Genomic DNA, 72,089 nt, shown 5'->3' with positions numbered 1-72,089 from the left:
AATCCGTCAGTTCCACACCATTCGAACTGTTCATTGGTAGAAAACCCATCTTCTCTTTCATAAGAACATGGGGATGTTCAGCATACGTCAAACGTATTGTGTCAGATAAATTAGATCCCAAATCTGACAAGTGTTTCTTCATTGGATACCCAAAGGAAACTATGGGATATTACTTTTATCATCCAGATGACCAAAAGGTAATAGTATCCAAACACGCAGTGTTTCTAGAGAAATAGTTTCTGGAAGAAACACAGAATGGAAGCGCGATTGAACTTGAAGAAGTTCAAGAGGAATCACATGTTGAAAACGCGGAAGAAGTTGAACCCGAACCCGTTTCACTAGATGAAACACAAGTGTCATATCCTACACGTAGGTCTCAGAGAATTCGTGAACTCCCAGTTAGATATGGTTTTTTTTGTGGGAGATAACGAACTGGTTCCCGTGTTAGACGATGAACCTGAAACCTATGAAGAAGCTCTTGCTAGTCCAGAATCTAAAGCATGGCTTGAAGCCATGAATTCTGAAATGGACTCCATGTATACTAACCAAGTGTGGACTTTGGTTGATCCACCCGAAGGGATAAAACCCATTAGGTGCAAGTGGATCTTCAAGAAGAAGACTGACATGGATGGAAAGGTTAGTACCTACAAAGCTAGATTAGTAGCGAAAGGATATCGTCAAAAACAAGGTATTGACTATGACGAGACTTTCTCTCCAGTAGCCATGTTCAAATCCATCAGAATATTGCTTGCAATTGCCGCTCATTTTGATTATGAGATTTGGCAAATGGATATGAAAACAGCTTTCCTAAATGGAAACCTACTTGAGGATGTATACATGATGCAACCTGAAGGTTTCACATCGAAGGATGCAACCAAGGTTTGCAAACTTCAAAGGTCCATTTATGGACTCAAGCAAGCATCTAGGAGCTGGAACAAGCATTTTGATGAAACCATAAAACAATTTGGTTTCGAACAAAACTCAGAAGAGGCTTGTGTTTACAAGAAGACAAGTGGGAGCTCAGTAGTTTTCTTAGTACTATATGTTGATGATATACTACTTATGGGAAACGATGTGGCAATGTTGCAAACAGTAAAAGTTTGGTTATCGGGTAATTTCTCTATGAAAGACTTGGGAGAAGCAGCCTACATCTTAGGGATCAAGATCTATCACGATAGATCAAGGAGACTGCTCGGACTATCCCAATCTACATATATTGACAAAGTGCTAAAACGTTTTGACATGCATGAATCGAAAAGAGGTAACTTACCAATGGTCCATGGTGTCAAGTTATCAAATGGTCAATGTCCTAAAACGGACAGTGACAAGAATCGCATGGCTGTAATTCCTTACTCCAACGCGGTTGGTTCGATCATGTATGCTATGCTTTGCACTAGACCTGATGTGGCATTCGCATTAAGTATGACGAGCCGATATCAAGGGAATCCAGGATTTGATCACTGGATTGCTGTCAAGAACATTCTTAAGTATTTTAGAAGAACTAAAGACATGTTCCTCATATATGGACAAGGAGAATTGAAAATTGAAGGATATTCAGATGCTAGTCATCTGACTGATGAAAATGATTACAGATCCCAATCAGGATACCAGTTTATCCTGAATGGAGGTTCAGTTAGTTGGAAGAGTTCCAAACAAGGAAGTGTTGCTTTCTCGTCGACTGAATCAGAGTACATCGCAGCTGCAGAAGCGGCAAAGGAGGCTGTTTGGATTAGAAAGTTCATAACAGAACTAGGAGTGGTGCCTGACATTGTAAATCCCATTACTCTGTACTGTGATAACAATGGAGCCATTGCACAAGCAAAGGAACCACGGTCTCATAATGCATCCAAACATTATCTCAAGCGATATCATCTCATTAGGGAGATCATAGCCAGAGGAGATATGAGAATAGAAAAGGTGCGCACTGAGGACAACGTTGCAGATCCGTTGACCAAGCCGTTACCACAAAGAGCTCACGATAAACATCTTAGTTCTTCTGGTATTAGTTTCAGAAACAATTGGCTTTAGTCCAAGTGGGAGAATGTTGGAATTTAGTGTCCTAAATACAATTGTTTTGGATATTAATATTAATGAATAAATTGTTTATTTGGTCATTTATTTAATCAGATATATAGCATTAATATGTAACTATATATAAAGGCACAAATCTTTCGCAAAGGAAGTAATCCTAAGTTTATTCAAGTAGTTATAAAGTGTTCATACAAGCATGAAGTGAGACTATACTTTATAATAGACTGATAGACTGATGCTCGTAAAGTATATAGCAATTAATAGGACAAGTGTATCCTATCGCATCAAGTAATACAGTGCTTAAGCACGAGATCGAACCACAAGGACTAGTATCCTAATCAGTCAAATTCAGTTGGGAATTTGTCTATTTAGCGGGGTCAAAAGCAAATTGGTTTAGAAACTAAAGAAATAAATACCTAAACTAAGAAAGCAGTAAACAGAACATGCCGCAGGGTGGATTGTGATTAATGATAGTTACAATCCAGGTAGGGGAATCCATTGATTAATTACTACAAATGAGGTGAAAGGGGTTCAGATTTAAGCTTTACTCAAGATTGAAGGTAATCGCCCTAGGTGAAAGACTAATGTGATCAGTACTGTCTTTCCTATTCACATGCAATCGGGTGATGGCTTGATTAGGCATACACCCTAGGTCATGCAAAGGTTATGTTCGTTGGCAATTAAGGCTTAAGCCGTAGCCCAGCCACAGAGCCTCATTTCTAGTGGTCTCTAGCGAAGTCGGGTTTGTGCGAATTCGGTAAAGATGATTCCTTTGGTCAAAAATCAATCTTCCTAACATCTAACCAATATTAGGGTTACAGGCATTAGGCACATTATATACACAAAACGCGCTAGTTGAGCATTATCAATGCTCATTCTAGCAATTAATCATGTTCCTAATATCATTTAGGCATAAAGCACACACAACCTAATCGAATCAATAACAAGTTCTTAAACCCTAAACCCTAACATTCATAGCAATCTCAACAATCTCATCCCCATCCTAGATTGGATGGAGATTAGTTCATAGACAAACCAATCAAAGCATAAATGTAATTGATGAAAGACGAAATCATGCTTGAATAAATGCAATAAAGATTAAGGGAAGGAGTTAGAAAATCCAAAACCCGTTCGTCTAATTACAATATAAACAAGGTAGAGCCTCCACCCTTTTGAGCAGTTCTTCGAATCCAAAAGCAACTAAACTACAATTGCAGAAATTAAACTTCTATTCTAGTGTTTTCTGAAAAATAAAATGAAAAAGAACTCCCTCCTCCTATGTTAAACTGCCTATTTATAGTGATAGGCAGCAAACCTAGGCTTTTCGGGGGTAAAAACGGCATTTCCTGAGTAAAATAGGTTGAAAAAATGGCTTAGTGGTCGAGTTTCCAGCTGGGGAGAGGCGTTTTTGCGCCTCTCCCGCCTCGTCTCGCCGAGACAAGGACTGTCTCGTCGAGACGAGTAGGTGTCTCGTCGGGACACCCTAGTGTCTCGGCGAGACACTGCCTGTCTCGGCGAGACAGGCCTGTGTCCCGACGAGACAAGCTTCATATGGGGCACACTCCGAGTTTTTCTTCCGTTTTGGTCCTTAGGTTTCCGAAATCTGCTCTAATGGTCCCTGATGAGTCCCAAAAGTGCTCCAAAAGGTCCGAGTCTGGTTCGGGAATACTCGACTACGCCTTCAAACACCTGAAAACACAGAGTCTGCCATAAATACTCGAAAAGACTTATTTTTGCTAAAAACGAATGAAACGAGTGCAAAAGTTAAAGAAAACGAAGCGAAAATGAACTGAAAAGGGTCTAAAAACCCTATATAAATGGGAGCTATCATACACTTAAAGTAAACCCAAGTCAAGTAATATGTTATAGGGATTGGCATATTGCTCTTGAGACTTGCATGTAACAGTGTTTTCTGTAGAGACAGAAAGCTAATCTCACAAGCTTTAGATATTCTGATATCTAGACAGTTACATGGATCTGATGAAGGAGTTCATTAGGATTGGGACCCGACTTGAGATAACAGAATGGAGTGGTTTATCTAATGTGTCAACTGTTCATCTCATCGGTATTAGTAGGTATAACTAATCCTCAGACTCAAACATTCATTAATTAGTAATTTTGGATTGCGGAGTCTGATACTTTGATTCTGTGCGAGCACGATCCAATAGGTGAGAGCCTAGGGTGTGTGAGAAGAGGGTTGGGTATCACGCGAAGTAATTACAGAATGGTTAATGTCAGATTGAGCATTCGTCACTCCCGATAAATGGGAGATATATCCAAAAGGCCGCTTGTGGTGAATTGCCTGAAATCCTTGCAAGGTGATACAGTTAAGAGTAGAAATAAACATTTCACTTAACTTATCTTTTAGAGTGAATTCAACCTGTACAAGTAAAACCGGACTCTTCGTTATATGTAACCTTGACACATTCCATGGTTATAAGGAATTGACTGACAGGATATAGTTGATGAAGGATCGTATTATACTGTACCTAATACAGAAAGGTTAATGTCAGTTATCAACCTGACTTCTCAATTGCTCTGGGGGAATATCATAGGTTCTGCTAGTAATAGCTCTCGACGGTATTCCGTTATATATATGTTGGAATTAATCGTAATGAATAATTTCAAATGATATATACGGCTAGTGGCAATAAAGAACCTAATGGGTCGCATATGGGACTTGGAATCGGAGGACGAAAATGTAATTAGTGGGACATACACATATGGGCCGAAATTTGTATTAATTTAGGGATAAATTAATTTGATTAATAATTATAATTTGATTATGGTTATCAATTAAATTAAAAGATTATCTAATAATATTAATTAGAAGTTTTTATGTGATTGAAACTCTAATTAATTATCCCTAACATTAATTAATTATTAATTTGATTAATAATAATTATCTAGATATAATTAGTTATTATTTAGATAATAGTAAAGTGTTTATTTAATTATCTAATTAGGAATCCTATTCCGAATAAGATTCCAATTATTTAATTACCTAACACAATTGGGATTAGGGTTAAGAAAAGTCTATAAATAGACTCTCTAACCCCTAAAATTTGACCAACACAAAAAAGGGAGAGGAGGAATCGTTCCGTCTTTCGTCTCGGCTAATTTACTTTATTTGTTACTCCCTCTTTGATCTCGTATCGATTTCTGTTAGAGGCAATCATTGCTATTGCTATTCATTGAAGGTTGATCACTGATTATCTTTTGGCTTTGTGTTGAATCAAACGTTCGTGGTTCACGAGTTGATAATAACAAGTTGTGGGCACTTCGTTTGCAACGGTAGATAGTTCATCACTAAAGGTATTACTATCTATCCCTCTTTATATGAAATAACAATTAACAGATCTTGAAAAAGGGAAATAGATAAAATAGATAAAATTTTATTATTCCGCTATGCCTAGGCTTGTCTATTTTCCTACATCAACTGCCTTGTAAACGGTTTGTGCTCTACCTTTAAAGAGCTCAGTATTGGATTGAAAAATCCCGGAAGGATTCTGGGGACTGGATGTAGGCGGTGAGGCCGAACCAGGATAAGTCTATTGAGTAATTTCTAACTCTCTCTCAATATATATATGCATGTGTTGCTTGTTTAAATTACTCAGGATATAAATTGTATAAGCTGACACTGAGTAATCAGAGTGCTTGTTGGAAGCTGACCTAAGTGTTATTTCCCAACTCGTAAGTAAAACTGTTCTAGTCAGCATCGGACTAAAGCTGTCTTACATCTCTCTCGGTCGTGCTGATCAAAACTAAGTTAAGCAATCTAAAGAATTGATTAAGTCAGCATAATTAAGCGAAAAAGTTACATTAGTTCCTAACCCCCCCCCCTTGGAACTAATTACACGGGACCAACAAGTGTCTCACTAATTACGCTTTCGTCCTCTGGTTCCAAGTCTCATATGCGATCCATTAGGTTCTTTATTGCCACTAGCCGTATATATCCTTTGAAATTAATTCATCACGATTAATTCAACATATATATAATGGAATACCGTCGCGAGCTGTTACTAGCAGAACCTATGATATTCCCCTAGAGCAATTAAGAAGTCAGGTTGATAACTGACGTTAACCTTTCGTATTAGTTACAGTACAATATGATCCTTCATCAACTATATCCTGTCAGTCAATTCCTTATAACCATGGAACGTGTCAAGGTTACATATAACGAAGAGTTCGGTTTTACTTGTACAGGTTGAATTCACTCTGAAAGATAAGTTAAGTGAAATGTTCATTTCTACTCTTAACTCTATCACCTTGCAAGGATTTCAGTTAATTCACCATAAGCGGCCATTTGGATATATCTCCCACTTATCGGGAGTGATGAATGCTCAATCTGACATTAATTATTCTGCAATTACTTTGTGTGATACCCAACCCTGCTCTCACACACCCCAGGCTCTCACCTGTTGGATCGTGCTCGCACAGAATCAAAGTATCAGACTCCATAATCCAGAATCACTAATTAACGAATGTTTGAGTTTGAGGATTAGTTATACCTACTAATACCAATGAGATGAACAGTTGACACATTAGATAAATCAATCCATACTGTTATCTCAAGTCGGGTCCCAATCCTAATGAACTCCTTCACCGGATCCATGTAACTGTCTAGATATCTAAATATCTAAAGCTTGTGAGATCAGCTTTCTGTCTCGACAGAAAACATTGTTACATGCAAGTCTCAACAGTAATATGCCAACCCCTATAACATATTACTTGACTTGGGTTGGTTTTAAGTCTATTGGTCTATTATAAAGTATAGTCTCACTTCATGCTTGTATGAACACTTTATAATTACTTAAATAAACTTAGGATTACTTTCTTTACGAAAGATTTGTGCCTTTATATATAGTTACGTTTTAATGCTATATATTTGATTAAACAAATGATTAAATAAACAATTTATTCATTAATATTTATATCCTAAAACAATTGTCTTTAGGACACTAAACTCCAACATAATTTGCTTCAATGTATACTGTGATTCTTAATTTGTAATAGAATAATAGTCTAAATCATATAGAGACCCTTAAAGGTGTCCATTTTGATCACTTTGTCTCCCAAATTTAAGTGACAATCCATTAGCCACTCTAATTCCTTAAAATGATATAATGAGCCCTTTATTTTTTTTCTCAATTGAAGAAGATGTTGACCCGTGAGGACCATTCGCCTTTCAATTGACTTCCCATATGCAATGTGACTTTTCCCTTTATAAAAAATATACAACATGGCTTTTTAGGATGGTATTTTGTTAAGCCCAAAATATACCTAAAATATCATTAGTATTTACATCAGTTCTGCTATGAATTTGTTCTATTTATAACTATTTAGAATGCTTTTACTCTCGAATATGTTTCTTTCTTATAAGGTACATAAATATTTGGTAAAATCCAAATAGGAACGAAAAGAGCTTAAAAACAAAAGAAAAACCTTATAAAAGGAGTTAAAAATGACAAAGATCGATTACACCTAAACGAGAACAAAGACGAAGTCAGCAACAGAAGAAAATGCCCAATTCTCGGTTGAGGAAACCAAATTCTCGGTAGAGAATTTGTGGAAGCCGCGACTGAGAATCTCAAATTCTCGATCGCGACACGCGTTTTTCAGCTCTCCTTCCTTTCATTCGAAGACAAAGTATTTACTCCCCATTCTCGGCCGAGAATTGCCATTCTCGGTAAGTGCAGAAATTCCTCCAAGTACAATGAACACATGTTTAATTCAAAGAAACACGTTCGTTCGGATGGATAGAAACGTCCCTTCACAGAGGATACGATCCTTCACAACGGACACGACACTTCAATCACGACTCTTCAACATCTATAAATAAAGAGTTGATGGAGAGTTGGAAAGATATAGAAGAAAGAGATTAGTATAGAATTTATGCAGAAATTCTGAGTCAAGTGATTCAGAATTTAGATTTCATTTCTGTTAAAGGCAATATGATGTACACACATTGTTTATTCAATAATTACAAACACAGTAGCGTTTAGATTTGTTCATATTAGTTTACATTTTGGTAGAGGCCGACCGCATCCCTATTACGAAGTTACAACGAGAAGATTGAGTAGAGAATCCGCCCTGAGTCTGACAAACTCTAACGAAACCCAAGGAAAGGATTGACAACCCGTTCACTTGCAAGTCGTCAAATGTTTTCATGCTTCTTGTTCTCTGTAAACTTGTATCAAATTTATATTTCATCTAATAAAGTCCGTTCTATTCGATAGATTTTCATGCAGCACTTTGGTACAGGATCCGAAGTGGATTGCCGGTGTTTTCATTAAAACGTAGTATAATTCAAAATCTTTACAAGGAAACTTTGTTGAACACTTAGACAAATTGATATCTCGGTAGAGTTTTAATTTGGTTAAGGTAGCGATCTAACCCGATCGTAGGAGGATTGACTACAGTTCAAAGCCTAAAAATTAGAGGTTCCGTCATTTATTTCATCGTTATAATTTATACAAAGTTTAAAGTTGTTTTCTTTGTTTAATGCAAACGAATACACTTGTTTACTTTTCTAAAGAACTAAACAATCCTGTTTTGTAAATTTATCCCTAAGTCAGAAGTATTTTCTAACATTTGTTATACTCTATTCTATTTCTTATTCTAGCAATTTCAAGACCAAATCCGATTAAACGATTTTATTATTATAAACCTTAAAAGCAAATTTAACCAATTCAAAATAAGTTTTTGTTAAAAAACGTTCCCTGTGGGATCGATATCTTTTATTACTACAAGCGTATACCGTGCACTTGCGGAAATCGCTCAACAAGTTTTTGGCGCCGTTGCCGGGGAACGCCAAAATTTTTGACAAAAATTTAGATTTTTCATGTTTTATTTCGAATCTAGGTTTATTTATACTTATTCAAAATTTTATATTTTACTTATTTCAAATTACTAACCTATTTATTTTTCAAATTCTGTTTTGAAGGTAGTTTCGGTTCGTGCGAAATTTCAAGTTCATGCGCAGTTCTCGAAGTTCAGGCATTCCACCAAAACCGCTAGACCCAGAAATTGAAAGAACGGTTAAAAAGAACAAGAAAGACAAGAAAAAGAAAAACAAAAACAAAAACAAGACTCCAATAAAAACTAGAATTACTGAGCCAGAAATTATGGCTACACTTATGGATTACGCTAGGCCAGGAGTGGCCGGTGTAATAAATAGCATAGTTAGACCCCAAATAAATGCAAATCAATTTGAGATTAAGCCAGCATTGCTTAATATGTTACAAAATAACGTAACATTTTACGGGTTACCTAACGAAAATCCTAACACCCATTTGACAAATTGTTTAGAAATTTGTGACACTTTTAAAATAACAGATGTGACTGCGGAAGCAATCAAACTTCGCCTTTTTCCTTTTACTTTGAAGGATCGAGCCAAAGAATGGTTAACTTCTATACCAGCCGCAACATTTGAAACTTGGGAGCAATTAGCCCAAGCATTTTTATCAAAATATTTTCCTTTAGCAAAAACCGCAAGAGTCATAAAAGAGTTGACATCTTTTTCTCAAAATGATAATGAAAATCTTTATGAGGCTTGGGAACGTTTTAAAGAACTTCAACGTTTATGCCCACACCACCAATTGCCCGCTGAACTTTTAATGCAAACATTTTATAATGGATTAAATCCTACAACTAGAGGTTCATTAGATGCTATGTCCGGAGGGTTATTCATGAAGAAAACGTCGGCCCAAGCAAGAGAACTTTTGGAGGAAATGGCAATCAACAGTAGTATGTGGCCCGCGGAGCGTGGACACGTACCAATGGCGAAACCATCATCCTCAACTACGTCATCAGTTAAAGGTATAGTGAATCTTGATCCAGTTGCGATGTTGCAAGCCTAATTTTCTGCCTTATCGCACAAAATTGATAGGTTTATGGCACCGTGTGATCCTAATGGTCAGCCAATCCAAACGGATGTAGATTATGAAGGGATGAGCGAAATTGAACAGGTAAATTTTGTCCAAGGACAAAACCAAACTAATAACCCTTATTCCAATACATATAATCCTGGATGGAGAAATCATCCTAACTTTAACTGGAGAGATAATAATAATAATGCTAATGCTAATCAAAATCGTACAACCAATTATCAAAATCAATCAAGAGATACGATTAGCACTTTATCTTCTAAAATCGACAAATTTATTGATGCTGTGAGCGGAAAAATAAGTAATCACGACGATGGTTTTAAACGGATCGAGAATAAATTCGATCAGCTTATTAAAAACCAATCATCTAGCATCCATAATTTGGAGGTTCAAATTGGACAACTCGCTAAATCAATTCCATCCCGCAAAGAGGGAAGTCTTCCCAGCCATACGGAAGAAAATCCGAAAGAGCATGTTAAGGCAATCACTCTTCGCTCAGGGAAAAATTACTCAGGTCCGGAAATGCCTGGAAATTCAACTTTACCAGGAACTGATTTACCAAAATCCAACGAAGATACTTTAAACCAAAAAAATACACCAATTGACCAGAGTACAAAAACTTTTGTACCCAAACCACCTTTTCCACACAAAGTCCGAAATAAGGACTATGACAAACAACTTTTAACATTTTTAGACAAACTTAAAAATTTGCATATTAATTTGACGTTTATGGATGCAATTACGCAAATTCCCAATTATGGTAAATTCCTAAAAGATTTAATTTCAAAGAAAATCAGTTGGGAAGGAATTTCATCCATTTCACTAACCGAAGATTGCAGTTCAATTGTGTCGAGTAATTTGCCCACTAAACTCAAAGATCCCGGATGTTTTACCATTCCGTGTAAATTGGGAGATATTGAATTCCCAAGTTGTCTTTGTGATTTAGGAGCAAGCATAAACTTGATGCCATTATCAATTTTTAATAAGTTAGGCTTAGAAGAAGATATCAAACGTACCAATATGGTTTTACAATTAGCGGATCAAACCACTAAAAGACCATATGGTATAATCGAGGATGTTTTAGTTAAAGTTGACAAATTTATTTTTCCAACCGATTTCGTTATATTAGATTTTGCATATGACGTTAATTGTCCGCTAATATTTGGTAGACCATTTATGAACACGGGACGTGCTCTAGTTGATGTGTCGGAAGGGAAAGTAGTTTTAAGAATAGGAGACGATAAGATCGAGTTTGATATGAACCAAGCGATGAAATATCCTATGGAGGATTTCGCTTGTATGAAACTTGATTTAGTTGAAGAATGTGTAAATGACATTGTTCAAAAAGAAGAAATAATAGAACCTATAATGAGTGAAGAATTAGAAGATAAGGATCCAGAACCTCTGATTCGAGAAGATGGACCAGTTCCGCCTTCAATTATAGTTCCACCTAAATTAGAACTTAAAGAATTACCAAACCATTTGAGGTACGCTTTCTTAGGCGAAGGCGATTCTCTACCTATAATTATCTCTAACAAATTAACACATGTTCAAGAAGAGAAATTGAAAGAAGTTGTTAGAAATAGGATAGGAAGTATGGGTTGGCAAATTTCAGACTTAAAAGGTATTAATCCTAGCATTGTAATGCACAGAATTCACTTAGAAGAAGATAAGCCGCCTAAAGCGGATAGACAAAGACGCCTCAATCCGAATATGAAAGAAGTAGTAAAAAATGAGATTACTAAACTTCTAGACAATGGAATCATTTATCCTATTTCGGATAGTGAATGGGTTAGTCCAATCCATTGTGTACCTAAAAAGGGAGGCATAACAGTTGTAAGGAATGACGAAGGAGAATTAATACCTACACGAACCACCACCGGTTGGAGGGTTTGTATAGATTATAGGAACCTTAATAAAGCAACTAGGAAAGACCATTTTCATCTACCTTTCATTGATCAAATGATCGAAAGGATAGTTGGTCATGCTTTCTATTGTTTTCTAGACGGTTACTCCGGATTCTTTCAAATATATATTTACCCGGATGACCAAGATAAAACAACCTTCACATGTTCTTACGGAACATTTGCATATAGGAGGATGCCCTTTGGTCTATGTAACGCACCAGCAACATTTCAACGTTGTATGACTGCAATTTTTAATGATTTCATTGAAGATTTCATGGAAGTTTTTATGGATGATTTTTTCGTTTATGGAGATTCTTTCGATTTATGCTTACAAAATTTGGATAAAGTTTTGTCTAGGTGTGAAGAAACAAATTTAGAATTAAACTGGGAAAAATGTCATTTCATGATTGACGAGGGAATTGTTTTAGGTCACAAAATATCTGAAAAGGGATTAGAAGTGGATAGAGCAAAAACTTCAGTAATAGAAAAATTACCCCCTCCAACTACTGTTAAGGGAGTAAGGTCATTTTTAGGACATGCAGGTTTTTACAGGAGATTTATTAAGAATTTTTCTGTAATTTCCAAACCACTTACTAATTTACTCATGAAAGATTCGACCTTTGATTTTAATAAAGATTGCGTTAAAGCTTTCAAAACATTGAAAACAGCTTTAGTCAGTGCACCTATTATTGCTAAACCCGATTGGGATTTACCCTTTGAAATTATGTGTGATGCAAGTGACTTAGCCGTCGGATGTGTTTTAGGTCAAAGAAAGGATAAGGAACTTCATGTCATTTATTATGCAAGTCACACACTGTCCTGTGCACAATTGAATTACACCACGACCGAGAAGGAAATGTTAGCTGTAGTTTTTGCTTGTGATAAGTTTAGGTCATACTTGTTAGGTTCGAAAGTTATTATTTATACTGATCACGCAGCTTTAAGGTATTTATTTGCTAAAAAAGATTCAAAACCACGTCTAATTAGATGGGTTTTATTGTTACAAGAATTTGATATAGAAATTAAAGACAAAAAGGGAGTAGAAAACCTTGTCACCGATCATCTATCAAGACTCGAAGATGAAAACGGTCCTATAGGTGAAACTATCGGTATACGAGATGATTTCCCCGATGAATATCTCTATCAAATAAAAAGTGTCATGACACCATGGTATGCGGATATTGCAAATTATCTTGCAGCCAATATTGTTCCGGAAGGATTAACTTTCCAACAAAAGAAGAAATTCTTCTTTGACATTAAACAGTATTTTTGGGAAGATCCTTTTTTGTTCAGAACTTGTGGTGACGGGATAATTAGAAGATGCATTAGTGAAAATGAATATGAATCCATAATGTCAGAATGCCATTCTAGCTCTTATGGAGGACATAATGGGGTTAGTAAGACAGTAGCTGGTGAGCGATTTCTGCAAGTGCACGGTATACGCTTGTAGTAATAAAAGATATTGATCTCACATGGAACGTTTTTTAACAAAAACTTATTTTGAATTGGTTAAATATACTTTTAAGATTTATAATATGGAAAATCGTTAAATCGGATTTGGTTTTAAAATTGTTAGAATGAGAATTAGATTAGAGTATGAAGATGTTAGAAAATATTCTGTTTTAAGAATGAATTTGCAAGACAGGAACGTTTAGTACTTTTTAGAAAAGTAAACAAATATATTCGTTTGCATTAAGCAAAGAAAACAACTTTAAACTTTGTATAAATTATGACGATGAAATAAATGACGGAACCTCTAATTTTTAGGCTTTGAACGCAACAATCCTCCTAACTGGTTTAGATTGCTTCCTTAACCAAATTAAAACTCTACCGAGATAATAATTTGTCTAAGTGTTCAACAAAGTTTCCTTGTAAAGATTTTGAATTAAACTACGTTTTAATGAAAACACCAGCATCAATCCACTTCGGATCCTTTACCAAAGTGCTACATAAAAATCTATCGAATAGAACAGACTTTATTAGATGAAATATAAATTGATACAAGTTTACAGAGAACAAGGAGCATGGAAACATTCGACGACTTGCAAGTGAACGGGTTGTCAATCCTTTCCTTGGGTTTCGTTAGAGTTTGTCAGACTCAGGGGCGGATCCTCTACTCAATCTTCTCGTTGAATCTTCGTAATAGAGACGGGGTCTGTCTACTACCAAAATGTAAACTAAATTTGAACAATGTCTAAACGCTAATGTGTTTGTTATTATTGAATAAACAATGTGTGTACATCATATTGCTTTGTACAAAAATGAAATCTAATCTCTGACTCATTTCAGAGTCAGAGTTTCTGCATAAACTCTGCACTAATCTTCTCTTCTAACTCTCTCATTATATTTCAACTCTCAATCAACTCTTTATTTATAGATGTTGAAGAGTCGTGATTGAAGTGTCGTGTCCGTTGTGGAGAGTCGTGTCCGCTGCGAAGAGACGTTCCTATCCACCCGAACGAACGCGTTTCTTGGAATTTAAACATGTGTTTGTTGTGCTGCAAAGGCTGCTGATCTTACCGAGAATGGCAATTCTCGGCCGACAATGGGGAAGTGATTTTTCAGCCTTCGAACGAAAGGGAGGGAGATTTGGACGACACGTGTCGCGACCGAGAATATGAGATTCTCGGTCGCGGCCCCCAAATTCTCTACCGAGAATTTGGATTCTCAACCGAGAATATGAATTTTTCTCCTGTTTCTGACTTCGTTCTCGTCTTCCTTGTATTGGTGTGCTGATTTCTTCGTCTTTTGGCTCCTAACTTAGGGTTTTTCCTTAGTTTTTGACCTTTTTTAGTTCCTATTTGGCTTTTACCAAATATTTAGGTACCTTGCATGAAATAAACATATTCGAGAGTAAAAGTATTCTAAACAGATATAAACAGCACAAATTCATAAGAATATTGATGTAATTATTGATGATATTTTAGGTATATTTTGGGCTTAACAAATCTCCACACTTAATCTTTTGCTAGTCCCGAGCAAAATTTCACTGAATTTATTCTTTAACTAACCTCGTTATTGAAAATAAAACATATATCTCTGTATTACCTTTTGAATTAGTTAAGCCGAAAAGACTTACTTTGCATGGCAAATTTATACGCAAAACATCAAACTAACTTAGTATAAATACGATATATCATTCGTCTTGTATTTTCAATTTTGAATTGAAGCATTCGGGACGATATAAGCATGCATGTTATTGAGTCTTTCGTCTCAAGGCATTTCAAAGCACAAAATTTCCTTTCCCAAACCTAAACTAATATATGAGATATATTGTATATTTAAATAAGTACTTAGGATTAATTTATTTGTTTAGTTACGCCCGAGATAAGGGTGGTCTTGATCGTAACTTTTATACGTATGTTATTGCTTAGTGTTTGCTTAAGAGGTACCGACTATGCCATGGGTGGACGCAATCGTTACTTTAAACTTAAACACGCTTATTGTTTTGTTTTAACGTTCCTTCCATACCTCGATTGTGATAAGGGTGGTCGCAATCGTGGCCAAAAGTAAACGGTACTTAATTTTCTTCCCTTTCATACCTCGATTGTGATAAGGTTGGTCTCAATCGTGGCCAAAAGTTAAGAATTCAACTAATTGATTAATTAATTTGAATTATAAATTGTAAATTGGGAAAAAGAAAGATAGCACATTCATCCTATATTGACTTAAAATTCAACATGTATTATGGTTAAAGTTTCCTTAAAAACTTCAATTGGTGTTAATGTAAGACGAAATCAAACCGAGCGAAAAATTGTTAGTTCAATTTAATGCCTATAAACCTAATTGAAAATTAAAAATAAGATTTATTATATCATGAATTGCATGATATAAAATAGAGATCGAAAATAAAGAATTTATTTAACTAAAATACATTCACTCGAGACGTTTTTACTTAAAATCGTATCGGAGATTTGTGAAAAATTTGAAAAATAATGTTGCCCGTATAGAAATATCATTTCTATCGATAATGATAACCTAAAAATAATCATAGGTTAAAATATTTTAAACATATAAAAATGTAAAGTTATGAAAAATAATATTAAAATAAATTGTGTTGCAATATATGTTGCATTTGCATAAAACAAGTGTTGCATTTATAAAAATTATTCTTATTCATTGCATAAAAATATTATTCGTTGCATTTATTCGTGATAAAAATAAAATGATATATGCTATATCTCCTCCCACACTTAAATTGGACCATGTCCTCATTGGTGCAAAAATTGATAAAACACGAAAAATGGTACGAAATAAAACATACGAATGAAGAAAATATATAAATATGAAATGGATGTTATCCAACATAAATAGAATTTGAAATTGTACCAAACTTTAATTAAAAACAACAATTTAAGATAAATGAGTGGAGAAAAGATAAGATAAAACCTATTCTTGTGAAGGGAATCCGGTGGAGAAGGCGTAGGCACTATGCCTCGACGACGGAAACATTGATAATAACTGGCATCATGTGGACATATGATCTCTCCGCAAAGTATGGATATTGGCATCCACCGCGTTTAATCGTGAACACATCTCTTGATTGCTTTTAAGAATATCATCTAACTGCAAATTTTGTGTGCATTCAGAAGGTTCAAAAGTTGGTGCAATTTAACTGGATCATTAACATTATGCTCATCATCAACACGCCCTAGTGCTTGTGCGTGTGCTTGTGCTTGTGGCTCAACATGCTCTTCTTCCTCACCCTCTTCTTCTTCTTCATCCTCATTGATATCGGCATCCCTACTAAAATTCGCCTGTTCAATACCATCCGCTTTAATACCATTAAAATGTGAACTTGGAATACCAACATTGAACTTGAAAAACTAGCCAACAGTGGCTAACCACTGTGGATGTGTAAAATTGCGGCATAAATCCAACATCGGATAATAATTAGGACTAAGTGATTGAAAACTACTCCATAATACTCGTAGCATCCAAAACAATACTCGTAAGCAAAGTACGCATAGCAACGTGCTTATTGGTTGAGATGGAAAAAATTATCAAAAAGTAGTCCAATCCTATCTACTACGAAATCCTTGAAGATGTAATCCAAAAGTAACAAACAAAGCCGGACGGCGAATCCTGATCCAATAAATTTATCTAATCTAGGCAAAATATGTCCAAACCGGATTAGTTTGAAAATTGAGGGCTTAACAATAAATTATTTTGTATGATATGCAAACTAAATACTCATCTCGTCATCCCCAACTTCATAAATTTAACCGAAATCCCTAAATATAATCCTCTCATTCCATTTTAAAGTAGGAAAGAGTAAACAATACAATAAGGCTGTGTCACTATGCCTATGTCCATAAAAATGCTTGTACCGCTGCCCGTCCTAATCTGAAATAATGTTGAATGGATCCATATTCAACATGCAAACAATTTATTAGAGGTAGAGGAACCCTTGTGAGTAACCTTCTTATGTCTAGGCGAGATATAAAAATAGAGGAGTAGGGTATGAAGTTTGTGTATGGAGTGTGTTAGTTGGGTAAAATGGGAGGTGATGTTAGGTTTGTGTAAGGGATAGGTATATATAGGTATGAATATGTGTGTTAGGAAATGTATATGTAGAGTAGGAATAGGAATAGGCTCAAAATATGTCAAAAATCCGGATTAAAATCGGCCTACAGGTCGCGTGTCGCGACCGAGAATGCCGATCCGCGGTCGCGGCACGCAAAATTCAGAGAACATTTTGCTCTGAATTCGGTCCGTTTTTGCTGGACTTACTGAGAATATATAATTCTCGGCCGCGGATAGGTCCAAAGTGGCTGTTTATCTCCATGTTGACTTGGTTTGTGTAATTTAATTGGTTAAATGTGTCCTGAATTTAATGTAAACTGTACCTGCACTTAAGAACACAAATTTAAAACATTAAATTCAAGGTAAACCACAGGTTTAGCTTTGATAAATACTGAATTAATGAATCAATTAATGACCTAACTGAATTAAATGAATCATAGATGATCATTAACACTGTTAGAGAATTGAATTTAATCATGAATGTGCATTAATTCACATAAGGTAAATTAATCTTCTAAAAGATAATGAATGTAAGTTCATGTAGGTATTTATTCATGCGTAAAACTTAAACATGAACCTTATTCAAATTAAAGCAGCATTCAAATAAAGAAACATTTAACCTTAAACATTAACCTTATTCTAATTGATATAGATTCATATGAAAAATTGTATGTTGTATGTTAATAAGTTCATACTGATATAATAATCAACATGATATAAGTTCATGATTTCATAATTAAAATTAAACTCAATGATTGCATGAAAATGAAAATTGATTATCATGTTTAATAGTTAATAATGATTATAACTTATTAGCATTGAAGATATATATGAACAGATTCATTTGCGAATAGTTTATAAATTTTAACAGACATAAACCAGAACATAAGATTAAAGTATGAAATGAATTTGAATTCTTATTGCATAACACATATTTGTATGAATGAAAATTAACATATGTACAAGAAAAATTAAAAACAAACCTGTATACAAAAACAAATGAAAATTAAACAAATCAATTTATTAATCACTGATTCATATTAAATCTGAAACATCGAAACTTATGCAGATTAATGAAATGATTTACAGCTTCATTCTAACATCATATACACATTCATGTTAGAAGGTTATACTGATTCATTTTAAGATTATATATAGATTCATTCTAATAACTTGCACAGTTAACATTTACTTAAACAAAAATAACCAAAGAATCAAAGTTAATATGCTATCAAAATTGAAAAACATATGTTCAGAACAAAACTTAGAATTATCATATAAAATGTACGTTCGTGAACTTGTTCAATAATTATTAATGATTATAATTTATGAGCATGCAATATATATGAAAAGTCAGATGTTCAGAAACATTTCTAAAATGGATACAGATGCAAAATAATCACAGATTCATCAAAGAATCAAACTCGATTTTTATTAAAAGTGAAAAACACATATACATAATAACACAAAGAACATACATATATAAAAATGAAAACAAACCTATGTACAAACTATACACACAGAAAGTAAAATTAAACAGAACAAAACAAAGTAAAATAATTTCTCATCCCGTTGAATTGGAATTCACATAGCCCGATAACGAGCAATCTTTGCTTGCACGAAGATCTGTCTTTCTTCCGCAGAAAGAAATTGTGGGCCAACTTGGAAAATTCTCTGGACAAATCCCTCAGGAATTCATAGTCAAGGATAAGGAATGGTTATTTATCAGTCCATGGAACCGAAATAATGTGTTTGGATTTTTCTTGCCATGGAACATGAAGCGACAATTAATCCCTCTATTAAGATTTTGAGGAATGAATGGTGTTGCCTTGAAATATGTCTCCTAATATATACATTTCTTTATCCTGATTAGAAATAGGAAATGGTTCTCCAAACTCAGAAGCTATACATTTCTTCATGATGTTTGGTGAATAAAAAGAAAAGAAAGAGAAAAAAAATGTGTCTGTAACTTTTTTGGAAAAGGTTTGAATAATTGAGAAGAAATCAGAATGGTCTGATAGAGATGAAAAGAAATGGGAAGTAAAAGAGTTCTGATCCCCTCTAATTATTTTATAATCAAACAGGACAAATCAATATGTCTGTTGGTGGCGAAAAGGTGCAAATTCACACCATTTGAACATGAAGAAACTTAATTTTTCAAAACTTTCAGCAATGGTGCATGAAGTTAAGAAGAAAAGAAAAGATACAGGTCTGATATAAGCCCGTGTCGCGACCGTGAATGGCGATTCTCGGTCGCGACAAGTCATTTTTAGAGAGAAAATCTCTCTGAATTTTTTTTATCTTTTGCTGAAGTTACCGAGAATTTCGATTCTCGGTAAGTTCAAATTTTTTTTTCCTTTCCCTTGAAATTTTGAAATCCTGAATTCTCAACTGAGAATTCATATTCTCAGTAAGTTCAGAAATTTTCAAGGCGTCAAACAAAAGTCATTGTAGAGATTTTAATATTCTCTATACAAACAGAAACTTAAATTTTGTGTAACTTTTAATTCAATTGAGAGATATTTTTTTAAATCATTAGACACTTTCCTAATCAATTACACCTATTTAAGATACATAACATATCTTGAATATCTTTCCATGATAAATTTTTATTACTTCTAAACTAAAGACTAATGTATAAACTAAAACTAACAATGAAAATGTAAAGACTAAAATATGAAAACTAAAAACTAAAAAATGTGATAATCCTTAAGAATTCTCAAGGAGAATCTAAATCATGGACAAAATCAATTACTTAGACCGGTTTTAAATAATGGTCATGTCCATGTAACTTACCTGGAACAATAATTTTTTTTATTTTTTTTACTAGCATTTTTTTAGCGCTTTTTTTGTGTCTTCTCAATTTAAGGATCTACTGATTTCGGTTGAATGCCCGAACCTCTGGTTCTACGCATGAACAAGAACTACGTGCATGAACTGAAACTGTTGAAACTATGGTAAAAGTATACAATTCCTTCCTGGTGGATAAGGTAATTTCATCCTACTTCTGATATATCTTTCTTTGATTAGCTATTTCTTAGAGAGATAAATGTAGGTGTTTTGAGGAAATGATAAAAAGGAAATTATTTGGGTTTAGTGTAGGAATTGATATCTTCTTAACAAAGAGATATGGTGTTTTGGTGAAGGATTAAGTGTATAGAAAAGAGGTAAAGGTGTTTGGGAAAAGGTAAATTTTCTGGAAAAAATTATATGTCACGTCTGACATGTTGCTTCAAAATTTTTGCTTTCCCTTCGGATGTATCTGCATACTTAATTTCTTTTCTGTAGACTCCTTCTGTGAATTTCATTGATAATCAAATCTCCAGGTTATCTGTGAAAAAACTTGAATTTTTTATCTGCAAACATCTAATTGCAAACGTTAAATAACAACGAGGATTTAGTCCTAGTGACCATCCTCAATAAATAAAATAAATAAATTAATATATTATAAACCAAGGTTCGAAATAAAACACGAAAAACATAAATTTTTGTTAAAGATTTGGCGTTCCCCGGCAACGGCGCCAAAAACTTGGTGAGCGATTTCCGCAAGTGCACGGTATACGCTTGTAGTAATAAAAGATATCGATCCCACAGGGAACGTTTTTTAACAAAAACTTATTTTGAATTGGTTAAATATACTTTTAAGATTTATAATATGGAAAATCGTTAAATCGGATTTGGTTTTGAAATTGTTAGAATGAGAATTAGATTAGAGTATGAAGACGTTAGAAAATATTCTGTTTTAAGAATGAATTTGCAAGACAGGAACGTTTAGTACTTTTTAGAAAAGTAAACAAATATATTCGTTTGCATTAAGCAAAGAAAACAACTTTAAACTTTGTATAAATTATGACGATGAAATAAATGACGGAACCTCTAATTTTTAGGCTTTGAACGCAACAATCCTCCTAACTGGTTTAGATTGCTTCCTTAACCAAATTAAAACTCTACCGAGATAATAATTTGTCTAAGTGTTCAACAAAGTTTCCTTGTAAAGATTTTGAATTAAACTACGTTTTAATGAAAACACCAGCATCAATCCACTTCGGATCCTTTACCAAAGTGCTGCATAAAAATCCATCGAATAGAACGGACTTTATTAGATGAAATATAAATTGATACAAGTTTACAGAGAACAAGGAGCATGGAAACATTCGACGACTTGCAAGTGAACGGGTTGTCAATCATTTCCTTGGGTTTCGTTAGAGTTTGTCAGACTCAGGGGCGGATCCTCTACTCAATCTTCTCATTGAATCTTCGTAATAGAGACGGGGTCTGTCTACTACCAAAATGTAAACTAAATTTGAACAATGTCTAAATGCTACTGTGTTTGTTATTATTGAATAAACAATGTGTGTACATCATATTGCTTTGTACAAAAATGAAATCTAATCTCTGACTGATTTCTGAGTCAGAGTTTCTGTATAAACTCTGCACTAATCTTCTCTTCTAACTCTCTCATTATATTTCAACTCTCAATCAACTCTTTATTTATAGATGTTGAAGAGTCATGATTGAAGTGTCGTGTCCGTTGTGGAGAGTCGTGTCCGCTACGAAGAGACATTCCTATCCACCCGAACGAACGCGTTTCTTGGAATTTAAACATGTGTTTATTGTGCTGCAAAGGCTGCTGATCTTACCGAGAATGGCAATTCTCGGCCGAGAATGGGGAAGTGATTTTTCAGCCTTCGGACGAAAGGGAGGGAGATCTGGACGACGCGTGTCGCGACCGAGAATTTGAGATTCTCGGTCGCGGCCCCCAAATTCTCTACCGAGAATTTGGATTCTCAACCGAGAATATGAATTTTTCTCATGTTTCTGACTTCGTTCTCGTCTTCCTTATATTGGTGTGCTGATTTCTTCGTCTTTTGGCTCCTAACTTAGGGGTTTTCCTTAGTTTTTGACATCTTTTAGTTCCTATTTGGTTTTTACCAAATATTTAGGTACCTTGCATGAAATAAACATATTCGAGAGTAAAAGTATTCTAAACAGATATAAACAGCACAAATTCATAGCAATATTGATGTAATTATTGATGATATTTTAGGTATATTTTGGGCTTAACAGTAGCTAGAATATTTGAATGTGGTTTCTTTTGGCCTATGATGTTTAAAGACGTCCGTTCATTTATTACTCGTTGTGACAAGTGCCAAAGAATAGGAAATTTAGGAAGAAAATATGAGATGCCCATCACAACCATGTTAGAAGTTGAAGTCTTCGACATGTGGGGAATAGATTTTATGGGACCTTTTCCCCCTTCTTTTGGTAAAACTTACATATTAGTCGTCGTAGATTATGTTTCGAAGTGGTTACTGGTTTTCTAGAAGATATATTTTATAGATTTGGTTGTCCTAGAGTCATTGTTAGTGATGGCGGTACCCATTTTATTAACTGAAGTTTTGATATACTTATGAGGAAATATGGAGTACGCCACCGAGTGTCAACGCCATACCATCCACAATCAAATGGTCAGGCGGAGATATCAAATAGAGAACTCAAATGGATTCTAGAGAAAACAGTTTCATCTTCAAGAAAAGATTGGTCTTCTAAACTAAACAATGCGTTATGGGCATACCGTACTGCATTTAAAACACCAATAGGAATGACGCCATACCGATTAGTGTATGGGAAAGTATGTCATTTACTAGTCGAATTAGAGCATAAAGCCTATTGGGCTATTAGGGAACTTAACTTTGATTTGCACCAAGCAGGTAAGAAACGTTTGCTCAATTTAAATGAGTTAGATGAGTTACGTCATCTATCTTACGAAAATGCGAAAATATATAAAGAAAAAGTGAAAAAATGGCACGATGCCAAGATTAAAGTCAAAAACTTTAATATTGGGGATAAGGTGCTGTTATTTAACTCACGACTCCGTTTATTTCCAGGTAAACTTAAGTCCAGATGGATAGGACCATATTTAGTCGTCAAAACATTCGATTATGGTTCTTTAGAACTTGAAGGACCTAACGGAGTTCGTTTCAAAGTTAATGGTAATCGATGCAAAACTTATTACGAAAATGTTTCAAATATAGGAATTGAGTTCGTAACAAGATTATCTGAAGTATAATTCGTTTAGCTTTTCTAACACAACTTATTTTGTTTTATTTTCTTTTAAATTTTTTCATTTACATTTTTCATTCTTAATTAATTATTAAATTTTTGTTTTACACATGCCATTTTTATGATTAGATGACTTTATATTATGATTTAGATGCATAAATTATGTTTATTTCATGATTTTAAATTTGATTTTAGGTAATTAGTTCGAATTTGAAGATTTAGGCGATTCTCTGCCGAGAATTTGGAATTCTCGGTTGAGAATTCTCCTTTTCAAAATTGTCCAAATAGGTAAGGTTTTTTCTGAACTTACCGAGAATATTTGATTCTCGGTCGAGAATCGGAAGACACCTTGTTTCTTTAGTTCTTTACTATGCCTACTAAACACAAAACCTCAAAGAAAAATGCTGCTTTAAGCAACAAACGTCCAGACTTATCCAAACGATACGGGGCGCCATTTCCTATCTTCAATCATGATGAAGGAAGGCGCTACTGGAGGCTTCGTTATACATTCTTCGTCGGAATGTTATATATGGATGACTTTTTGAATGATCAACTCGGTATAAGCGATGACATGAGTCACTATTTGGAACGCTTAGGGTGGACAAAATTCGCCAACATGCGATTTCCAATCATTGGCGATTGGATTCTGGAATTTTTTTGTACCGTTCGTTTTGTTAACAAACGACGGGTCCGTCTTAGTTTTCGTCGAGATGGCGAAATCTTTACTTTTGGCTATCCAGAGTTGCAGGCCTGGTTTGGTTCTCCCCCGAGGGATACAATCAAACATCATCCTGGCAAAGACATGACATCCACAGACATATGGAGAATGCTTACTGGTTTTTGGTGTTTCAATCCTAGACTCGCCTATAATCATTCTTTTCACTCTAACTCCATGCTGTATTTACATAAATTTTTGTGTCACAGTTTGTTCGGTCGCACATTTAGTAGTGTGGTCCGTGACACCGATTTATATGTTCTTGGAGATATATTCCAAGGAAATACAGTTGATTCTTCAAAAATTCTGATGGAGGGTCTTGTCGCCGCTTCTCGATCCAAGGATAAAAAGATTGGGTTCGGGAATATAATCTGTGGAATAATTCTCGGTACCAAGGGTACTATTGATGTTCCTTGGAGTGATGCTGAATTCTTCCCAACGATAGACTATGAGTTTTTAGAGTTTGAAGGACTCGTGAAACGTGTCTTTCGTGCACGCCCGCATTTTCTTTCTGCACCGGAACGTCAAACGTTCGTGCAGTTGAAAATTGACCGCTATAGGGCCACAGAAATCCCGCTTGATAGGGATGAATATATAGAATAGTTTAGGTTTTTACATTTTATTTTGTAAATTTTTTTTTTTTTTGTGTTAATTATTTTGTACATATGTTTGATTTAATAAAAATTCTATTTATTTTAGTTCATTTCTTAATTTCACCATAGTTATATATTTGTTCCATTCCCTATGTGATCATGGATAAATCTATACTTAGTACATTTAGTATGGACCAATTCTAATCATTCTTGCTCAAATAGAGATAAAAAATGATTCACATGAACTAATATGGTTTTTCTTAATCCACACATATATTCACATTTAATTAAATTCATAACTTAATCTATTATTTTCAATACATTAAGATTTAATTCAATTTATTAATACATGACCTAGTATTTATTTGCACTTAATATGATTCATTTAACTTAAATACATAAATATTCATTAAGGTTTCATTACTTTTTAATATGACACATTTATTTCTCTTAATTTTCACAATTAATAAGGATAAGCTTTTGGTTTTCCTTGCATTTAATGTTTTCATTTAAGTATTTAAGTGCACGTACAGTTCACATTAAGTTTAGGACACAATTAATCAACCAAATTCCACAAACTAGGTCCAAATACACAACATCCGCCACTTTTGACCGATTCTCTACCGAGAATTTAAAATTCTCGGTAAGTCCAGCAACAACAGGCCGAAATCAGAGCAACAAATTCTCTGAATTTCGCGTGCCGCGATCGCGGATCGTCATTCTCGGTCGCGACACGCGACCTGTAGGGCAAATATTTACGGATTTTTGACACATTTTCAAGCCTATTCCTATTCCTATTCACCCTCTACATCTCCCTATTTCACCCTATTTAAACATATTCCTTACACAAACCTCCCATCACCTCAAATTTCACCCAATCACCTACCCTAACCTCTTCCCCATACATTACTTTTACTCTTCCCCAATTATTCTTTACCCTCTCTTATCATTTCTCAATTCATTACCTCATTTTACAACTCTCACTTCATCTTCATCATTTGCTTCTCTCTCTTTTCTTCACTTCTTCTTCTTCTTCTTTGCTCAACCCTAACCACCACCATTACCATGCCTAGACAAAAGCGTGTTGGTCAAAAGCCTCCGGTTACGGAAGCTAATCGCCTTCGTTTACGTTGTGGAGCCTATTTCGATATCGAAACGGAGGAGGAAGCCGCTCGATTTCTTCATTTTTCCCATTCCGACAGGCAGTTTTTGGATATGCACTTTCTTGACTTCGATTCGGTAAGAGCATTGGATTTCTCTAATCGAATTGATGCTTTTATTGAAACATTGGGTTGGCAAGAGTTTGTTTCTATGCGTTTTCCCCGTGTTCATGAATATGTGGTAGAATTTTTTGTCACATTGACCATGAATAAGAAGAAAACATCAATTTCTTTTAGAAATCATGGTGTCACCTATACCATTGATTATGAATCTATGGGAAATATGTTTGGTTTCCCTACTAGTGATTTCTATGACAAGCCTAAGGATTTTGATAATGACTCTATTTGGCAAACTCTTTCGGATCAAGAATATTTTAACTCCAAAAACACTTCAAGCAAGTTGATTAAGGACAATTGTGTGTTCTTCTTTCACAAATTTTTGAGTTTTTCCTTGTTTGGTCGTGTTGAGAGCTCTAAGATTCAAGTTCGGGATTTGTTTGTTTTGGATTGTCTGTTTAAGGGTTTGAGGGTTGATAGCATCAGAATGCTATTTGACAATTTATTTCGTGCTTCGAGGGCTTCCACAATTCAAGTCCCTCTCGGTAATTTTATCACAGCTATTGTTTTGGGTGCACGGGGTGAATTGGCCGATTATGACATGTCCACCTACCATGGTTATGTTCCGATTTTGGACACTTCGGCTCTTGAGCGGACTCACTTATTGCTTACTTCGGTTCCTCCCGTTTTTATTTCGTATGCTTCTCGTATTGCCCATCTTCGTGGCACTATGGGTGGAGGAGCTTCAAGTTCTCAATTTGTAGGTACCGAAGGTGGAGGCGCGGCGGATGCACCGCAAGCACCACCACAACCCCAAGCACCTCAAGATGATGATCCGGTAGATTTAAGGCGGATTTTGAACCAAATCAATTCCAATAATCGCCAAATGAATTTAAGAATTGATGATTTTGTGGAGAATAACATGGTGATGAATGACAACCTCAATACTTTGAGGCACGAGCATAGGTCTACTCGGCATCGGATGCTTTCATTTTTCCGTCGCCGCAATGTGGAAACTTCACCAACACCTCCGGATTCCTCGCCTCAAGCTTAGGTTTTATCTTTTCTTTTTCATCTTATTATGATGTTTTTCTATTTACGTTTGGTACAATATTTTTATTTATGTTTCGTACAATTTTTAATTTTATTATGATGGATGCTTTTCATTTGCTAAAGTTCTATCTTATTTTCGTATGCGTTATTTCGTGCTTGTTTTTTTTTCTTCATGGTATCTCAATATTTGCACCAATGAGGACATAGTCCAATTTAAGTGTGGGAGGAGATATACATATATCATTTTAATCTTTAGGACGAATAATAAATGCAACGAATACTTTTTTATGCAACATATAATTTTTAAATAATCTTTTTCAAATGCAACATATATTGCAACAAAAATTTATTTAAACTTATGATTATTTTTAGGTTATCATTATCGATAGAAATAATATTTCTATACGGGTATTATTTTTCAAATTTTTCATAAATCTCCGATACGATTTTAAGTAAAAACGTCTCGAGTGAATGTATTTAAGTAAATAAATTCTTTATTTTCAAATCTCTATTTTATATCATGAAATTCATGATACAATAAATCTTATTTTAAATTTTCAATTAGGTTTATAGGCATTAAATTGAACTAACATTTTTAGCTCGGTTTGATTTCGTCTTACATTAACACCAATTGAAGTTTTTAAGGAAACTTTAGCCATAATACATGTTGAATTTTAAAAGTCAATACAGGATGAATGTGTTATCTTTTTTTTCCCAATTTACAATTTTATATTTCATATTAATTAATCAATTAGTTGAATTCTTAACTTTTGGCCACGATTGAGACCAACCTTATCACAATCGAGGTATGAAAGGGAAGAAAATTAAGTACCGTTTACTTTTGGCCACGGTTGCGACCACCCTTATCACAATCGAGGTATGGAAGGAACGTTTAAACAAAAAAAGAGTGTTTAAGTTTAAAGTAACGATTGCGTCCACCCATGGCATGGTCGATACCTCTTAAGCAAACACAAAGCAATAAAATACGTATAAGGTTACGATCAAGACCACCCTTATTTCGGGCGTAACTAAGTAAATAAATTAATCCTAAGTACTTATTCAAATAATATATCTTAGTTTAGGTTTGGGAAAGGAAATTTTGTGCTTTGAAATGCCTTGAGACGAAAGACTCAATAAACATGCATGCTTATTATATTGTCCCAAATACTTCAATTCAAAAATTGAAAATACAAGACGAATGATATATCGCCTTTATACTAAGTTAGTTTGATATTTTGCGTATAAATTTGCCATGAGAAGTTAGTTTTTTTTTCGGCTTAACTAATTCAAAAGGTAATACAAAGATATATGTTTTATTTTCATAAAGAGATTAGTTAAAGAATAAAATCAGTGAAATTTTGCTCGGGACTAGCAAAAGATTAAGTGTGGAGATTTGTTAAGCCCAAAATATACCTAAAATATCATTAGTATTTACATCAGTTCTGCTACGAATTTGTGCTATTTATAACTATTTAGAATGCTTTTACTCTCGAATATGTTTCTTTCTTATAAGGTACGTAAATATTTGGTAAAATCCAAATAGGAACGAAAAGAGCTTAAAAACAGAAGAAAAACCTTATAAAAGGAGTTAAAAACGACAAAGATCGATTACACCTAAACGAGAACAAAGACGAAGTCAGCAACAGAAGAAAATGCCCAATTCTCGATTGAGGAAACCAAATTCTCGGTAGAGAATTTGTGGAAGCCGCGACCGAGAATCTCAAATTCTCGGTCGCGACACGCATTTTTCAGCTCCCCTTCCTTTCATTCGAAGACAAAGTATTTACTCCCCATTCTCGGCCGAAAATTGCCATTCTCAGTAAGTGCAGAAATTCCTCCAAGTACAATGAACACATGTTTAATTCAAAGAAACACGTTCGTTCGGATGGATAGAAACGTCCCTTCACAGAGGATACGATCCTTCACAACGGACACGACACTTCAATCACGACTCTTCAACATCTATAAATAAATGGAGAGTTGGAAAGATATAGAAGAAAGAGATTAGTATAGAATTTATGCAGAAATTACGAGTCAAGTGATTCAGAATTTAGATTTCATTTCTGTAAAAGGCAATATGATGTACACACATTGTTTATTCAATAATTACAAACACAGTAGCGTTTAGATTTGTTCATATTAGTTTACATTTTGGTAGAGGCCGACCGTATCCCTATTACGAAGTTACAACGAGAAGATTGAGTAGAGAATCTGCCCTGAGTCTGACAAACTCTAACGAAACCCAAGGAAAGGATTGACAACCCGTTCACTTGCAAGTCGTCAAATGTTTTCATGCTTCTTGTTCTCTGTAAACTTGTATCAAATTTATATTTCATCTAATAAAGTCCGTTCTATTCGATAGATTTTCATGCAGCACTTTGGTAAAGGATCCGAAGTGGATTGCCGGTGTTTTCATTAAAACGTAGTTTAATTCAAAATCTTTACAAGGAAACTTTGTTGAATACTTAGACAAATTGATATCTCGGTAGAGTTTTAATTTGGTTAAGGTAGCGATCTAACCCGACCGTAGGAGGATTGACTACAGTTCAAAGCCTAAAAATTAGAGGTTCCGTCATTTATTTCATCGTTATAATTTATACAAAGTTTAAAGTTGTTTTCTTTGCTTAATGCAAACGAATACACTTGTTTACTTTTCTAAAGAACTAAACAATCCTGTTTTGTAAATTTATCCCTAAGTCGGAAGTATTTTCTAACATTTGTTATACTCTATTCTATTTCTTATTCTAGCAATTTCAAAACCAAATCCGATTAAACGATTTTATTATTATAAACCTTAAAAGCAAATTTAACCAATTCAAAATAAGTTTTTGTTAAAAAATGTTCCCTGTGGGATCGATATCTTTTATTACTACAAGCGTATACCGTGCACTTGCGGAAATCGCTCAACATATTTCAAAGTGTGTATGAGTTTAGAGATGCTATTGCAAAATATTTTCTAAGAAGGGGTAAACTTTTCTGAAGAGAAAAGTCACATTGCATATGAGAAGTCAACAGAAAGACAAGTGGTCAAAAGCTTCTCCGATTATGGACAAATAAGGGGCACATTATGTCGCTTTTAGGAAGAGTGGCTAATGGGTTGTGCCTTAAGTTCGGGGGACAAAAATGACAAAAATAGACAACTTTAAGGGGCTCTGTTTGGTTTAGGCCTAGAATAATTGTAAATATAGTAATTATGGTTGATTATGTTTTGTATATCTTAGTTGTGTATTTGGTTATTTGTTACCTTAATTATAACCTAAGATTATGCTTGTAATCGTGTATATTACTAACCTCTTTGAGAGAAATTAGTCAAGGAATACACTCTTTCATGGTATTAGTATCTAGGGCACATTTCCTCTCACCTTTCGATGTGCCCTAGTTCAGCTCTTCATCCTCCTTCCCTCATTTCTTTCTTACTCCGTCAGCCATGTCTGACTCAAGTCAAAGTTTCATCCTGCTTTTAAGGTTTCAAACATAAAGTCTCACATCTTCATTACTTTTGAAATAGAAACCATCCATTATGTGATATGGGCGGAGCTCTTCAAAATTCATTGTAAATCATATAGGGTTATCGACCATACCATTCCATCAAAAGCCAACAAGGAGAAGGAGCTGCCTACCGATAATAATGATGAGCATAAGTTATAGTTCACCCTTGATGATGTGATATCAAAAGCACAAGAGCATGGAACAAATGAGCTTGGAGTTAATGGGCTCAGTAGAAGCATGGGGGATCCATTGGAGTTGTCAATTGGAACTATGACGAAGAATCGTGCAAAGAAATACCAACAAATACTTAATGGACTCGTCTTGAGCTTCTTTAAGCAAGGAATGGATTCTAGCGAAGTCATTAGAGATGGTGTGTTTTTGTGTTGTATCCAAACCCAAGCCCATAATAGTGATATGTAAAAAGGTTGATCGTGTTTTAAAAGAAGCTTTGGACTTGCATGTGTTTGGCATATGCAAAACCCATTGGGACTCATTTAAATTAATGCTATAACCTTATAGGTTTGATTGGGCTTATTTATAGCTAATTAAAAGCCCAAAAAATGTTAATTAGTGGGCTGAAATTGGGCTCTAAATGACAAAAACGAATTTTATGTAATTCCTTGTCTAATTAGGATTTCTTTTAACTTGGTGCACTAGGATTCAACTTTCTTTTTAGTTTAGGTTTAGTTTTTTTTTGTAGCCTATATAAAGGCTTGTATTCGTCCTTATTTCATAAATCGAACATCAATATTTTTATGAACAAAAGTTCTTCTTTTCCTTTGGGAATTATTTTCAATCCGGGATTGAATTCTTTCTTGTGAGTTTGAGAGACCGGGTCATCATTCTTGCAATATTATCTTGATCGTGAACAAGTATTTTGGTAAGGTACTTGTGAATCGCCAAACACTCAGGTTCCAATTTAATTATTCGAATGTGTAAGGTTAGATCTCCTTTCATTGTCTTTAATTCTTTGGGATTGGTTTGTTATCACCAATTTATGCTTGTTATTTGATGGTGCTAATTCTTTAAGATAGATCGGGAAAACTTGTTGATTTGGTTATTATCTCTCTTTCATAACCAATATCACATCACTTGATGTCACTGTTCTACAATGGATCTATGCCATGATTTCTAGTGACTTATTGCACACCATCCTGGTAGTCGACTCAACGACAATGGAGGCTTGGGTCCTTTACATGACATATTCCAGGATAATAAGCATTCTTGTGATGTCACTCTTGAACAAGAATTTCCTACCATTGATATGACAGATTTTCCTAATGCATAAGCATATTGTCAGAATCTCAAAGTCTTATTTGATCAACTTAAGAATGTTGGGCCGTTGGTTACTAATAATCGGCTCGTTTTGGAAATGGTTGTCAAACTCATTAATGCTTATAGTGGTGTTGGCATCCATTAGAGCAACCATATTCCTATTTTTACCAAGCCCATTCCATGCTCATTTTGAAAAAAGCGGGTTTTGCCAAAAAGGCGGCCACTATCCCTAATTATGCCATAATTACTTGCTCCATAAGGAGTCTAATAACCACTCATCCCAATCTGAAATTGCATTATAACACTGGGATAAAAGGGTCTTGATCGGTGTAATAACAATCGACATCATGGTCGTGGTGGCAAAAAGGGAAGTAGTCACGACAGTAGCATCAGTTGTGGAAGGGGCAATCGCTTCGGATGAGCGTGACAACAACATGCCCTGTGGTATAATTCTCCACAACAATGGCCTTGGGTCATCCCCCCTTCCCCTTATCCTACTTCTTCTTAGTCCAATCCTCCCCTCCAATAAAGACAACATCAACAACCTCGTATACTTGGTTGATACCTCAATAACAACCCTATTCTGCAATGCCTACCCAAATGACATCGAGACCGTGATGCACACTTAGGCTCACTCCATCAGATGCAAACTAGTAAATGGACACTAGAGCCATCTCTCATATGACATCCTCACAAGGTAACCTCTCGTCCTATTTTAATTTGAGCAATAATTGTGGTATAATTGTCGAAAATGGTCATTCAATTCCAATCTGTGGTTATGGTCATACAAACTTGTCCACCCCCAAACCCATCATTAACTTTAAAGAATGTTCTTCAGGTAAATTACACACATGGCCATTGAACTTTGCTTGTTTTCACGATATGACCACTAAACTTCAAAACATAATATAAAAGTCATTGAACTTTACACTAAATTACATCCATGACCACTATTACGGTTGACCATGTATCATGACCTTTGACTTCTCATTTTAACTTTTAATTCATATCTCCTCTTTTTTTTTTCTCTTTTATCTTATTTTCTTCTTCAAAACTCTTTCCTTTTCTTCAACTTTCTCTTCCTCGTCACTTCCATCAAGGGCAACAACTCTACCAATTGAAAGGATAAGGCAGATTGAGTATAAAAAAATGAATTAAACTTTTGTTTAAACTTGGTTACAAATAAAAAAAATTTATTAAGCATTTTATTAGATTTAAATATAATATAGTTCTATAGCATATAAAATTTGATGGATAGAATTAAATATAAGACTTTGCCTAAGATGGTGAAATAGTAATAATTTGATGGCTAAATTTGTAATAAATGGTTGAAAAATTGCAAAGGGAAACTAGTATTTTTTTCTTATAAACTTCTACATAAAAAAACGACACATATACTGAAAATGATAAAAATAAAATAATTATACTTAGAGTTTTTTTTTGAAACAACTATACTCAGAGTTCATAGTCATTAATTATGTTTTTGTTTTTTTTTCTTTTTTGAAGAATAATCAACCCAATATTATTGTTAAAGAATGGACGCATCCCGAATTATAGGATGCTGTCAATAAATACAGGAGTGTCATAAAAGAATTAACACAGGAACGTACATTCTGCGCCATAGTATGGGCTGCAATGTTCGCTAACCTTGGAACAAAATTCACCACCCAATTCAGATGGTTACTCATAATACTTCGAACTTCCTCAATTACAGAACTAAATTCCGTAAGATCTCTCTTCCGCTTTTTAAAACTATCTACTATTTCCTTGGTATTTGACTCAAAAATAACGCTGCTATGATTCATGAAAGAGATCCATTCCATACTATTTTTCAATGTTAGTACCTCTGCCATCTTTGCTGGCAACAAACTCGACGAATGCATACTCAGACCTGTCATGAATTTTCCCGTACTGTCCCATAGAACCGCACCAGCACTATATTCCTCATCCTCCATAAATAAAGCCACATCAGTATTGCACTTTACCATACCTGCGGTCGACTTTCTCCATCGCACAGCCACAACTCTCTCCTCTCTGATCCTTTGCCCAAATCCTTATATATTAGAAATCCGACCAGTGTCTCCACTGCACAGTTCTGCGCGATTTCTATTAGATATTCCCAAATTAATTTTTGCATTTTTGAGTTCTTCCTCCTCTCCTCATCGAATGGTATTGTCTGTGCCTACTAAAACAAAAGGCATCCTTCCTCGCACTGCCACAAAAGCCTCATCAATGCGATCTGCCTCATTCTTATGTACAACTCTTATCCAACATTCAGTAGACCTCTCGCCTAGCAGTCCCCCTCCTTCATCCTCAAAATCACGCCCGAGACCATTCTTTCTGCCTTTTGCCCAGTTCGCCTTTGCGGTTGTTGATGTCCATTCTGTTAGCAGATGTGTTGCTCCTTTAATGGCTGCCACTGGGTCCCGTAATTTGCTATTCCACAAAAAACCATTTCGAGCCTGCCAAATTGCCCACATCACAATAGCACTTCTGCAAATAACTGATGAATCTGCGCTAGCACTATGATACAGTACTCAATCCCTAATCCTTTCCCACTCTTCACCGGGAGGAGCTAAACCTGCAATTTCCCAACATTTCCTCATAAAAACACAACCCCCAAATAAATGCTATCCATGCTCAATGTCATTTGGGCACATCAAGCATGGAATCAGAATATGGACCTGTCTCGCTGCAAGTTTTGTTTTGAGCGGGAACGCTCCTGATGCAAGTTTCCATAGAAAATGTTTAAACTTTGGGGGTAACTGCTGTGTCCATATTCTCTTACAGCCCACTTCCGCCTCCTCTGCATTCCTAGTACTTGTTAACCAAAGATAACCTGATTTAGACGAATAAATGCCATACTAGTCGATCCTCTATTCTTGACATAGGTATCACCATTCGCATAATCTGAATTGCCACATCCCTATTGAACCGGCTTGCTAACTTTGCTTGATCCCATATTTGGGTTCCAGGTATAAATAGTTATTCCACCTTCGTATCACGTGACCCTGCATTTCCCGACGCACCAGCCCTGAAAAACTCAGTACCCCAAATCCATGGATTATGCCACACTCGAACCTGGTCTCCTCTCCCAATGCACCATCTAAGCCCTCCCTTAAGCATATCAATCGAACTCCACACGCTCCTCCAAACAAACTAGGATTATTACCCAATTTGGAAGAAAGGAAAGTCTCCCTTGCATAGTATTTAGCTTTGAACATGCGACTAACCAAACAATGCAGATTGTTAATAAGCTTCCATTATTGCTTTCCTAATAAGCTGCTATTGAACTCATGGAGATCACGGAAACCTAAACCCCTTCCTTTTTCTGTTCGCACAACTTTTTCCAATCAGACCAATGGATACGCTTGCTGCCATCTTCTTTTTACCCCACCAGAAAGAATTCATCATCTTTTGTAGTTCATCATATGTAGACTTTGGCAATAGGAACGTGCTCATACAAAAAGTTGGAAGAGCATGTGCGACTGACTTCAGTAACACTTCTTTGCATGCCATCGAGAAGAACTAGAATGTCCAGCTGCTAAACCGTTTCACCAGTCTTTCCTTGAGAAAACCAAAGATAACTCGTTTAGATCTACCAATCAGAGATGGCAGACCCAGATATCTCCCTGTGTCAAGCGGTTCAGACACCTACAGCTTATGCTTGCCCTTGCTTCGTTCTTTACATTTGAGCTAAAAAAGATGCCAGTTTTATTAAGGTTGACCGCCTGGCCCGAGGCATGTTCATAAACTTCTCACAGCTCCTTCAATTTTCTGCTCTCTTTCCGTGGCACTGAAAAACAGAAAACTATCATCAGCAAAAAAAATAGGTGGGTCACACTAGGTGCCCCAGTGCAGATGCGATTGCCAGTGATTAATCCTTCCCTTTCAGCTTTATCAATGAGTTGTGAGAGTACTTCGACACAGATAATAAACAAGTATGGAGACAAATGGCCCCCTGTCTCAGACCCGTTTTAGGAATGATTGGGCCCACCAGTTCAGAATTTAAATTGATGGAGTAATTAACGGTGCTAACACACAACATCATCCAGTTCACCCATTTTGCACAAAAACCCATTCTAAACGTAGTTTCCTTTAGGAAATCCCAAACAACCCTACCGCAGGCCTTGCTGATGTCAATTTTCAAAGCTACTTCTCCCTTGGAGCCCCGATTTTTCCGTTTCATGAAATGAATTATTTCAAAGGCCACTTGAGACACTGTCAATTAGTGATATACCCGGTACAAAGGCAAACTGGCACTCAGAAATTATCCCGGAAGCACCACTTTCAATCTGTTGGACCTTAGCAATTATCTTGTACAATACATTGCAAAGGGATATAGGTCTCAATTCAATCATTCTCCTAAGGTTATCACACTTTGGGATTAATGTAATAATTGTGTCATTCAGGTTGTTAGGAAATTCTTCTCTAGTTAGCCAATTTGAACAGACTATAAAAATCTCACTGCCAATTAAATGCCAAAAATGCTAGAAAAAACCTGAATTTAGCCCGTCAGGGCCAGATGACTTGTCCAGATGCATTTGGAATAATGTTTTTGTTTTCTATTTATTTCGACAAAATAATAAGTTACTACTAATATTTATAAGGGTTAAATTAGTCATTTTCTTATAAGTTAAAATTTTCTGCTCAATTCTAACCAAATTTTCCTATCCAAATAGCAAAAATTTCTTTTCATTTGTTGGAAGTTTCTTCTATCTAGAGGCAAAATTGCTTTGCAAGATAAATCGAAAGGCAAATTTGTATATTAACCGATTCAAATATTTAAAATTATTCTTACAATTAAAAATAATAATGATTTCCCCTCATAACATCTTTAATTGAGGGTGTTTGGAAGAGTATTTGGTGATATGATAATTTGATAATTTTTGAAGAGTGTCATTGATTAGAGTGATGATGAGTATTTGAAATTTTCAATTCAGACTGTGATTTTTTTTTTTTTTTGCAACCTTCTAATAAGGGTACTTACCTTCTTTTTTTAATATAAAAAAATGATTTAGGTGTGTAAATTTTTATAACAACATTTATCATAAAAATAAATTATATATAAAATATTGGTTTGCGGGGAACGGTGACAACTTTTAAATTTGTTTACTGCTTTTAAATTTGTTTACTGAAAAGTTACCAAAATGATATGAATGTGTTAGAAAATAAAATATTATATTGGCTTAATACATATTTACATTCTTAAACTTGATAAGTTTTGCCTATTGTCACCCTAAACTTTTTAAATAACCTATCACACATTTATAGTTAGTTTTAAAAACTTATCACACATCTATAGTTGACATTAAAAACCTATCACATACCTAAAATTGGCTCATTTGGACCTTCTATACACAAAATTGTTGATCTGTCATCTTTGACATATGAGGTGATATATAGAACGAACTAATATGCTTTTCTTTTTTCTATAGCACGCACAATGACTTCGTTTGTTAAAGATAACATATCAACGATTTTGTGTTCAAGAGGTCCGAATGAGTCAACTTTAAGTGTGTAATAGGTTTTTAAAACTAACTATAGGTGTGTGATAGGTTATTTAAAAAGTTCAGGGTGCCATTAGATAAAACTCGACAAGTTTAAGGATGAAAACCTATTATATTTTATTATAATTCCATTGGAGATTCTCTAATTGCCGAGCTTCGCTGGCCAGTGTAGCCGTTTCTCTCCCCTTCCATCAATGCTTTCTTCCCAGCTCTCCGCCCTGCTTTTTCCGGCTATTTCTTCTTCACTATCTTTTGTGCGAAGAGAAACATCAATCTGATCAAATTCGGAAATCATCCATTTCTTGCATTAATAACCTATCTTGTTTCTATCTAGATTGTGGACTATCATCTACTGTCCCAAGATGATGCAGCAGCAAGCCAACCCCTCCGATTTGGCGCAGCTTCAATCCACCATGCGCGCCATGGAGCTTGCTTGCGCTTCCATTCAGGTGTTCTAATATTCTTTTTATTGATTCCGTCAGATTGAACTGTATTTATTAACTTTCTTACTGATTGAAACTTGTCTTGCAGATGCATATCAACCCGGCAGCGGCGGAGGCAACTATACTGTCACTAAATCAGTCGCCACAGCCCTACAAGGCTTGCAAGTTCATTCTTGGTACTTAAGTTTGATGCAATTTTGAGTGACAAATTCGTCATTAGATGCTATTTTAGAAATCTAGGACTGGTTTATCCTAAAGTGGTTTTGGTCTGTCAGAGAATTCTCAAGTTGCGAATGCAAGGTTCCAAGCCGCTGCAGCAATTCGAGATGCTGCTATGAGGGAATGGGGTTTTCTTACAAATGATGACAAAATAAGTTTGATAAGGTATTCCCACTAAATAAGAAGTTTTACGGCAATCACATGTTATATGTTGGTGAATAGTCTATCGGTTTGAATTACCCTCTATGCTGTTAAGTGGTTTTAGTTTATTTAAGTGTGTTTTGCTTGCAGTTTTTGTCTGTGCTATGCTATGCAGCACGCTAGTTCACCTGAGGGATATGTCCAAGTGAAAGTTTCTTCTGTGGCTGCTCAATTGATCAAAAGGGGTTGGTATGTAGTAGATTTTTCCATCTTTTTGAGTAAAGAAAATGCATAATGTCTGCAGATGCAGCTTTCACTACCAGTGACTGTGAATTTCTTGCATACCTTCAACATGACATTATTGGGTAACCGCATACCATTGTGATACTATGGCTAATTATTCCTCCAAGTGGATGTCTGCGAGTCTTGTTTCACATGAATATGCTTGGTATATATTCATCCTAAGAAATATCGTGAGATATCTTACATTCTGACCTTTCCATCATGAAATGCTCATTTAGGATTCTAATATATGTCTAAAACTTTTGCCCACCCATGTTGCATTTTGAGGAACTTAACTTGATAGCTTGTATTTCATTTTATGCTGTGGTAAAATGAATCTAACTATCTTGGAAAATATTTTGAATGTAGGCTTGAGTTTACATCTGCTGAGAAGGAGAGATTTTTTTATCAGGTATAACATTATAGTGGCACCCTCCTGTATTGTCTATTATCAGTTATTTTTCTTAGTTTAACACATACAGGAATCACAGTATTACATATATACAAATCATAATACTTTTGGCAGAGAAATGAAGTTACACTTATGGTCAATAATCATAATGACGTTTTCTTTTTCCTCTCCCTTTGTGTGGATAGTTGTTTATTGAACAGGGGCAGTAATCTTAATATTCCCTATAACACTGTCAATTTCCTGTCCTAAGGGTAAAAAGGCAATAAGCTGTCAATAACTAAATGGACAATTGGATGATTAGGACAGTCTTATGTTGGTTTTCAATAAATTACCATACAACACTGCTGAACAGCCACTGACTTGTGAAATTGAAGTATGCCAGACTAGTTCCTATTTTATGGAACTTTGACTATAGAATGACAAATACTTTCTCGTAGAAAGATAAAATCTTTTACTTTTAGGTTATATGTAATTAGGAAAAAAAATGTCTGCTTGGTGATTGTTTCCATTGGCATCTATATGATTACAGTACATGGGAATTAAAGTTGAACTAAATTACCTTACCTGCTCGCTTCTTTCTGTTTTACCTCTATTTTCCCTATGACGCTGCAAAGACCCAAGGGTATGGAGCCCAAAGCCTTGACCACCTTACCCATCTTAGCCATTCTTATTGTGTTGAAAAATTACCACTTCTATGCCTCTTACAAAATAATGCCTAATTGTTCTCAACAGCATGACTTGGTCAGCATAGCTGCTCAAATGTTGGCATCACTACGTGCTTATTTCTATTAATTAGTCCTTTATCAGCGGCCTTCTATTCAAATATGATAACAGTTAATGAAGTTACAATTCTGTCTGTTTCTGAATATTTTGAATTACTGCTTAGGAGGTTGTATCTCTGTCATGACCTTTTTTTTTTGAAATAATGCCAAGTTTTATTAACTTAAATCAGATGAAAGAATATTGCTAAGAAATGGTGGTGGACATGCCCACTCACCCCGAACAGACACAGAATTGACCGCTTTTGCTAGAGCATGAGCAGCCGAATTCGCGGAACGCTTAATAAAGGAGATAGAGCACAACTCTAAATCTCGTAATAAATGAATATAATTTGAAATAACGTCAACTAAATACGAAGAACCTTCTAAACCCATTTGAATTGCCTTGACTATGACGAGACAATCTGATCTTAATCCAACTTAAAGCTTCTTTGATAGTCATAGCCTCGGCTAACTGAGGACTAAGATTTCCTTGAAAAGTTCTCATCTTAGCTAGTATGCATTCTCCAAAGTGATTACTTGATGATGCCATAGATGGAAAAAGAACTTTTGATGCAAGAATTGAAAAGAAAAGAAGAAACTTGTCAAAGGACAAGACAAAACCAAACTTGTCAGATGACAAGACCTATAGGAGATGAAAGAACTCCAAGTTTTTAGTTTGTTAATTTATCATATGCTTTTGTACAAATAATTTTATTAGTATAATGAGAAACACTTCGAGGGCGAGCCTTGGCGCAACGGTAAACGTTGTTGTCGTGTGACCAAGAGGTCACGGGTTCGAGTCTTAGGAGCGGCCTCTTGCCAAATAAATTGGCAGGGGAAGGCTTGCCCCTAGTACACCCTTGTGGTGGGACCCCTCCCCGGACCCTCGCTCAGCGGGGACGCGTAGTGCGACCGGGCCGCCCTTTTTTTTTTTAATGAGAAACACTTCGCTTCATGACCTTTTTGAATTGCAATTTCCATGTTATCTCATGCCTGGTGCACTTATCCTACGCTTAACTGAAATAGCTAAACATATCCAAAAACTTGTTATCTTTGTGCCTCATGGACTTATCTTGAAAAGCATATTGATTTATCTAAGTCCAAGAAACAAAAGTTGCAAATCTAGAAATAAAATCCCAGCTCGGTAGCTACTATTTGCAAAATCCAAGTTGGATTTCCTTTATTGCTCTGTTAGCTGCTCCGCTGAATTGGAAGTAGTGTTGCTAAAAGCTCTCACGGTGCCAAGGTGATGTGAGGCGATGCTGGAGGGCCTCACAAGGCATGATGGTGTGCCTCACATGTCATGAGTGTTATCTGGAATTGATTGTTGATGAATTGGCCAATTCAATTGGGTCAAATAATCTATAAATGTTGAGAAAGGGGACTGCATATTTGTCATGAATACACGTTCCTGATGCATAGTGGAGGACTGCATATTATAACATATGTTATTTTATGGGGGACTGCATAAAATTTAGTGGACTTCATACTAATGCATAGTTGGACACATGTTAAGAGTCACGCACATGCATAATATGCAGTGGTCAGGTGAACCATAGTAGATTGCCACATATTAAAAGGGATTGCCGCATTAACTATTATGAACTATCCATGTTTTATAATGATTTGTTACTTATGAGAAAGGATACAACATAGCTATTAATCTGTTACATGAACATGCAGTTAATATGCAAAATTGCTAATTAATAACGAAAGCTAATAGCATGTCGCATATTAAAAACAATATTATTTTATAATTCTGAAATTTATTGATAAGAATTATTAATTGCAATTCTAAATTTACGGTTTCTTTCTAATTTTCAATAGGACACTTTTTGGGTCTTTAAACTTGAATTTATAACTTAATACGATTCTATGAATATATTATGAACCTTTAATGTTAATTTTGTATATAATTTTACCATTTTATTTAAGTAGCGCCCCGCTTCACTCGGCAAGCGCCTAAGGGTGATGCCTAGCAGTAACACCTCTGGTGATTCAAGGTCTCATTATCTTAAGAGCGGCTAGCGCTTTTAACAAGACTTCTTTGAAGGGAGATGTTATGTATCAGAACATCATAATGCTCAAGCGCACACACATAGGTACAATGAGTTCAAATTGACATGTATTTGGCTTGTCTGATAGTTTCATGGCTACAGGTAAACCAGGCTGTTCTTGGCATTCATAGCGTGGATGTGCAGTTTTCTGGAATTAAATTTCTAGAATCAGTGGTATGTTTTATAGGTTATTGCATTTATTGAGCATACTGCTTCTTACTGGATTTCGCTTTATCATTTTATTTATATCATAATTTAAAACCTGATTTCTTCTTTGCAGGTGTCTGAGTTCTCACCTTCTACTTCTAGTGCCATGGGCCTTCCTAGGGAATTTCATGACCAGTGCCAGATGTCATTAGAACTAGACTATCTGAAGGTTCTCAGCCCTGTTTGCTTGTGATATGTGTCTATTTAGATAAATTTGGTGGTTGCCTTGATAGTTAATAATCTCCATTTTCTGTGATTCTTCTTCTACTTAAAATACAGACATTCTACTGTTGGACAAGAGATGCTGCTATAGGTGTCACAAAAAGAATAACTGAATCTGAAACTGAGGTGCCTGAGGTTAAGGTTTGTACTGCAGCGCTGCATCTCATGCTTCAAATCCTAAACTGGGATTTCCGGCAGAATACCCCTGGCACACGAACTGGTACTAATGTTTTCATGCCTGGAGTTAAAGCAGATAGTTTCTCATTAAAGAGGGCAGAGTGTACCTTAGTGCAGGTAACAAAGTTGTTAATGCTTTTCTTTTGGTCTGGATGTAAGGTTCATTGGTATAAGTTAAATAAAAGTTACTTTGAAGACTATTCGCTTTGAGGTGTTCAAATTTTGAGAATCCGTGCTCATCATAGTTATTAAAAAGGTGCAAGGGGGTCCTGGAGCCTTGGTGCATGGTGCGCACCTGAGCGACACAAGGCGCATTAAAATAACAAAATTATATAGAACCACCATAAATATTACTCTCCTCCGTTCCACAATAGATGTCTTTTAAGGTTAAGGCACAAGAATTAAGAAATGCAATTAATTTTAACTGAAAGACTTTGCTAACCTTGTATTAATTGCATCCACTAATTAATTTTTATCTATTCCCAAAGTAAAAGGCAACTTAAATAGGGTATATTTGGCAAAAATCAATTAATGTGCATGGATTGAATCAAAGCGTCATGTATTATGGAACAAAAAAAAATTCTCTAGAAAGCCATCTATTGTGGAACGGAGGGAGTAGTATTTAAAATAAAAGAAGTTGTAAACCTTAAAATCAAAATGCAATAATTATGAAATCATGTCAATATTCTTAATCATAAATTCTAACATGCAATAAGGGTAAATTACACCCATGGCCACTGAACTTCACTCATTCTCACGGTTTGGCCACTAAACTTCAAAACCTAGCATAAAAGCCACTTAAATTTACACTTTCTAACATCATGACCACTAAACTTCAATCAACGCCTCAGAATGACTAAGAAACTTTAATTCTTAAATATTTTCTTTTTCTGGTCATTTAGGTGTTGTTTGGTTAGGAGAGAGAAAATGAATTTCTAGATAGAGAAAGCTCCAGAAATGGTGATTATGGAAAAAAAAAGTGGTTTCATGGTAAATGTTGTTCTAAATAACTTTAATTCTTGAACATTTCTATTTTGAGGCCGTTAACGGTCATTTTGAGGCGTTAGTTAAAGTTAAGTGGCCATAATGTTAGAAAGTGTAAAGTTGAGTGACTTTTATGTTACATTTTGAAGTTTAGTGGCCATACCGTGAAAGTGAGTAAAGTTAGTGTATTTATCCCATGCAATGAACTCTATATTCTAAAGTTAAGTGTTCAACTAAATAGTAAATCCTAAGTCGACTAATAGCGACTTCTTACCAAAATTCTTCAAGTTCTGCCCTTGTTTGCTTCTTTTTCTCTGGTATTTTACTGTTGTTGTGTGCTTCTTCTTTCCTTTGTTTCCCATTATGCATCTCTCTCTCTTTCTCTCTCTCTCTTTTCAGCAATTGTTCAATTTGAAAGTCTTCCTTTTGTTTTTATTTATTGTTGGACACTAACAGTGGAGATTGAATATGTGGATAAATAATATAAAACCCTAAAAAATAACCTGTGACACAAAAGGTGCGTCTCAGATAACCTTGTCCAGGCTCACAAAGGCACGCCTTGGCATCGCCAGAGCAACATTGCCTGCATTAGGGGGTGCTAAGATGCACGTCCTTGACCCTTGTGCGCCTTGCGCCATGGCATCATCGCCATTAACAACTATGCTGCTCGTACGAGTGTGTGCAAGGTTGGGACCCTCTATAGATTTCCCTTCATGAAGTACACTTGAGCTGGAGCCTGGACCAATATGTTTAGTTACCTTTGAAGACAATGTATAAGTAGAGATAAAATGGGCACCTTGTTAAATACACAAGGAATGATAAGTGTATGTTTTAGTGCTTCATGCTATTAATTTTTATTCTATGGTCTATACTAGCTCACATCTTTTCTGAGATTTCAAACGCCCTCAAGTTTAGTTGTATAGTTGCTTTTGCATATCTGCTAGAAGCAATGGACTGAGATACTTCGAATTTTAAATACACTTTAGTCATGTATGTTCTATTTTGGTTGACTCTGCATGTTTCTTGTAGCCTGATCCTGCGTGGCATGATGTTTTAATTTCAAGCGGACACGTTGGGTGGCTTTTGGGCTTATATGCAGCACTGAGAGGGAAGTTTTCAAGTGGAGGTTACTGGCTTGATTGCCCTATTGCAATCTCTGCTCGGAAGCTTATTGTACAGTTCTGCTCCTTGACTGGAACTGTATTTCTTTCTGGTAGGTTTTCGGTGTAACTCAATTTTATTGTATTTTGTAAATCAAATTCTAAGTGGCGACAAACTTTCTGCATGCCTTAACTCATTACAATTTGAACACTTTCAGCAAAACTTATTTATCCTCATCTTACTTGTTCGCTTTAATTGTCCTTTACACCATTTTTGGTTCTTAAATTTAAACAATACAACCTATTATGTTATTTCATTTTTAATCTTGTCATATGTTGGAATGATCTTCAACGTTCATTGATTGGAAAATTAAAATTATCCACTTGCTTTGGGGTAGTTTATGGGAATATCATTATGGACTCTCAGCTCCCTTTCCCCTAGCACTATTTAAAAGGAAAAGAAACTTGAGGTATTGGACAGTGTTTGAAATAGTGGCAATGACTACTTGGTGATCTCAATAAATGAAATTTCTCTCCTTTTCAAAACTATTCGTGTTTTCTGTTAGAGTTACTTTAATCAGCAAGTAATTGATTCAACGATCTAGATAATGGACAAGGACAAGAACATCATTTACTACAATTGCTTTCTGGGATAATTCAGTGGATTGATCCTCCTTATGCTGTTGCACAAGCAATTGAATGTGGGAAGAGTGAAAGGTCAAATCTCTATATGTTTATCTTTTCTTGAAGTAGTTTACTATACTATCTCTTAAGCCTCAAAATTTGTCTGGTTTCATTCAGTGAGTTTCTTGACGGCTGCCGCGCGTTGCTTTCTATGGCAACTGTAACAACCCCTTTTGTATTTGACCTACTCTTGAAATCTATGAGGTCAGTCAGATAGTCTAGATTTATTCCCCTCCTAATTCTATACACTTGGATTGTGGTTCTGCGAAATTGACCATTACTGTACTGTCATGTAGATTGTGATTTATGTGTACTATTTTTTTTCTCAATGTTCAGGCCCTTTGGCACTCTTACTTTGTTATCCACATTAATGTGTGAAGTCATTAAAGTTCTCATGACTAATAACACGGATGAAGAGACATGGAACTGGGAGGCACGTGATATCTTATTAGATATTTGGACCCCCCTTCTTGTGGTATGCTTTTTAAGACTATAATTCACTTGCTAACTCAATTGAGGTATTTCCGAACTGAGTAAAGAAACTCAAAGTTTGCCCATTATTCAATTTATCTATCAATATAATTCTTAAGGGTTGCAAGGTCAGATTTACACTGGTAATTTCAAGCCATCGTTCTGACTATATGTGCTTCATTTAAGTTTATGAGTTTGTTTCTTGATAAGACACTGATTTCTTTATGTAAGTCACTGGTTCCTGGCCAGTGATTTAATGATTTATTGCTTTCTTCTTCAGCCAATGGATGGCAGTGGTGGGAATGTATTGCTTCCACCTGAAGGTATAAATGCTGCAGGCGATCTATTTTCTTTAATTGCAGAGTCTGAACTCAGAGGTTTGAATCTTGTCCTATGATTATATTTTTTAACTTTTGCATTCATCATGCAATCAATCTTATTTTGATGCCATTTTGAATGCATGTATACTTTAGTGGCTTCTGCATCAGCAATGCATGATGAAGAAGACTCTGATTGCCTGCAGGCTTCCATTTCTGGTACAAGAAAAATATTTCAAACCTTACATGAATCTAGTCTCTTTATATTTATGTAATAGTGACCACCTTTAAAGTCAATATTCATGTGAAATCTCTAATGATTGTAGTTGAATGAATGTAACTTCTATCATTATCTTGTTCTACCAGCCATGGATGAAAGGTTAAGCTCTTATGCCCTTATAGCTAGAGCAGCAGTCGATGTCACAGTTCCGTTGCTCACAAGATTGTTCTCTGAGCGCTTGGCACGGCTTCATCAGGTTCTCTTGTCATCATCTTCCAACAATGCATTTGTTAAAAAGAATTAGTTTGTGCTAGTGCTTTGTTATTGTTGCGTTGGTTGCTGACTTCAATGCATATCTGAAAACTATAGGAACTTTCAGTCATCTGCTTATGAATGTTGTAAGCTTATTGTTTTTCTGCTCCGCTGAGACTTGATGGCTGAAGCTACAAGAATTCAACATAGTCTGAAATTGGTAGACTATGTATCTTAAATCTTTTTGACAATAATTGAGAAGTGGAAAAGAAAATTTCATACTGACTTAACCAACAGAATGACTCGAATTAGTATGTTTTTCAGGCATCACAGCCCAATTCATTTCTTTGATAAAGTGAAACTTTCAACCCATCAAAAGCATTATCCAAAGGCTCGCTTCATTTATTTAATCAACTTTGTGACCTGAATCCTAGATTTACCCCTTTCAAAATAATTTACTTCATGCAAAATCACAAATTTACCCACATAGAATTCAGAGATTTAATGTTGAAATTTGAAAATTGCTATATGAAATATCCCAACACCCATTTTGTTCATTTTTATATGATATTTTATTATTACTAATGCACTTATGACACAATTTTTTTTCTAAAATTTGCCATTATTTATGGTAAGAGAGGTTTAATATTAATGTAAACAATCCTATAATTACACCATAGTAAATAAGAAAAAAGAGAATTTTGGCTTGAAAAGTAGAGTTTTAGGAGAGAAATGTTAATGGTAAATAGTCACTTTACTAATGTAATTAACACTTCACTGGTCGTAATGAAAACCTTTGAAGATATATAAAAAATATCGATGGGAGTAATAAATATCCGATCAGGGAAAACTATTTCAAAATCTAAATGATCTCCTTAAAATTGTGCAATTCACTCATTCAAAGTAGGTATACAACGAATCAACTAAAATATGCATCATCTAAATCATTGATATGCTACCTCGGTAGCCATTGCTTTTATATTTGGGTTGCTTGCATGTTTAATCATTTGTCAAAATTGCCTTTTGGAAACTTTGATTTTAAAGTGTTTCAAGTTTCCATATTTGTTTCGGGTCACGTTTCCGCAATTTAAAAAAGATTTAGAAAATCGTTTCTTAAAATTTGAAAACTCATTTTTTAGGATGTAATGAGTTTTCACAAATGGATCAATATTAATCATGTGTTAGTAAATCCCCAATAATTTTTAGATTATCTCCTACAAGCTTTCAGAATAAAAAAATCTAAACCTCTTATTTCTCTCTATTATGTGACTTGTATGTAATTTTTTTTAATATATATATATATTATATAACTTAAATATGCATTTTAAAAACTTTATAGATATATCCATGTATTTTTATTATTTCCATGTTTCCCCACGTTTTTGTTTCCTATATTTTCTACAAATATCGTGTAACATACGTATATCAGTCATCATTTCATGTTTACTGTTTTTGCATGTAGTACAACCAAATTTCATTTAACAATTTATGGAAAAATATACGCACACAAACATTTATGTATGCATGTATGTGTTAACATAGACTGTTATTGTTGGTTGATGATTTCTTTATTTGTGTGCTGGTGTGATATCACTGCTACTTATAATGATTAATTGATAATTGTTTCTCTCATGCTATTTACTTCTTTGTAGGGCAGGGGCATCATTGATCCAATCCCAACTCTGGAGGAAATTTACTCATTGCTACTGATAATCGGGCATGTACTTGCAGATGAAGGGGAGGGAGAAACACCCCTGGTATTTGGTTACTTTAATCCTTGATTATGTCGACTTGGTTTTATTTATTTTTTAATTTGGTTTTTTGTACCCTTTGAATTCTTGGAAGTTCATATGGAATTTGTTTTGGTTGTTAATTGATTATACTCTTTCAAACCAATGGAATTTATGGATGATCACTTGGCTTTTCATTTTGCTTTATTTCCTTTGTGATATCTGTTCACAGTTATTAAAGGCACACTAAAGAACGAAAAGCATTAAAGTATTAAAAAAGATATCCAGTCTTCTGTTTTCCTAAACGAGGTATTAAAGAAGCAGTAAGTCTCTTATGTTTAAGTTTAGGTGTCTTTCCTAAACCAATCCTTAAGTTTTAGGAGTCTTTTAATTCAAATCAGTAAAAAGGAAAGAAATAATTAATAGCCTATTTAAATAGGCAGATGTAGTATTAAAGCAAATTAATCAAGAGAAAACAAAAGGAATAAGTAATAACATAAAATAGGCTGTTGTAGTATTAAAGTTGCAGTAGGTCAATGTTAATTTTAAGAGTTTTCCTAAACCAATCCCTAATTTAGGAGTCATCTAAATCAAATAAACCAATGAAGAAGGAAAACACAATCATATCCAGATTCTAGCAATGTTTATCACGAGGCACACCTCATAAGTCGGAAAGGCACCCAAAGGAGGGGGGGCCTATGAAACAGCGCCCGCCATTGGCATTCTGAGGTGCTAAGCCTAGCGCCTGACTCATGCCTTAAACAGCTCTGTATCCATTACTAAATGGATGTTGGAGTTGTAGGCGATAGCTAGTTGCTTACTTAGGAGAAAACTCTCACTCAACATCTCTTTCTTTTATTTAGTAACTTTATTTTAGGATATTAATTTTGAAATGACATTTGTGACTCTCTTTCTAATCAATTGGTTTCAGGGTCTTTTATCAAATATGAGCTTAGTGTTTCTGCATGAACAAATGTGATACTTATTTTATGTTTGACTTGCTCAGATGCTTGGTTCTGAAATAGCATTTCATTACTCGAAGTCTCTAATCACTGTTTGCACTTGTGACTATCAGGTACCAAATACCATACAAACTCATTTTGTGGACACTGTGGAGGCAGACAAACATCCTGTTGTTGTGCTCTCTAGGTAAGTTTATTAGTTTCTATTTACTAAATAAGTATTGGTATTCACAAAATAATTCTTTCTTATGTTTTCAAGTTCTGCAATTAAAACATCAAAGTATAAATATGAAAATTATTTTCTATCTGCTGCAGTTCAATTATAAAATTTGCTGAGCAATGTTTAGATCCTGAAATGAGATTATCAGTTTTCAGTCCTCGACTAATGGAGGTAATATAGCTGCTGAGTCTCCTCCCATATATCATCTTGTCCTTTCTTGGTAATGTTAATATGGATGTGAATCTACATATGATGTTGTCTACCAGAAAATATCCATCAGGACCATTGCATAAAATGAACTGGGTCATAACTCTTGTATGTGTGTGAGCATATGATGCTTTTGTTTTTTGAAATAGTCATTTTGGATTGATCTTGTCCCATTCTATCATGTGTAGCATGACTCTCTCTCTGTACATGATTAATGAATTCTCTACATATGCATTCCATTTGCTTATGCAACAAATGATGAGATTTTGGATTGCTTTGTTATTCTCTTGATTGCTGATTGTAAATTTTACAATAAATTATGTAGGCTGTTATATGGTTTCTTGCGAGGTGGTCTCGCACATATCTAATGCCAGAAGAATTTAGGGACAGCAATTTCAATTCAGTTCATGATCATGAGTATCGATTTCAGCAACTTCAGTCCCGAAAAGCCTTGCTTAGTTTTTTTGGAGAGCAAAATCAAGGCAAACTAGTGCTTGACATAATTGTTCGCATCTCAGTGACAACAATCTTGTCTTATCCTGGGGAGAAGGATTTGCAGGTACCAGTTCTAGCAGTTTTTCCTTGTAATACTCTCAATAACTTCATGTTCTCTAATATTTGCTTCATTTTTCACTTTTTATAATTATGATATCATGTCTGTATTAGTTTTAATTTATTCTGGATTGGTTAAGGGAGGAGTCTTTATTCCAAATCTAGGTAATAAAAAACCCAAGCTGAAATGACATTGACTGGTTCTTGAATAATATTTAAATGTTCATTATACTATAGTTGGTGATGTGTCTGTTAATCTTAGCTCAAATGCGTACATTAGCATCTTCAGCATGTTTCACAAAAATAATGAGATGCAGTATTAGGAACCCTGTTAAACGACTTTGGGATTTCTCCTGTGAAAGTGTCGCCATAACTTCAAATGCCAGTAGAAGTGTCGTAATGCCTTGAATCAGTATTGGCTTTCGGTTTTCTACTTGGAAGCAACATCGTGGGGACATCGTGGTTTCCAAGTCGGATTAGGTTAGATTGAGTACTATAAATACTCTATTATTTAAACCTAATTTGTAATCTGTTTTTTCCGCCTCCTTAATAAAACTATTCTCCTTCTGCCCGTGGACTAGCCAACACAACGTTGGTGAACCACGTAAATCTATGTTTTTCGATTTCGGTTTATTTATCTTTCGTTAAATTCGCACAACAAGAAGGAATGAAGCAAGTCTGTTTCTTAATAATGTTTTTCCTGCGAAATCTGATGGCAGGTGGACCTGATTTGTTTCTGCATTGTTATTGGGCAGGAATAACAATGCTTGCCCAGTATAGCTAGTAGCTACTTAATTTGTGAAATGCAGAGATTAGTTGCTGCCCATAGTATTATGCTCTCATGAAGAGACTATTGATAGAATGAGCTGTGGTTGTTTTCTATATGATGCCTGAATTAGTTGTGTTTATAAGAACTGTCTGGGATTAGGCAGTGTTGACCATTAATTTCTATTGGTTCATAATCTTGTGAGAATAATGAATTGGATGGCAGGTGCTTTTTATTGATTAATGTTAGACTTGCTTTTTCCATTATTTAGTTATTTGAGTTATGGCACAGAGTTACTGTAAGTAAATATAATCATTAAAAAGCTCTTTCTGACAATGAATAATGACTATAGGCTCTGCGAATTTAACCTTGCTCCTCAAAATAGGAAAAAGAAATCCTTATATCTGGGTTTCAATCTGTTCAATCTCTCAAATTCGTTTGAGGGAAATGCTGTGGATCTTATGCTATCTTTTTATTTTTTTTGGGACAGGGTCTCACTTGCAACCAACTACTTCATGCTCTTGTTCGTCGCAGAAATATTTGTGTTCACCTTGTCACATTGGTCAGTCATGTATCTTCATTTGTTTTTTATTTTTATTTTTCTTAACCATGAGTGTTACTATATTAACTCTGAATGCTCTGCTTAGTGAACTTTGCTATATTCGTAGCTTGTTCTGTGCTGTATTCTCCCTGACAGCATTACCATATGATGAGTAGATTGAAGGTGTCACAAATTAACTTTACCCTTGTTTGGAACCAATTCCATTCAGGAAAAGAATTGATTTCCATCAATAGAATTCAATTCAATTCCATTGATAATTCATTCCCTTGTCTAGAATAAAGGGATGATGGAAAGTATTCAAATTAGTTGTTACAAATTCATTTGATTAATTCCAATAGTTCCCTTATTAGATGGAAGGAGAAAGAAGAGAAAGAAAAATAAAAGAAACAATAATGAATTGATTTCCCACAAAATCTTTCCAACTTTGGCATGATTTACAGTTCTCACAATTTAACTTCATTTGTAATATAAAAGAATTTAATTCGTTTTATTCTATTAATTCCAAGCACGAGAATTAAGAAAAAAAATGAATTGAATTTAATTCCTTCAAAATTAGACTTTCCAAACACCCTCTTGATCTTTTATGAAAGTTATCTTTTGAAAGTTTCGTTGTAAACCCATGGATAACCTTGAGCTACTATACTATTTAGTCCATTGGAGTAATTTTTCATTTTTTGTTGCATTTAAGAGAACTTTATTTGAGCAGTTTCATTTCAAAATGTTTTATAGGAGTCATGGCGTGAACTAGCAAGTGCTTTTGCAAATGAGAAGGTTCTGTTCTTGTTAAATGCTCCTAATCAAGTAAGACTCGACAAGCTTCTATTTGTTCCACTTGTTAATGTAATTTTTTTCTTCTGGAGAAAACCTTTAATTTTATTGTTCTGTTTCAGCGCTCATTGGCTCAAACCCTTGTTCTTAGTGCTTCTGGAATGAGAAATTCCGAGGCATCTAATCAGTAAGTCTTCATCTTACCATATAATCTGTAATTTTTTGAACTTTGTATTTCCTTTGAATATTACTAGGTACCTAATGTCAGCTTTCTTTTTCTTGAAGATATGTAAGGGATCTCATGGGTCCTATGACAAATTTTCTTGTGGACTTGTCAAATAAGAATGACCTTAAAGTTGTTTCTCAACAACCTGATATCATCCTATCGGTAAGAAAATAATTCTTTTGTTCAATATCATTTTACATTCAAATAATTTTTGATTTCCTTGGAGGTGATTTCTATTGAATTGTTTCATGAACATTCTGTAGGTCAGTTGCTTGTTGGAGAGGCTACGTGGAGCAGCTGGGGCCTCAGAACCTCGAACTCAGAGAGCTCTTTATGAGATGGGATTCGCTGTAACCAACGCTGTCCTGGTTCTCCTTGAAGTGTACAAACACGAGGTACTATAACATGACAATCTCTGGTATTTATCTTCATAATAGGTCAACACGAAAATATGACCTCTCTATTCTGAATACTCAGATCTTTCAGCTCTAGTTTCACCTCTTAAAATTTTACTGCAAAGTTGACGTCCTTTCCCCCCCTCCCTTTTGCACTTTTCGTGAAGGGTCAAGTTATGATGAATAATATTTGCTGGTTGATTATATCCTATCTGTTGTCTTGGTTTATTATTTCTTTGATGGATACTAAGATTTATATTTGTATTAATATTGTGATAATGGCTTTTGACAGTTCAATCCAAAATGTTATTTTCTTCACTAATTTTTTTTTTTTTTTTTTTGAAATTCACACGTGATCATATCCCATTAGTTAACTCTAAAATCCATAAATCAACCATAAAAAAAGTACCCTTTCCTTGATATTTCAGTTTTTTTTTTTCCATTTCATGTTTTAATTTAAAAAATAAAATGGATTAAAAAACCGGATTTCAATGCATGTAATAATTAGATTTTTGATGTAGAACAGAAAAGGAAAATTGTCCGTGAATGTATAACAGTCATAAACTTTTTTCATGTGTTTTCTCCCAAACAATATTTTTCAACTACTTGTCATTATTTTACTTTTTTTATTTTAGGACTAAACTTTTAGTAACTTCTTAAAATTATTTATTTGCTTGATATGTGTATGAAAGTTATATGGAAATATGGTTGACCTTAATGTTACAAATATATTATATTTTATATAATTGAGATTGTCTAAAGAAACCATGCTGTTAAAATTGGAATTAACAAACTACCAAATGCAACTCATTATTAAAATTCAAAGCAAACGAAGAACTTCAGATTTTTTTTTTTCTTTCTTAGTGTTTTCCAAGAGATTTTTTTTTTTTTATCATTTGTTAATCCAATAAGGTTTTCTTAAATCTTTTACTCTATTTTAATTTGTAATTATAGGTCATTCTGCCAATTGAATTATAAATAGGTGATGAAATAAAAAAAAAGAAAAAGTAAGATTTCTAAAACTATTATGACTGAAATGTAATAAAATATTATATTATTCATCGACTAATGAAATTCAGTATTGACTAATGGACTGGGAGTAATGGTGCCATTTCAAAAGCTCTTAGGACTGAATTGTAAAATCCAATAACTTTAAGAACTTAAAATTTATTACCTGGTTAAATATTCACAATTGGAAATGTTGTGTTTTAAGCTGTAATTCCACTTGTAACGCATAAAGCTTGCTTTCTTTATTTGCTCATTCTTAATATACCTGACGTTTTATTTTTGCTTAGTCTGCAGTTGTTTATCTGCTGCTTAAATTTGTTGTTGATTGGGTGGATGGGCAAATTTCATACCTGGAAGCTCGAGAAACTGCTGCTGTTATTGATTTTTGCATGCGTTTGCTTCAGCTGTACTCATCTCATAATATTGGCAAGGTGATTTTCTTGATTGCGTTGGTGCCATTAAGTTAGCACAAGTTTTCTGAGTTACGGTTTTCTATTGTTATGATTTCCTGTGCTTGTTAGCATGTTTATGTAAAGCATTACAGAGTCTAAATAGAACCAATCTCCTTGGTTGGGGACGGAGGGTGTGGAGGAGGGTAGTGGGAGTGCACTGGGTGGTTTGAATAATGAGGGGGAGCCTGACAATCATGAAAGAATGTCTTGATATGGCCCAACTATATCCAGGCCTAAGTTTATTGCAGATTCACTTTTGGAACTGATTAGGTCTAGCAGCAGCAGTACAATAGTTAATAAGACCGTAGTTAGATATTTTATATTAGAATTCCTATTGTAGCTATTATTTCTATACTTTTAGTACTCTTAAGTTTATGTCCGCTAAGCTACTAGTTTTGTTCATACTTGATATAAAGAAACCAATTGAAAAACTCACCATATAGTTTCTGTGTAACTCCTCAATTCCTCAAGGCTTAGTTTGAGTGCCACAATTTTATAACATGCTTCTGAATAAAATGTTGCTTAAAGAAACTTTTTTCTCAGTATGAAGATGGAGAAGACTTTTGTTTGCAAATGGTAAAAAATAGCTTCCTTTTTTATGCTTATTTCAGACTGGCATTTTCATCCAATGGCAGTTGAAAGCTTTTTCTAACACTTAAAAGTTTAGCATCTGTTTGGCAATAGCAAGGCATGTTTTTTGGATGGCTATATAGTTTTTTCTGGATTCTTATGGTTTATTGTTGCAATTTTAGGCTTCCTTTATTTCTTGGCAAATACTTTCCTTATTTTCTAATTTTTGGCATTCTAAAAGAAAATAAGGGTCAACAGAAAATATTTTTAAACTAAGAAAAACTGACTTTACTTTTTCAGTACGGTAAGCTACTTTCCAATTGAATAAAACAAAAAACGTTAAGCCTTCAATTATATGCTAACCCTTATATTAAAACTAATCGCATTTTCCATGTTACAGCCAGATAATTGAGAATATGTTATTTTCTCAGAAAATATTTTTCTATGTTAAATTATTTCCATTGCAAAGAACCAGGCGAAGTAACATTTTAAATTAATGACTACTGATTTTCTTCTTTTTTGACATCTTTGACTTCTTGTTTTTCCAGATATCAGTATCTCTATCAAGCAGCTTGCTTAGTGAGGCAAAGACTGAGAAATACAAAGATTTACGTGCCCTTCTTCAGCTTCTTTCAAGTCTTTGTTCAAAGGATCTGGTAAATCCACCTTTTTTCTTTTCTTCCAATTTCTTAAAGTAGATGAAAGATTAGGAATTCTATCCTCATTTAAAAAAAAGTTTGTGAATCTTATCCAATTTACGGTTGCTGCAGGTTGACTTCTCATCAGATTCCATTGAATCACAAGGGACAAATATATCTGAGGTAAACTCTTACTGCAGGTCCTTTATAAAGATTGTGTTATCGGCTCCTAACAAACTGTCTTTCAGGTTGTTTACTTTGGTCTTCACATAGTTACTCCATTGATTTCTTCAGAGCTGTTAAAATACCCCAAGCTTTGTCATGATGTAAGAATATATTGATCATAAGAAATAAAGCTCCACTGCTTTTATGAAGCAACTGATGAACAATCTATATTTGTGCAGTACTTCTCCCTTCTGTCGCATATGCTAGAGGTTTATCCCGAAAAAGTTGCACAACTAAGTAGCGATGCTTTTGCTCATGTACTTGGAACTCTCGACTTTGGTCTTCACCATCAGGTAAATGGATGCTGTCTTTGCCTTTGAATGAGTATTCGAGACACCGGGTATATCTAAGGACTGCTATATTTTCTATTCTATTTTGCATGGCTTCAGATGTATAAAAAGAAAATGAATTGGAATATGCATTCTTGTCTGCGGATAGCTGTATTCTTGCAACGGAAATTGCTTACTAATACTAACCCTTCTATGTTCCAAAAAGATTTTAGGTCTGCAACTTAACTCTCATGGTCTTTGATGGAACAGGATACAGATATAGTGAATATGTGCCTAAGAGCTCTCAAAGCTCTTGCTTCCTTCCACTACAAAGAGACATGTGCTGGAAAAGTAGGCTTGGGCTCACATGCCACGAGTATTAAAGATCCTCAAGGCAATGTGCAGGAGGGCATCTTGAGTCGCTTCCTTAGATTGCTACTACAATTGCTTCTTTTTGAAGACTACAGGTAATTAATTAGCTAAGCTTCAATTATATTGGTGACTGGATGATATCATTAATTTAGTTAATCATTATCCATATTCAGTTCAGTTTAGAACTCAGCCAAGTGAACTCAAACTTTTAGTGTAAGGCTACTTTTGCTTCCTTTTCGCTATTACAAACTCTGAAAGCGTCTCTTTGTGTTTCCAGTCCAGATCTGGTCAGTCCTGCAGCAGAAGCTCTGTTACCTTTAATCCTTTGTGAACAAAACTTATTCCAGGTTATTCGACATTTTTCTCAATGTGATAGAACTGGTTAATTAATTAATGCATTTGCAGTTGCTGTATATGTAAATATATGTTTGGTAATTGGTGCAGACATTGGCGAATGAGTTAATAGGAAGGCAGGCAAATCCAACACTAAGATCAAGGCTGGCAAATGCGTTACAATCCCTAACGAGCTCCAATCAGCTTTCGACCACTCTAGATCGCACGAATTACCAAAGATTTAGGAAGAATGTTAACGACTTCCTCATTGAAGTTCGTGGATTTTTACGAACAATGTGATGTTTCAAATCCAATCCTCAGTGTAAATAGCTTCAAAACATTTAACTAATTGTATTTCAGATTTTATATTGTGAGAAACTTGAGTTTGGGAATCAGTAAGATCTCCCAGTCTCATGGGTATATACGATGTGTACTCAATTTGGGTGTTGCCTTCACTTTTAAGTATTAGAGCACCTTCGGTCCTTGTGACTTTCTTGTTATTTTGAAGGATTCGGTAACAACTAACAGATACCAAAATTTGGTTTGTTACGCAAATCAGCAACAACTATTTCTTTCTCCATTTTTTCACTTGCTTTTGCTTTTTGTTATTAAAGAAGTTGCTTTTTGCTTGTAAGATTATGCGTTGAGTTCTTGCTTTTTAACTAATTTTTTTTTATCTTACAAAAATTTAAAGTAACAATCAACTCTAATAAGATGTTAATGAATCATTTGTGCCTACATCTCATTAAAAGTCTGTTAGAGCACTTCTAATGCTTATAATTGGGTTGTTATCAAAATTAGTAGCAATTTTTTCTCCCTATTTCTACACTTAAGTTTATGTTTTTTACTTTTTGTTATTTTTGTTATTAAGGAAGTTGCTTTTTCTTGTAAAATTGTGCGTTTACTTCCTGTTTTTTAATTAATATTTTTTTTATCCTATAAAAATTTAAAGTAACAATCAACTCTAATAAAATAAGGTGTTATCTTTTATTATCATTTGTATCTGAGAGCATCTCTAGTGGTGAAGATAAAGGACCAATTTGCAATTTGCCAACTACCCCCAACCACTAGAGAAAGAAGTATTGGAGTCTCCAGCTTCCGGCGAGTTGTTGAAGAAACGCGCACTGCATAACAATTAGAGAAGGTATGCGTGGAGTTGAAGTCCTCATATGTGGGTGGAGTAATATTTTATCCGTAAAAAGGCAAGAAAATGGTGAGTCCCTTTAACTTTTGTGTCTCCAATTTCATTGTTGTTTAATGTTTTTGTTTTAAATTACAGATATATGGTGGGTTCCTTTTAACTTTTGTGTCTCATATTTCATTGTTGTTTAAACTTTAATTTTTAAATGATTTTTTTATTATAAGATTTTTTAAAATTTAATATTCAGCACCAACGGCTCCAATTTTTATTTTCCATCACAAACGGTAAAAAATTCAAACGGTTATATTCTTTGAAAAATTCAAACAATTCAAACGGTAATTTTTTTAAAAAATTGTATAAATACATACAAGTTAACCATAAATAAACCACAACATTTTTCAATCTTCTTTCACTCTTTATATTTATTTTTCAATGGATCCTCATGATGAATACAGTCAATATTTCTCATACGTTGCAAATTCTCAAAACACCGAAAATACAAGCTCACAAAGTCCTCCAATCCGACCTATTCCACGAAATATTCAATATGATCCTCATATGTCATATTCCACGACTCATGCGTTATACTATAATCCAAACAATTATAGCCAGCCACCGATTGCAGTAGGTAATTGGCCAGTGATGTCGGGATACTTTTCTCGTACCCTGTATCCTCAAGAACCATATATGGTTCCTAAAAATACGAGAAGAGACAGTTTCAGATCGTCGACCATGCCAGACGAATCTCCGAACACCGGTTCTGTTGCGGAGTCTGAAGTTCCAATAGTTTAGGAACCAAATGCAAACAATAAAAGATCAACGAAAATGAAGTGGACCAATGTACGTGATGTACATTTATGCTAGAGTTGGCTGATAATAACCACAGATCCAATTGTGGGCACAGATCAAACGAGGATGGATTATTGGAAGAAAATTGCAAGTTACTATAATCAGTGGAAGAATGAAGGTAACCAAACAGTCATTGGTACAAAATTAGTAAGGATGTATCTGGTTTTCATGGAGCATACACTACCATTAGGGAGAGCCACCCAAGCGGTCACGATGAAGCACAAGTAATTAGTAAGGCTAATGAGCTATTTACTCAAAGATGTAATAAAAAATTTACTTATATGCATTGTTGGGAAATCCTCAAAAGACAGCCTAAGTGGCATGATTTTTCAGATAAAAACAAAGCACAAGGTTCTTCAAAAAGAACAAAAAATTCTGCTTCAGGTGCCTACACTTCTTCAGGCTCAGCTCAAGAGGCAACTGAGGGTGGAACACACGAAGCAGTCGAACAACGTCCAATTGGTCAGAAGGCAGCAAAAAAGCTGCTAAAGCTAAAAACACTGCCAATATACCTAATAGCTTAGATTGGGATGAGTTAAAAGTGGATAGAGAGAAACGACAATCATCTATTGGTATCTATCCCGAATAGTCTGCTTTTGTGAAAAGCTTTCCACATGCTAATGACCCAAAACGAATATGTTACAAACAAAGGCATGCGAGCGCACGGAAAGATGTTGAACGAGCATTCGGGGTACTTAGGAATGGCAACGGGTAGTGTACCCGCGGGTACCCGGCACTATCCGACCCTAATGGAACTACCCGTACCCTGTATAAAAGGGTATGGGAAGGGTATGGGATCAAAATAGTTACCCGTTAGGGTAATGGGACGGGTATGGGAATACCCCCAAGGGTACCCGATACCCGGTACCCATCATAATTTTTTTATATATTAAAAAAATTATTGTTTTTTAGATGTAATATTTGAGGTTTTAAACCTCAACTTTTTGTTTTTCAACCATTGAGTGATACCACTAAGCTACTTATTCTTATTGATTCAGGTTCAATTTGTTTAATTTTTAAATAAATGATTTATTAAATTTATACTTTGTTAAATTTGTAATATTTTTTATTTTATTTATTGATTTTTAACGGGTAAGAGTACCCGCGAATTAAATGGGAAGGGTATGAGATGCAAAAAATATACCCGTTAGGGTAATGGGACGGGTACGGGTAATTAAACAATAAACGGGTAAGGACAGGTAAGGGTTTGAGATTGGCACTACCCGTGGGTACCCTACCCGTTGCCATCCCTAGGGGTACTTCAAGCCCGATTTGCAATAGTACGTGGACCAGCACATACTTGGCATAAAAAAAACTCCACGACATTATGGATGCTTGTGTAATATTACATAACATGATTGTTGAAAATGAGAGGCACACTTACTTAAGAAACTTTCCAACTAAGGAATTTTCTCAGCCCGTAGTTTCTGATGACATTCAACATGGGCCTGTTCCGGATTTTGCTGCTTATCTCGCAAGGGATTTACAAATCCGCGATAGAAACATGCACGGTCAACTAAAATTGGATCTAGTTGAGTACATTTGGGAACGTTTCGGAATCACCGACATTACTACTTGAACGTCGGAAAATTTTACTCTTTCAATCATGTTTTCTTTTTAATTTAATGCATTTACCTTGTTCGTTTTTTTTCAAATGTATGTTTCCTTAATGTAATGCACTTTTGTTAATTACTAAAATCGATTAAAATTTGGAGAAAATAAATTATATTTACCTATTAATTTTTAAATCCAATTAAATAAATTATTCAAATTATATAAATTTATTCGATTAATATTAAATATTGGTAGATTTTTATTTAATTAATATTAATTCATTAATGAATTTTATTATTATTATAAAATAGGTTAATTGATTAAAAGTAATGAAAATTAAATATTGTATGACGTGTGGGATCCGTGATTGTGACTAACTACTAGAGAGGATTTTTTTTTTGGAGTTATTTTGTTGAGAGGGTTGTTAGAAATTGGTGAGGTGGAGTGGTTGGAGGGTGTGCAACCCTCCAACCACTAGAGTTGCTCTAAGGCATTAAAAGTGAATATTTTTACTATTTCTCTGAATGATGTGTTTATTTTGGTGTTATTATTATTATTATAATTATTATGGTTGTTGTTAGGGGCAGACTGACAGAGGGCCGTAGAGAGTCAATGGGTGGAATAGCTTCTTCATCCTGCATTAAAATCTCCTAAAATATCATAGTTTACAACCCCTAGAAAATTTCAGTATAAGGAGAATATTAATGTTAGGTTTCACAATGAAAAACGACGCCATTTCTCTTAATTCTCAATAAAATAATAATTAGGGTAAATTATAGAATTGGTACAATTGAAATGTTTATTTATATATTTAAATCCATTGCAATACTTATTAAACTAGACACTTTTAAGGTTAACTTTCTCGAAATGCTCTTAGTATGTATATTATCCCTTTATTGCGTGAATAATTGTGCTTCACTTACCCTTCTTATCCTTTGCAATCCAATTTCAATTTCATACATCAATCCTAGATTCAATCTCTTCATGTAAATATTTTATTGATTTCACATACATAAATTCATTTATATAGGTTAATTCTGTGTATTTTAAGTTAATGCTAACCTTGAAGACTGAAATTTGGAGGGTTTATCCAACCCGATTGGTTCGCAATTTATGATTTTGCTTTGCAGGATCGTAAACTGCGATATGCAGTTAGTTACAAGGTTTATGAGAACAGGGTTCAGAGGGAGTACTTATGAAACACATTTTTTTTCGCTGTTTTTTTTGTCATGTTCTGCGGTTGTTTGAATTGCGAAGCAAATTTCTTTTGACTTTTTTTTTCTTAAATACTGTTTTGACAATGTGTTTGTTTCTCAATAATAGCAGTGTGTCAGTCGACCATGTTTTGTGTGTGATCACGTGGAACGACCAACGGAAAACAGAGGAAAAAGTCATGACATACGTGGGTGGTGAATCGAAATTGCTTCGACTTTTAACAAAAATCAACTCTGAGATTTTACAAGAGAGAGTCTACACTTCTGCACGTGTTGATTTAACATCATTTGACCTATGTATGACCATGCAAACAACCTACGTTCCTAACAATTTTTTTGAAATAATAGTTCCTATTGTTGATTCCAGTGATGTTGAGTGCTTCATAAACTATTGCCGAATGAATCCAAACGATGTGATCCCACTATATATTACTTTTGAACCGCGAAAAAACGATGCATAACTACCACGAGTTATAAAGAAGGAGAATTTTCAATCAAGCTGTCATCCCACCATTGAAGTTGACACTCATTGCCTAGGTAAATAAAAGGTCATAGATTTCAACCTCGTGTCCAATCCTGATATAGACGATATAAGCTCGAATCCTTTTTTTATCCCAAAGAAACAATTTATGAAAAAGATATTCGGGGTCCTTATAACCCCAATGATGACTATGATAATGATGATGAAGAACAACCTACTCGGTAGAAACAACCTCGTCATTAGGTGTTTCCGAAACAAATGCATGAGTTGACCATGTCTTATTAAGTATCTATAAGACAAATGATGAAGAAAGAAGAAGGAGGGCTGGTCCATTTGGATGCCTGGCCGAGGTCCATGATGCACCTATGGTTCCTATTGAATCTAGTGCATCAAAAGGGGTGGTCGTCTTAAAGGTGCATGATATATTCTCGGGTAAATTACATACGTGGTGTACAATATTTACCCATAATCACATTTTGGTGTACAACCAAAATTTTGTCACACTAAACTGTGCAACGTTCTAGTGACCTCCCACTAAAGTGTACAACAGGCAAAAATTACCGGTCAACGTAAGTCAACATTGACACATCAGCATTTTGACCACTTTAAAAGTAAAAAATTCACACCCCTAATATGGAATTACCAAAATACGCTCATCCCTTCCAAATTGAAAAAAATAGAACTCACTCTATTTCTCTCTCTCTAAAAGCTTTTAATCTCTCTATCTTTCCCTTCCCCTCTCTCTAATTTTTCCAAATCGTCCTTACTGCTACTCCTACTCTTTCTTCTCTAAGTAGCAATCATTTCTAAATTTCTTTTATGGTCTATTGGTTTGTGATTTCGTTGTTCATGGATATAATGTATTATGAGAACTCAACTTGTAGGTTGAGGTAAAAGTCTATCGGTTGGAAGAGTTGAAATAAAGCAAGATGAAAGGATCTTGTTATGAAGAAGGGGACATAGCTGGAAGAGATCTGTAGAAAGACGCATATGGTTCCAGAAGCAGATACTACAATCGACTATGCTATAGAAGCCATTGAGTCTGGTATTATCACCTTTGATTTTTTAATACTTATTTTTGTCCATAATTTTGAAGGAAATGTGGACCCAGCCACTATACTTGAGCAGATTGAACTTCAAATTGGTAATGTTAAGGAAGAAGCTTTTAGCAGGAAGGAAATACTTGAAAAGGTTGAGAAATGGTTAGCTGCATGCGATGAGGAGTGCTGGCTTGAGGAATATAACAGGGTTAAACATCCAGACCACCTCTTTTAATTTATACTTCCATCTATTTTCATAATTTCATACTCAACTGTGAGAGAGATGAGGAAGAGAGAAGTGAGGAAGAGAAGATTTAAAGAGAGAAAGGAACTAACAGACAAATATGAGAGAGATGAGTTAGAGGGAGAGATGATTTAGAGAGAGGAAGGAAAAGAGTGTGAGGGATGAGTTCAAGGAAGGGGATGTGGATATTTTAGTAATTTCATAATAGAGTGTAAATTTTTTACTTTTTAAAGTGGTCAAATTGATGATGTGTCATGGTTGACCAATGTTGACCGGTCATAAAAAACGGTTGTACACTTTAGTGGGAGGTCACCTGACGTTTGTACGGTTTAGTGTGATAAAATTTTGGTTATACACCAAAGTGTGATTTTGGGTAAAGGTTGTACACCACATATGTAATTTACCCATATATTCTCAAACAAACGAGAATTACAAGATGCACTTCAAAAATGTAGTTAAGAATAGGTTCGTGTGGAGAGTGTACAAATCTAACAAGTCCTTGTTTGAAGTTAGATATAAGTATGATGAGACATGTAAATGGAGGGCTATAGGTATTTCCATATAGAATTATGATATGTTCAGGCTTCGAAGAATGGATGATATGGACCAACACACATGTGCCAAAGATCAAATATTATCACATCACAGACAAGCGGGGAAATGAGTTATCAGCATACTACTTGTGGATAAGTTTGAGCTCGAGGATAAAGTGTATCGACCAAATGACATCGTTAAAGATTTTGAGAAAGTGTATAAAATCAACACGTCTTACATGCAAGTTTAGAGAGCAATATGTTGGGCTTTAAAAGATGTCAGGGGTTCATCGAAAGAGTCATATTTGTTGTTACCGGACTATTGCGAGATATAAAAAAAATGCAATACAGGTAAGGTGACCCATATTGAAACTAATGATGATGATCACTTCAAGTTCTTCTTCTTGGCTATGGGTCCTTCACTTAAAGCGTTTAAGGAACATATTCTGTTATTTGTGTTGACGGAGCTTTTTCGAAAGGTAAATATCACAGCCAATTGTACATTGTAGTTGGCAAAGATGGTAATAATCAAATTTATCCTTTTGCTTTTGGGGTTGGACCGAACAAAAGCACATGGACCTGGTTTATGACAAAGTTAAAATAATGTATCGACGCTGTTGAGAATTTTGCCATAATATCAGATAGATATAAGAGAATTGATTATACGGCGAATTTGGTGTTTCCAAATGCGATACATGGATGTTGTTGTCAACATCTGAAATGAATGTGAAGGCTAAATTGCGAAAATTAGAAAGATGGGGTGTATTGGCGAGCTGCTAAAGCTTATATAATTTTTTATTATAACGAGGCATTTTCGAGATTGAGACAACTACATGGCCCCACCGAAGAGTATTTAGAGCAAGCCATCATCAAGAAATTATCACGTGCATACTTTCATACTCATCTGTGTAACATGATGACCACAAACATAACAGAATCATGGAACACAATAATGTTTATAGGAAGGCATTTACCTATCACAATTTTGCTAGACTACATAAGAGCTACTCTTTAAAGATGATTTTACGAGAGACAACAATTAATAGGAGCATGATAATCACATTTGTCGCACTGGGCTGAAAAAAAGATGATAAGTCATGTAGACAAAGCCGTCACTTGTATATTTTATGGAATAAACAGTCACACATTTCAGATCTATGATTCAACAATGAGGGAATTATCGACTTAAATGCAAAAACATGCACGTGTAAGAAATGTCAACTTTCACAGTTTCCATGTAAACATGTTCCAAAGTTGTGTGTGAGCATCGACTAAGTAATGCATATCAATGGATAGATCGTTACTACACTAACAAAGTAGTTAAATTATCTTATGTTGAGTCTATATATCCAGTTGGACCCAGTTGGCACGATGCTATAAATTTTCCTTTGACTGAATTTCTCAAACTTTTCATTTCTGAACGAACCAGTTATAGTCATTTACATGGTTGTATAAGTCTCATATTAAGCAATTAATCCCCATAGAAACTCATAAAAAAGCTTAGGAAAGTCAGTGAATCGATGGTATTGTTATCCATCGAATGAGATGGATCGGTAGTGTAGAAGATCTTATGTATAACATACAACATCGCCATGAATACTGAATCTCCGTCTTATTTGTCGTGCCAATTTGCGTTGTCGAAGGCTTCATATATTTGTTTGTTCGTTAAACTCCGACTTCCTCCAAAGTACATGTCTCTCAATCCATTCTTCTTCTATAATAGACTCATCCTTTGTAAAATTGTCTTCGTATTGCCAAATCTCAACCTAGTGATCAGTCCGAACTTCCAATCTCCAAATTTGAGTTTAACCCATTTGATGTTGAACCACATCTCTCTATGTTTTGAGTTTGGTGGAGTAATCTCTCTACTTATTACACCATGACATATGTGAGTAGATAATGTGCACACTTCTATATCCACAAAATGCCAAAAGAAGCCAGCTTAAACAATTCCATTTACTTTTTTTTGATAATTTACTCTAAACTTTCTTTATTACCTCAATGTCATCCCTCACCATGATTGATGTCTTTGTATTCAAACTGAAGGGACACTTGAATTATGCTTTTGATACTATCATCAAGATGTACTTTTTTCTTCTTCTTAGAATCCTTCACATTATTAAACAGGAAAAAATAATTAGTGTAAAAGAAACAAGAAAACAAAACTACTTCGCAGTTAATAAAATCCTTTGCACTGCGAAATCAATTAAGCTTAATTTTTTTTACAGTTGCAGAAATTGCAAAACATATCATCAAACTACGGAGACAAATGTCTTCATAGTTTTTGCAATCCCTTTGCAGCGCGTAGGTGATCCTTCACTAAATTGTTTTTGCAGTCAGGAAAACCCTTCCGTTGTGGAAGCAATTGCGGAGGAAATTCAATTGACTGGTATGAATTTCCCCTGCAGTTACTTCCACTGCGGAAGGGTTCTCCTAATTATGAAAACATCTTCATACACAAATAAAAGGATTTCTAAAACTACAAAACAGATCACCAAACTACAGAGACAAATGTCTTCATAGTTTCTGCAATCCTTTCGCATCGCGTAGGTAATCCTCCACTAAATTGTTTTCGCAGTCAGGAGAACCCTTCCGTAGTGGAAACAACTACGGAGGAAATTCAAATGACTCATATGAATTTCCTCTGCAGTTACTTCCACTGCGGAAGGGTTCTCCTAACTACGAAAACATCTTTATACACAAATAAAAGGATTTCTAAAACTTATTTCCAATGCACACATATACAGCCGCACAAATACATCCCAAAACTTATTTCTAATGCATACACATGCTAATAAACGTAACTAAAACTCTAATAAGGCCTTAAATCACTAGAAAAATTAAACCCTAAACTAATAAATCCTAATCGCACCCTAAATCCTAAACCAATAACCTTAAATCACACCAAAACCCTAAACTAAACCATAAATTTGCAAGGAGACATTTTTCTGACCTTTGCCATTGAATCACAACAAAAACGTAGCAAGAACGTAGCAACAATTACACCAAGAACGTAGGAATAATCGCATCAAGAACGCAACAATAATTACACAAGGGGAAAAACCTCCATTTGGGTGTTCCTATGAGAATTTATTCCTCGTAAGGGTCCTAATTTAGCATATTTTTCATTATGGGGCTCTGATAACTAAGGGCAAAACCGATAGTTTTCTACCGGTTTTATTTTGCCAACTAGGAATGGGGGATATTTGATAATAAGAAAATAATAAACATTGGCACATCCAAACCAAAAATGATAACCAATTATGTCATGTTGACCAATGGCATGTCCCAGCTAACACACATTAAATCTATATGGTCATGTCCGACAACACACCCCAACCCCACTCCTACATATATTCATAATATCAACTAGGGCAAGTCTGTAAATGTGCCAAACTCTATAAATAAAAATGACCTCGTGCAATCAAGGTATCTCATTCTCTAATTTTCTCTATTATATCATCTCCTTAAAGAAGCTTTATTAATTTAAGGGCTAAATCATGCGCAGTCCCTGAACTTGTCATTTTTTGTCATTTTGCCACCTGAACTTACGGGACGATCTATTTGCATCTTCAACTATTTAAAAGTGGTATTAGCAACCGCCTCTTTTCATTATAACGGAAGCAATCATGACATGTTCTCATTGTAAGCACCAAGGTCATAATAGGGGACGATCTATTTACCCTTTCAACTATTTAAAAGTGGTATTAGCAACCCTCTTTTTTCATTATAACAGAAACAATCATGACATGTTCTCATTGCAAGCACCAAGGTCATAATAAAAAGGATTGTGCGCCACTAAAACAAGCTGCAAATGATGTTAGTATAGATAGTATACAAGTTCTTTTGTAAGAATTGCATATAGCTTTAACTCATTCTGAATTGTCTACATATATGCAATCTAGTTCAAATACTTCCATGAACACTTGTACTAATGTTGGAACTTCATTTTATCTCCGTTATAATAAAAATAAGGGTTATAATACTACTTTTAAATAGTTGAGGGAATAAATAGATCGTTCTATAAATTCAGAAGACAAAATACCAAAATTGACAAGTTGAGACGGCTGTATATAATTTAGACCTTAATTTAAGCATCAAGCGGAGATGCCAGACTCCAACCCTCTTTTGACCCTTCTTTCTTTTATTGCATGCCTCATTCGGACAATCCTCGCTTATACATTTACCCACCTCAGGTAATATTGATCTGGATGCTCTTTAGTTAATGTAATAATTAAGACAAGTTGGGTATAGTTGACTTTATACTAAGTATTAATTATATCCGTAATGACATATGCACAGACGGTTATGATTCATGAAAGAAGGTCAATAAATAATATTCATATTCCTATTTCTCCATGTTAGATTCTTTTTGTTGATTAGAATCGGATCATAATGAAATTCTGCAAGAAATACCAACAATATATGAAAGAGCAGAAAACAGAATTGCCTGCTATTGGTTTCAAGAAACTTAAAAAGACTTTGAATGAATGCAGGTTATATTTTCAATCCCAGCAACAAGATGATGGTCAATGCTTTCCTCTTCAATGTCCAAGTATTACACTCTTTCCTTAATTCTTTCTATTTCCAATTTAGATTATTGGTTTGTTCAAATTATAATGTTTGTATACATTGTTCTAATCCATCTAGTAATTAGTAGGTGAAATCTGAAATCAGGTTAGAAATCCGACAATTTATAGGTTGCTAGTCAGGGAATTCGGTTCAAAATATTTTTCGAGTCTAAGAAGAGGAAAAGGGGTTGCTGTAGGGGTGATAATTATTGAGTTAGTGTCATATTCGTATCATATCAATTATCGAGTTAGTATCAAATAAGAGACCATCATTCAACTCAAAGAAAAAATTATGTGTCAACCTAATTGGTTTAATGATTTCATATTGTGTTTTCGGGTCACATGTAATTTTACTATATTAGGATATAAATATAGTAATATTTGTAAATATTTCATGTCGTTTTTGAATTAGTAGGCTAACCATGACCAACTAAGGGTCGCGTTAATATATCCTATGATATGTTTAAAACTCATATGCAAAAATATATATATGATACAAGTCGTGTTTGCATTTAATAATTATAATTTTATTATCTTTATTAATTTTATTACACTTAGGAGACCTTTAACCTTAACCACATCCGGGTCAGAATTGCCAGAGCAATGACTCCCACAACTTTTGTAACTAAAAAAGTTAAGCTGACATATAAACACGTGACATAATAGATATGATAATAATTTTAATTATCCCATTGATTTTCGAATTAGCTAGTAAACCCTAATTCAATCTAAAATTTTATTATCAATTTTGAATCGAGCAAAAAATGATCTGTTATTTACTATCCTAAACTCAAACACTGTTATTTACTATGCTAAACTCAAACACTATAATTACAAGTTGATTTCGTGTCGTGTGTAAATTTGTCATCTTAAACCATTATAGGTAAAATGCAGAGGAATGATGGATAGAACTGAGGTTTAAATTAAAGTTTTAATATTATTATTATTTCATGTGTAGTGTGTGATGAAAGCTTCTTCCCATCCCTTCACAACCAAATGTCAGCAGTAGTTGGGAGCTTTAATAAGCGAGCACAGAAATTACTTCAGTTGCATCGATCTTCCAGCTTCCGAAAATACTTGACCATGTGGTTCAAAGACCCAGGAAATCATGATGATTTGATGCAAGAGGGCAAGGATCTAATTTCTTATGCACTTATTAATGCTATTGCAGTTCGAAAAATACTAAAGAAGTATCATAAGGTAAGGTATACGTACCCCCCCATAATTAAAATACAAGAAACAGACACGAAACACAGAAACGCTACTAAAGAGGAGTGTACATTTTGGTTATGGTTATATCAGGTTGTTTACTCATTCCAAGGACAGGAATTCAGGTCTCAAGCACAAAACATTCAGATTGAGATTCTTCAGTCCCCTTGGCTTCGTGAACTTATGGCTTTCCATATCAATTTAAGTGAAGAAAAGGTCAAGGAATCTCAATCTGCCTTATTATCCCAAGACTGCTCACTCATATTTGATGATGAACAAAAGCCTTCACTCTCTTGGGAGCTCTTTGATTCTCTCAAGCTTGATATTGATTTGACTTGTTCAATATGCTTGGTAAGCTAGCTAGATGATATTTGGCAAATAGATATTAGCTGTTACTTTTTGGCTATTTTATTTGACTATTGTGTAAACTTGTTTGATAAAACTTAGCTGATTATTAATTGTTGTTTGTGTAAAATAATAAATATGGATATGGTAAAACCTTTATTGAGAGTTAGATGGTAGTAATTAGAAGTAAAAATGTCCTTAAAAAAACGGAGTAATAAGCTAAATTTCAAACCTCTATTGATCAAACATGTTTGACTAATCAAAATGTTTAGATTCAAACCTCTAATTTTACCCTTTTTACCAAACAAGGTCTAATTTAAATCATTTGATAATTCGGTTTGATTCAGTTCGATTGTTTTTGGTACAGGATACGGTTTTTGATCCAGTTTGTCTAAGATGTGGCCATATATTCTGCTACATGTGTGCTTGTTCTGCTGCTTCAGTGACGATTGTGGATGGACTTAAGGCGGCTGAGCCTAAACATAAATGCCCATTGTGCCGAGAGGTTATAATAAAGCCATTACATGGGCTGAGTTGTTACATTATTCAGTCAGTGACTATTTTGTTTTTTATGATTCATATAGGCTGGAGTTTTTGAAGGAGCCGTACACATGGATCAGCTTCATATTTTACTGAGGCGAAGGTATTTAATTTAATTTAATTTAATGTTTTCCTTCTTCTTTGAGGGCGAGCCTTGGCGCAACGGTAAAAGTTGTTGTCGTATGACTGAGGTCACCGGTTTGAGTTTTAGGAGCGGCCTTTTGCCAAAAAATTGACAAGGGAAGGCTTGCCCCAATACATCCTTGTGGTGGGACCCCTCTCCAGACCCTCGCTTAAACGGGGAAGCGTAGTGCACCGGACTGCCCTTTTTAATGTTTTCAGTTGTACAATTTATAATATTTCTGAAGTGATCACAGATGCCATGAATACTGGGAGAAGCGGCTGCAATCAGAAAGAGCTGAGAGGGTTCGACAGGCAAAACAACACTGGGAAACCCAAAGTCGGGCTTTCTTGGGTGTCTAGATTAATGACAGTGGAAGGGATCAGTGCTGGTCCGTTCTATTGTAGAAATTTTCCGTGATAAGGACATGTATGTGTTTGGGTGGCCTGTTGTATTTGTAATTATTATTGTAGTCTTTGTATTTCAAATACAACCATTTATCCTAGTAGACTATTATTAACATTGTGTTTAATGGTTTATATACACCTAATAAATTAATATATATTCATCATTGAGATTGTTTTATATCAATTCCGTGATTTTTTCATGGTACGAGAGTAGGAGTAAGTTTAAATATAAAAGTAGAAAAGTATATTGACTCAAAATCCACTTGTTCCTCCCCTTTTAATTAACGTGTCTACATAACAATCAGTTTATGCTACGATTGGGCTCCAAATTTATCACACCACTTGTTGGTGAAGTTGAACTCGGCAAATTATCTTCTCCCCAAACACAATTGACCCTGGTTCTAAAAGGTTGTCACTTATTTAAATCAGATCATCAAGTTCTTTTAAATCACTTATTAATGAGAGGCGGGTACGAGTTGACCCTAGGTGATCCGCAATCGCTTTCTATGTCTCCCAATCGATGCGGTACTGCCAATTGTAGACTGGTAACCAGGGAATGATGAGATTGAAATGGTACCATCCGCTAAATGTCAGGTTTAAAATTATATAACTATTTTGTATATAGAGACTAAATTTGCTCTCATAAATAACCATATAGTGATATCTATGTTTTTCTACAAACAAAACAATATAATAAACTGGAAAAAATGGTAAAAATAACGTAGAATAACGATTAATAATATATTTTTTTAGAAATAGACCTGGCCCTAGCCTGCCATACTCCAACCTAGGTCCAGGGCCAGCAATGTTACTGATGGTAGGTCGGAAGAAGGTGAGGATGACGTTAAGTTGATGACTTATACGAACATGTTACTCGATTACAAACATCTTCTTTAACCTGAGTCTTTTTCAATCCCTATTGAGTCAAACAATTAAAATAGTAACAGCAATATATACCCGCAATTACAACTATTGCATTTACTGAAGTTCTGAGGTTAACGGTAACCACGTTACAAAAGGATGATGTGGCAGTGCCAGAGATGTATTTTTTGAATTTTTGGCTTTAAATCTCAATAACGGAAAACCAGGTGCTCTTGTTATAAGAACTCCTCAATAACACTCCCTCTCCTCTCATAGTCAGTCACGCCTTCTCATCTGGAGAATATCACCGCTCACCGTCACTGCCGTGCCGTCGCCATCGTGCCTTGCCTGTGTCTCCATCGGTTTACCGTTCTCCATTCACTACAAGAAAATCAGCAGTTAGGGACTGAATATTCAGCCGCAATTCAGTCCCTAAAGACGTTTACGACCAAATTTCATGAGTTACCGACTGAATACATTCGGTCAGTAACTAGCTGGTCGGTAAGG

The 72,089-nt window shown here is 34.8% G+C and overlaps 2 protein-coding genes and 1 non-coding gene across 7 annotated transcripts; 2 read left to right on the top strand and 1 right to left on the bottom strand.

The window, feature by feature from the left end:
- Window positions 1-9,527: 9,527 nt before the first annotated feature.
- Window positions 9,528-9,634, bottom strand: LOC136207588 (small nucleolar RNA R71). The gene has a single exon (XR_010676722.1). It is a non-coding gene; the product is annotated as a small nucleolar RNA R71 (small nucleolar RNA).
- Window positions 9,635-37,422: 27,788 nt separating this feature from the next.
- On the top strand, window positions 37,423-57,052 carry LOC136205741 (uncharacterized). Of its 4 annotated transcripts, XM_065996484.1 has the most exons (32): window positions 37,423-37,717; window positions 37,800-37,887; window positions 37,987-38,095; window positions 38,222-38,320; window positions 38,723-38,765; window positions 41,686-41,757; window positions 41,864-41,959; window positions 42,070-42,306; window positions 44,203-44,386; window positions 44,879-44,990; window positions 45,075-45,161; window positions 45,294-45,432; window positions 45,709-45,805; window positions 45,902-45,964; window positions 46,112-46,221; window positions 47,870-47,974; window positions 49,023-49,096; window positions 49,225-49,300; window positions 49,662-49,895; window positions 51,145-51,216; window positions 51,946-52,017; window positions 52,107-52,171; window positions 52,270-52,372; window positions 52,474-52,605; window positions 53,901-54,044; window positions 55,184-55,291; window positions 55,406-55,456; window positions 55,522-55,599; window positions 55,678-55,791; window positions 56,038-56,234; window positions 56,417-56,486; window positions 56,584-57,052. In XM_065996484.1, exons 1-32 carry the CDS (start codon window positions 37,631-37,633, stop codon window positions 56,770-56,772), a joined length of 3,507 nt encoding a protein of 1,168 aa, XP_065852556.1. In that variant the 5' UTR covers window positions 37,423-37,630; the 3' UTR covers window positions 56,773-57,052. The 4 variants fall into 4 exon arrangements, 1 of the variants encoding a protein (XP_065852556.1); XR_010676062.1 differs by lacking the exons at window positions 56,038-56,234; window positions 56,417-56,486; window positions 56,584-57,052 and having other exon boundaries at window positions 53,908-54,044; XR_010676063.1 differs by lacking the exons at window positions 49,225-49,300; window positions 49,662-49,895; window positions 51,145-51,216; ... (10 more) ...; window positions 56,417-56,486; window positions 56,584-57,052 and having other exon boundaries at window positions 47,875-47,974.
- Window positions 57,053-67,923: 10,871 nt separating this feature from the next.
- On the top strand, window positions 67,924-70,676 carry LOC136207105 (probable E3 ubiquitin-protein ligase BAH1-like 1). Of its 2 annotated transcripts, none has more exons than XM_065998384.1 (6): window positions 67,924-68,083; window positions 69,058-69,299; window positions 69,402-69,659; window positions 70,021-70,158; window positions 70,238-70,296; window positions 70,571-70,676. In XM_065998384.1, the coding sequence occupies exons 1-6, from the start codon at window positions 67,924-67,926 to the stop codon at window positions 70,674-70,676; spliced, it is 963 nt and encodes a 320-aa protein (XP_065854456.1). The 2 variants fall into 2 exon arrangements, with proteins under 2 accessions (XP_065854456.1, XP_065854454.1); XM_065998382.1 differs by having other exon boundaries at window positions 67,924-68,084; window positions 69,047-69,299.
- The last annotated feature ends 1,413 nt before the right edge of the window (window positions 70,677-72,089 follow it).

Source organism: Euphorbia lathyris, chromosome 9 (assembly GCF_963576675.1).
Source record: "Euphorbia lathyris chromosome 9, ddEupLath1.1, whole genome shotgun sequence".
Lineage (NCBI taxonomy): Eukaryota > Viridiplantae > Streptophyta > Magnoliopsida > Malpighiales > Euphorbiaceae > Euphorbia > Euphorbia lathyris.
The sequence above is the reverse complement of the archived record's forward strand: the minus strand, read 5'-3'. Positions and strand labels throughout refer to the sequence as shown.

Coding starts and splice junctions, on each gene's coding strand:
- LOC136207105 (XM_065998382.1), top strand. CDS start 67,924: ATGAAATTCTGCAAGAAATACCAACAATATATGAAAGAGCAGAAAACA. Junction 69,300..69,401: donor TACTAAAGAAGTATCATAAG/GTAAGGTATACG, acceptor TGGTTATATCAG/GTTGTTTACTCATTCCAAGG. Junction 69,660..70,020: donor TGACTTGTTCAATATGCTTG/GTAAGCTAGCTA, acceptor TTTTTGGTACAG/GATACGGTTTTTGATCCAGT.
- LOC136205741 (XM_065996484.1), top strand. CDS start 37,631: ATGATGCAGCAGCAAGCCAACCCCTCCGATTTGGCGCAGCTTCAATCC. Junction 37,718..37,799: donor TTGCTTGCGCTTCCATTCAG/GTGTTCTAATAT, acceptor CTTGTCTTGCAG/ATGCATATCAACCCGGCAGC. Junction 52,018..52,106: donor TGTTAAATGCTCCTAATCAA/GTAAGACTCGAC, acceptor GTTCTGTTTCAG/CGCTCATTGGCTCAAACCCT.